Here is a 72,089-nt window from a genome sequence, read left to right as displayed (position 1 = left end):
TCCTTTTTGATTTCCTCTATTGAGAATTTTTTCTTCAGTTCTGTACTGCATATATTAATAGGGTTATTTGGTATTTGGTTGACTAGTTTCTTGAGTTCTTTGTATATTTTGGAGATTAGCCCATTTTCAGATACAGGATTGGTTAAGATCTTTTCCCAGACTTTGGGCTGCCCTTTGGTAGTGTCGACTGTGTCCTGGGCATACAGAAGCTTCTAAGTTTGAAGAGGTCCCATTTATTAATTGTTGCTCTCAGTGTCTGTGCACCTGGAGATATGTTCAGAAAACAGTCTCCTATACCAATTTGTTCAAGGGTACCTCCTACTTTCTCTTCTTTGAGGTTCAATGTGGATGGATTGATGTTGAGGTCTTTGATCCATTTAGATTTGAGTTTTGTGCATGGCGACAGACATGGGTCTATCTGCAGTCTTCTACATACCCCTATCCAATTGTGCCATCACCATTTGTTGAACATGCTGTCCTCACCCCATTGTATAATTTTGGTGATTTTCAATTCTATTCCATTGGTCTTCCTGTCGATTTTTGTGCCAAAACCAGGCTGTATTCAGAACTATAGCTCTGTAGTAGAGCTTAAAGTCAGGAATGGAGATGCCTCCTGAAGTTCTTTTATTGTATAGGGTTGTTTTAGCTATCCTGGGTATTTTGTTTTCCATATAAAGTTGATTATTATCCTTTCAAGGTCAGTGAAGAATTGTGGTGGGATTTTAATGGGGATTGCATTGAACCTGTAGATTGCTTTTGGCAAGATTGCTGTTTTTACTATGTTTATCCTACCTATCCAAGAACATGGGAGATCTTTCCATTTTCTGGTATCTTCTTTAATTTCTTTCTTTAGAGCCACAAAGATCTTATTATATAGGTCTTTTACTTGTTTGGTAAGTGTTACACCAAGATACTTTATGTTGCTTGTGGCTATTGTAAAGGGTGATGTTTCTCTGATTTCTTTTTCTGTGTCTTTGTCATCTGAAAAGAGTAGGGCTACTGATTTTTTTGAGTTTATCTTGTATTCTGCTAGTTTGCTAAGGTGTTTACCAGATGTAGGAGTTCCCTGGTAGAGTTTATTGTATTGCTTATGTAAACTATAATATCATTTGCAAATTGAGACACTTTGACTTCTTCCTTTCCAATTTGTATCCCCTTGATCTCCTTTTGTTGTCTTATAGCTTTAGCTATAACTTCCAGTATGATATTGAAGAGATATGGAGACAGAGGGCAGCCTTGTTTTGTTCCTGATTTTAAAGGAATTGGCTTAAGTTTCTCCCTATTCAGTTTGATGTTGGCAGTTTGTTTACTGTATATTGTTCTTATTATGTTTAGATATGCTCCTGTTAGCCCTGATCTCTCCAACACCTTTATAATGAAAGGGTGTTGAATTTTGTTAAAGGCTTTTTCTGCATCTATGGAGATAATCATATGGTTTTCTTTTTCAGTTTGTTTATATGGTAGATCATGTGGATAGATTTTCTTATTTTAAACCAACCTTTCAATCCAGGGAGGAAGCCTACTTGGTCATGGTGGATGATTTCTCTGATATATTGTTGAATTAGGTTTGCCAGTATTTTATTGAGTATTTTTGCATTGATATTCTTCAAGGATATTGTTCTGTAGTTTTCTTTCTTTGTTGTCTTTGTGAGGCTTGAGTACCAAGGTTATTGTGGCCTCATAAAAAGAGTTTGGCAATGAACATTCTGTTTCTACTTTGTGGAACAGTTTGAGAAGTATTGGTATTAGTTCTTCGTTTAATGTCTGGTAGAATTTTGCACTGAATCCATCTGGCCCTGGACTTTTTTTGGTTGGAAGGCTTTTGATGACTGCTTCTATTTCATTGTGGGTTATAGGTCTATTGTTGTCTGTTGTTGATTTCATTTTGGTAAGTGATAGTTATACAGAAATTTGTTCATTTCCTTTGAATTTTCAATTTTTGTGGAATACAGGTTTTCAAAGTATGCCCTGAAAATTGTCTGGATTTCCTCTGTTTCTGTTGTTATGTTCCCCTTTTCGTTTCTGATTTTGTTAATTTGCATGTTCTCTCTCTGCTTTTTCATTAATTTGGATAAAGGTTTATCTATCTTGTTGATTTTCTCAAAAATCAACTCTTTGTTACACTGATTTTTTTGTATTATTTTTCTGATTTCTATTTTGTTGATTTCAGCCCTCAAATTGATTATTTCCTGGCATCTACTCCTACAGTGTGAGTTTGCTTCTCTCTGTTATAAAGCTTTCAGTTGGGCTGTTAATTCATTTATGTGATTATCCTCTGTTTTCTTCACATGTGCACTTTGTGCAATGAACTTCCCTCATAGCACTGCTTTCAATGGGTCACATAAGTTCAGGTATATTGTGTCCTAATTCTCACTGAATATTAGAAAAATCCTTAATTTCTTTCTTTATTTCTTCTTTGACCCAGGCGTGGTGCAATTGCACATTGCTCAATTTCCATGAGTTTGTAGGTTTTCTGCTTTTTGTGTTGTATTGAATTTTAATTTTAAAGCATGGTGGTCTGACAAGGTACAGGGGACTATTCCTATTCTCTTGTATCTGTTAAGGTTTGTTATGCCACCTAGTATGTGGTCGATTTTAGAGAAGGTTCCATGTGGAGCAGAGAAGTTATATTCTTTTCTGTTTGGATGGAATGTTCTATAGATGTCTGTTAAACTCAGTTGAGACATAACTTCTTTTAGTTCTTTTGTTTCTTTGTTGAGTTTCTGATTTGTGGTCCTGTCTAGTGTTGAGAGATGTATATTGAAGTCTCCCACTATAAGTGTGTGAGGTTTTATATGATCTTTGAGTTTTAGTAGCATTTCATTTATGAATGTGCATGCCTTTGTATTAGGGGCATAGATATTCAGAACTTAGACTTTGTGTTGATGGATTTCTCCTGCAATGAATACGAAATGACCGTCTTTTGATTAATTTTGGTTTGAAGTCTAACTAGTTAGATATTAGGATAGCCATGCCTGCTTGTTCTTGGTTCCATTTGATTGGAAGATCTTTTCCCAACTCCTTACCCTGTGGAAATGTCTATTTTTGAAGCTTAGATGTGTTTCTTGTACGCAGCAGAAGTATGGATTCTGTCTTTGCATCCAGTCTGTTAGCCTATGTCTTTATATAGGTGAGTTAAGACCATTACTGTTGAGGGTAAGGACCATTGATTGTTGATGCTTGTTTATTTTAGGTTTGTTGTTGGCAGTGGTATTGTGAATATATTTGTACTGCTTTACCCTTGGATTCTGGTGTAGTTGGATTATCTGTTGCCTACATCTTTTGGGCGCAGTTACCTTCCTTGGGTTGGAGTTTTCCTTCCAATACTTTCTGTAGGGCTGGATTTGTAGATATGTATTGGGAAAATCTGGTTTTGTCATTAAATATCTTGTTTTCTCCATCTATAGTTATTGAGAGTTTTTCTGGGTATAGTAGCCTGGGCTGGCATCCCTGTTCTCTTTATACTTGTAGAACATGTATCCTGGACCTTCTGGCCTTGAGGTTTTCCATGTAGAAGTCAGGTGTAATTTTGATAGTTCTGCCTTTATATGTTACCTGTCGTTTTTCCTTCACTGCTCTTAATATTCTTTCTTTATTCTTTATTCTAGGTGTTTTGATTATTATATGTCGAGGGGTCTTTTTTCTTTGGTCCAGCCAATTTGGGGTTCGGTATGCTTCTTGTACTTTCATGGGCATGTCCTTCTTCAGATATGGAATGTTTTCCTCGATGACTTTGTTGAATATGTTTTCAGCACCTTTGCGGTGGGCTTCCTCACCTTCCTCTATGCCTATTAGGTTTGGCCTTTTCATGGTGTCCCATATTTCCTGGATGTTTTGTGTTAAGGATTTGTTGGATTTATTTTTTTCTTTGGTCAATGAATCTATTTTCTCTAGTTTATCTTCTGCACCTGAGTTTCTCTTTTCTACATCTTGAATTCTTTTGGTTCAGCTTGTATCTGTAGTTCCTGATTTTTTTGCCCAGTTTTTCTATTTTCAGCATTCCTTCAGTTTTTGTTGCCTTTATTTTCTCTATTTCAGTTTTCAAGTCCTGAACCATTTCCTTCACCTGCTTGTTTCTTTCTTGGCTTTCTGTAGTTTCTTTACTTTCCTTACATAATTTTTTTCATTTCTTCCACTGTTTTTTTGTTTTTTTCTTCCATTTACTTAAGGGATTTTTTCTCATCTTCTTTGAGGCCTCTATCATTTTTATGATGGTAATTTTTAAATCGTTCCCTTCTGCTTCCTCTGCTTTGTTGTTATATTCCGTTCTAGTTGGTGTAGATTCCCTAGATCGTGGTGGTGTCATACTTGTCTTTCTGTTGTTAGGTGTTTTCTTGTATTGCCTTCTTCCCATAGCTTTTTCCAGTAGGAGTTGGTGGGCTCTCCCCTCTCTCTATGGTCCTTCTCCGGTGGGCTTATGTGAGTCAGAGGTTCAATATCTGTAGCTCTGGGTGGTCCAAACACTATAGGCGGTCTCTCCGCAGACATGAACCCAGGGATGGTGTCAGGGATAAGGATACAGTAGAAGATACCTGGGGGAACTCAGAGTGGTCCATCAGATATAGGAGGTCTCTGGGAGGGGCCTAGGACTCCAGCAGAGGACTGGAGGTGGGGGTCAGAGACCAAGCATGTGGGAATTACCGGTAGTCCTGTGTGGATAGGCAGGTCTCCTATGTTCAGAGTTGCACAGAGAAGTTCCCCAAAGTAGTGTGGACTCTAGCCAATGCCTGGCAGAAGAGGACAAAGGCTGGGCTGATACTCGGGATGTTTCTGCACAGGTAGATGGATCTCACTGGGACCTGACAGTCTCCACCTGAGGCCTCTTTCTTTAGCAGAGGCCCTGCTTTGGGGGTCAAGGATGTTGCCAGTGGGAACTCAGAGTGGACCCTCAGAGATAGGCAGATCTCTATGAGGGGGCCAGTACTCCAGCAGATGATTGAGGATGGGGTTCAGAGACCAAGCAGGTGGAAACTTCATGTGGTCCCACGTGGATAGGCAAGTCTCCTTTGTTCAGAGTTGCTCTGAGAAGTTCCTGAAGTAGTGTGGACTGTTGGCTCCAATCTGTCCCAGTGCTCAACCAGAGAGGCAGGACAGTGGGCGGGGTAGGGCACAGGGTAGGGGGGGCAGGCTCACAGTGGATATGGGTGGGGGTGTATCAGAGCTCCAAGGGTTCTCTCGATGGGGACAGGACACAGGAGCAGGGGGATCGGGGCCAACCCAGGGAGTCCCGGTTGTGGGGGAGGTTGTAGGGGAGAGACCTGCCTATCCATGCGGGACTACCTATAATTTCCACCTGCTGTTATACATTTTTAAATGAGCTATATAAACACAATACCTAAACAGTAGGAGAAATATACATATCACAAAATTGACCTTAAATTTTTATGAAATTGAATGAAAATCCATTCCAAACAAAGTATTCATATCTACATCAAAATCCTCTTTTTACCTTTAAAAAATTGGTTATGGTCATTAACCATTTAAACCAAGCCTATTTAAATGAAAACAAACATTTATAATCAAAATTTGGAAATTTTTGCCTTGCTCTTTCCAAACTGCTTCCTGCTGGTAGGGGGCGCTGTCATGGAGATCCTAAGAAGATGCAGAAACTCTGGCTGTAGTCTGCAAGGCTGGCTTGTTCAAGCTGTTTTGAATGTTGGATCACTAGGAACTCTGTTTCAGGGGGCCTGGCTTGATCAAACCACATTAGTCTGGAAGGAATCCATAGCTTTTCATTTTCTATGGAAACAAAAATCAAAATACTTTTCCACAGAGCTTGTCCTTAGATTTAATTTTTGAAGTCAAAGCATTTTCAAATTATATAAATTGGATTAATCCAGCAGCATTTGTTTTAACAGTTGTTATTTCCTCAACAGTCAAATGATACAAAGATAACAGACCAGCATATAGTATCCACATTTTTTTGTGCTTCCCATCTTTATATGGCTTTTTTATTGTTTTACTTCTCCTATTTCATTTTTTCTTTTTTTGAGACAGGGTTTCTCTGTGTAACTTTTATCTGTTCTGGAATTTACTCTGCATACCAGGTTTACTTTGCAGTCACAGAGATCTGCTTGCCTCTGTCTTCCTAGCTGGGATTAAAGGCATGTGCCACCACAACCAGCTCCTCCCTGTATTTTCAAAACCATTTTATTTATTTTCTTTCCCAAGCCAATATAAAATTTAGTTTTTTTTTTTTTTAAATGTGAATCTGTCTTTACTTTAAAGCTTTATCTTTTTCTGGCCACAGTCTTTTATCTAGTAAAAAACAACATTGTTAAAGTGAAAGTCATAGCTGTGTTAGCTGCTTTTGTCTTATCCAAGATGGTGGCAGCTATTTTACTGCCAGCACTGAGAGCTGTGTTCACTGTCTTGGTCTACTCTGCGATCCAGCAGCATGCTGCAGGCTTGGAGATATGGTCACTGCCATTGACAGCTCTCATACACACCAGTAAGTTGCTAACAACTTTTTCAAAAGCCTTGTGGTTTTTTGCCACTTATGCTGAGTCAGGAAACCTCCCTTAAAGGAGCCCAGCAAATCTCTGCTTGAATCAAGCAAAGTAGAGTTTAATTGAGAAGCTGCTACCAAGAAGCCTTGCTTTTTGTTTTTTTTTTTTTTTTTTTTTTTTTTTTTTTTTTTTGTTTGTTTTTTGGTTTCTGAAACCCTTTTTTAAGCTTCTGTTAAATTTCAAATGGAAGTTCTTATTAGTCACCTTGCACTGCCATATGTAAGGAGTAGGTTTTTCCACCCGCTACAGGTCCTGTCCCACCTCTGCGCCAGCCCCAATTAACACACTGAGACTCTGTATTTGATATAATGCTGTTGGCCAGGTATTAGATTCTTATTGGCTAGCTCTGTCTTAATTATTAACCCATTTCTATTAATCTAATTATTTCCATGTGGTCTCATCTTACTGGAGAGTCTGCTCTCCCCAGTCTCTCCATGTTGACTCCTCCCTATTACTTCCTCAAATCCTCCTTGTCTCCTAGTTCTGCCTTTCTTGTTTTCCTCTTGGGGAACAGTGCTTTATTCATTAACCAGTATGAGAAACATATTGATTTATCCCTACTACTTCCTAGAATCCTCCTTGTCTCCTAGTCCTGCCTATCTTGCTTTCCTATTGGCCAACAGTGCTTTATTCATTAACCAGTATGAGAAACATATTTACAGAATGACATCTCCTATCATCTCCTCATTTCTGTCTAAATAAAAAGAAGGGTTTTAACCTTAACAAAGCAAAATATATAACATAACACTTATCAAGTAAGAATCACAGCTAACAATATTTGGTTCATTAATATTTAGTAAGATTTAAGGAAATAATTCATCATCTATCCTGTTTTCGTGAGTCTAAAGTCTTATATATACCTTAACTTTAATTCTGACTAAGGAAAATTATCACCATAACTATCTGTTTTCAACTCCATCAAAGACCACAGAAGAATAATATATAAACTCTAGAAATGACAAAGACAACTACCCTGGTCAGGCACCCAACACTCTTCTGGAATATTTCATCTTCAGACTCCTCAGCAAAGCAGGAATCTTTAAACTGTCTGCCTGTGTTGGCAGTTTGTCAGTCACTTTGCTCTGTGTCCTGCAGACTGTCTGGCAGACTATTCCATGAAGCAGGAACCCTGTAGTAGTTTTCATCTTGTATCAGCAGTCACTTTACTGTGGGTCCTGCATGTCCAGTTTATACAGCATAAAGTCAAAGAGTCCAGACAAGAGCATTATCTTGCCCAAATGGCTAGACTTGCCGTATTGGAGGCAAATTCCATAACGTGTTTCTTTAATGTCTGTCCTTTTTTCTGATGCAGGTGGTGTTGCCAGGAGCAGTTATATCTCACTGTAAAGAAAAATCCTAAACTATTTTAAATGCCATATTCTGTAGGTCTTTGAAAGGTTTGAAGAATGCATATTTATCTCAAATACATGTCTGTATATCTAGAAATCTTAACTAATTTAACTATAAGATCTGACTATCATAGGTACTATCTATAATCTGTATTGAATTATATATTACATTTCTGCACAATACCTAAACAAGAGGAGAAATACACATATCACAAAATTAAATTTAAATTGTATCAATAAATGAAAATCCATTCCAAAACAAAGTATTTATATCTATATCCCCTTTTTACCTTTAAAGAGATTGGTGTGATCATTAACCATTTATAACCAACCCCATATAAATGACAACATTTACAGACAATATTTGGGGATTCGGGTGTCATTCTTTCCAAACTGCTTCCTGATGGTAGGGGGCACTGTCATGGGGGTTCCTAAGAAGACATAGAAATATTGGCTATAGTCTGCAAGCCTGTCTTTTCCCAACTGTTCTGAATGTTGGGTTACCTTGAACACTGTTTAAGGGGCTCTGGCTTGATCCTTTTCCCTAGTAACTTGTCTTTAGACTTAAATTTTGAAGTCAACACATTTTCAAAATATAGAAGTTGGATAACTCCAGCAGCATTTGTTTTAACAGTTGTTATTTCCTGAGCAGTCAAGTGATACAAAGACAATATAATACTGTACAATATCCATATTTTCTCCATATTTATGTGGCTTTTTTATTACTCTGTTCATTTTATTTTTTATTTATTTTTTTATTTTTTTGAGACAGGGTTTTTCTGTATAACATTTATCTGTCCTGGAGTATACTCTGCATACCAGGTTTACTTTGTAATCTCAGAGATTTGTTTGCCTCTGTCTCCCAAGTGCTGAGATTAAAGGTGTGTGACAGCACACACTTTTTAAAACCATTTTATTCTTTTTCTCTCCCAAGCCAACATGTATTTAGAGCATACTGTAAACCTTTATCACTTTTTCTTAATGTGAATCTGCCTCTACTGTAAATCTTTATCTTTTCTGGCCACGAGTCTTTTATCTGGTAAACAACAATATTGCTAAAATGAAAGCCATAGCTGTATTAGCCAAGATCTATCCAAGATGGTGGCAGGCACCTTTACCACCAGAACTGAGAGCTGTGCTTACTACCTTGGTCTGTGCTGCCATCCAGCAGCATGTTGCCCACTTGGAGATGTGGTCACTGCCATTGCCAGCTCTCATACACACCATTCAGTTGCTAGCAGAGCTCTTTAAAGGCCTTGAGGTTTTTTGGCCACTTATTTGTGTCAGGAAATCTCCCTTAAAGGAGCCATGTAAATCTTTTCTTGTCTCAAGCAAAACAGAGTCCAACCCAGAAAAAATGCTGTTAGTAAGATGCCTTGCTTGTCTTTGTTCTTTTGTTTCTAAAACCCTGTTTTAAGCTTTTGTTAAATTTTAAGTGGAAGTTCTTATTAGCCATGTTGTAGCACCATATGTTAGGAGTAAGGTTTTTCCCCTGCTGCCTGGTTCCACCGTGGCCCCAGCCCCAAATAATACACAGAGAGATGCTGTATTTGATATAATGCTGTTGGCCAGGTACTAGTTTCTTTAATCAATAAGATAGAAGCCTTTAATAGGTTTACTACTGAAAATAAGAAATATTTGACTTCCAAGATATAAGTCTTAAAAAGACTTATTATTGGTAATATGCAAACTTAGAAATATCTAGTAATGAAAATAATAAAAACACTCAGATACAGAAGATGAATTTAAAGCAGAATCTGCTTTGCATTGCTTTACAAAACTGAAAAGGACTCTCCCAAGATTATTAGAAAACAAACTTTAGTTTATCCAGTTGCCATACAAGAATGGCCACTAGATAATATGCACCCCCAGGTCTATGCAGAAGTTAGAGATGAGAGACTTGAAGAAATTTAAGGAAGCAGTTCTTTCATATGGTATGAATTCATCCTTTGTAAAGCAGATGTTAAATTCCTGAGTAAGTAGGAACAGAATTATTCAATAATGCTGGAAAGAGTTAGCTACAACAATGATCTTCAGTTATAATTGAAAATATAGTAGATAAAGGAAGCTAGGACCAACAAAGTAGGGCTAGTTGTGTGGACATTTCCCAAGATCAGCTTCTCAGTTAGGGCAAGTATGCTAGTTTGCAAAGACAGCAAAGACCTACATTTGATGATCACACATTTTTTTCTATGCTATATAGCAGCTTTGAATGTTTGGGGAATGTGCATTTTGGAACACTTATCCACTCTTTTTGTTGTTGTTGTTTTTTGTCTGTTTGTTTGTTTTGTTTTTTTTTTTCTAATGCAGCTTAAAGAGAGATGAAGTTCTAGTTTTGGCCTTGTACCCGCCTAAAAGAGCATTCAGGATGATGGACTATGCCTGTTTAAAGTTGACCTGTCTTGCAAGTCCTTACCCATCATCGACTATTAGCCCTGGAAAGATGACATCTCTGGGAAGCATGCCTGGGTGGAAGGAACACCATCTGAAACTTGGGCCAGCCTACCCAAGATACAGTTGCCCTGTCCCTGGTGTCCAGGCCAGCTCGCCTGTACAGCAGGCACTTCCTCCCTGAGCCAAGCTGATAAGCCTGCTTCAATGGCCAGATTCACTGATACAGAGACACCAGATCCAGAGATACCATGAGAAAAGATCATACAGCAGAGTCAGCTGCTGAGCCAATAGGACCTTGGGAGTGGGTATAAAGGCAGGTCTAACTTCCTTAATAAAGGGAGTCTTCAGCACACTCTTGGTGCTGCATCTTCTCACCCCCTCCGTCAATGGGTTTCTGAGCAGGGTAACCTGCAACACTGACTAATTCATAAAGTTTCTTTAGTCTATAACATTTTATGAACATCTTATTGGCTGATTAACACACAGATATTTTATTTATTTATTTATTTATTTATTTATTTATTTAGTTAGTTAGTTAGTTAGTTTTTTCGAGAAAGGGTTTCTTTGTATTGTTTTGGAGCCTGTTCTGGAGCTCACTATGAGGACCAGTCTGGCCTCGAACTCACAGACTTCTGCCTGCCTCTGCCTCCAGAGTGCTGGGATTAAAGGCATCCCCCCCAACATCCCACCGCACACATATTTTAGAAAATATGTTTGATGAAATAAAGAGAATTTTACTTCATTGCAGATTACAAATTGCTCTTGAATAGAACACAGAGGATATAATTTATTATGTAGGATATAAGAAATGTTTACAGAAAATTCAACCATAGAAAATACAAGTCAGAAGAGGTCAATTACTATTTCTTACTGTGTTTCAGAAATTGCTTGGAGATATTAACTAGCTCCATCCCAGAACTGGAATGACAACTTAAGAACTAAGTAATTTATTTCAAACGTTAAAAAGATGAAAAGTCCAGTAAACAGTGCAAGAAAACTATCAGGCTAAGAGAGAATTGATAGAAAAGAAATTACAGGATGCACATGTGGATCACTTAGATTCAGAGCATCTATATATTCTGGTTATTTACCTTCTACCTGTTCTCCCACAGGGATTCTTATGTAGACAGAAAATAATATCTTAGAATGGACATTTTTAGCACACAAAAGGTAAAAAATTAAAAGCCTATATTTAAAATGTTTCTGAATTGATTCTGAAAGGAAAATTGAGATTTTATCAATTATCAGAAATAGACTGAACATAAGTTGTAATACATTTTACTAAAGCTGCAATTGCCCCATTATGGACAGAAAAAGAACAGTGGCAAAGAGCATATAGTAATTTCTTGAGAGAGATTAACAAAACATATCCCCAAAAAGAATTATTTGGATATAAATAGGATATAAATAAAAGGAACACCACTTTTTAGAGCCCCGTGTATTCTTTTTATGCAAATAAATCGGGGAAGACAGGTTATATATAAGTCAGGAAAACTAAGTAAAGTGGCTCAAAGTCCTTAAGATTCAATTCAGAAAACAGAATTATAAGCTACTCTCATGGTACTATTAGATTTTTCCAGGACCTCTTAATATAGTTATTGAGTCCCAGTATGCAGAGTTATTTTACATATTGAAACTGCTGATCTTATTCCAGATATTTCAGAATTGACTTTGTTGTTTATTCAACTACAACAAGTAATCAGAAACAGAAATCATCCTGTCTATATAACACATATCACATACCATACAATTCTACCAGGCTCTCTAGTACAAGGTAATGATGAAATTGATCAGCTATTGATAGGAAATGTGCAAGAAGTCTCAGAATTTCATAAGAAATACCATGTCAATTACAAAGATTGAAGAAAGATATTTCTATCACTCAGCACCAAGCCAAAGAAATTATAAGAAAATGTTCTACTTGTTCTTTGCATAATCTAACTCCATTACCAACCCAAAAGGTACTCAAGGAAATGAAATTTGGCACATGGATGTGTTTAATTTTATAGAGTTTGGAAGATTAAAATATGTGTACCATAACAGACATATTGAGGATTTCGAAGGGCAACTGCTTTGCCAAGTGTAGGTACAGCAGTCCTTCAAAACTGCTGGTTTACAGAAAAATTTGTCAGATATTCTTGTTCCATAGGCTGAAGATGGATACTCTTGCAAGGGAACCTTGGGTGACTGTCCATGCAGTCACCTGCTTCTGACATTTCTATGGTTTTGAAAGATTTTTGCTGTGCACTTCCTATTTACTCAGGTAATATTCTTCTCAGGTATCTGATGGAGTTGAAGACAAGATAGTTAGAGCTACAGTTTTCTTTCTTAATAAAATTCATAAAAGAAACTCACAAAAGAAGTATAAAGTATATCATGTTGGGAGACATAACAACTTAAGTTGTTTATTTAAAAAATGTTTTGCATGTCTTAAAAGGTAGATGGAAGGGACAGTGTGAATGTAATCTTTACTTGATAATTATTATTATTGTGTATTTTACTATGTTAACATTACAACCTTCCTTTTTTATTTAGACAATACCTGATAATTTTTCCTATTGTATATAATTTTGCTATGTTAAAGTTAGAATCCTTTCCCTTCTATTTAGACAAAAAGCAGGAAATACTGGAGAATATTTGATTACATTATGAAACCTGAGTTAACATTTTCATTAATTACATAAAATTAATCTTGGGTCAGGAGCTGAGTTAGCAACTATTTGACAGAACGTAATCATAGAACATCAAAGGGCATCTGGAAGAAATGTCCTGGAAATAGAAGGGATTTTGCATGGAGTAAATTTATGGGGAGGTGCACAAAAGAAGGATGGGCTTTTGTGAAACAATAGCAAGGAGAGAAGGTTAGATAGTTCCCACTTAACCTTTTTGAGCTAGCAGGTTTCACCCCAGCCTTTGAATTTCCAGTCTTATTCATAAATAGAACAATAGAGATTTAGTTAAAGGTATCTTTACTGCCATCTGCAGAGTCAGTAGCCATGGGGACAAAATTCTCACCAGTCTGTGTCATGGGCAGCCTGGTCTCTGCCAGAAGAGCAGGTCAATAACTGTGGAGTCACAACTGTTGGCTTCAGTAACAGTAGATTAAGCCACAGCCACCGTGCTGAAGATAAAACATTTTATCCTACTTTTTTTGTATTATGCTAAAGTCATATTCCTTACTCAGACATTTTGCATAATAAAGTAAACAGTATTTTTCCCCTTTCCCCTCCTAGAATCCATTCTCCTCTATTTCTGTTCAGAAAGGGGAGACCACCAGTGAGTTTCATCAATGACATATCAAGTTAAGATAGGACTAAGCTCCTCTCTGTATCTTAAGGCTTAGTAATGCAATCCAGTACGAGGAACCCATTCCTAGAAGCCTGCCAAAGTGTCAGGGAGAGAGTTCATTTCTACTGCTACAAGTCCTACAAGTAGACCTACAAGTATAGATCTCTTGCACATATTTAAAGGGCATACGTTGTCCACATGCAGGCTCCTTAGCTGTTGGTTCAGTGTTTGTGAAGTATAAGGCAAAGTTAGTTCTGATTCTTATAGTTAATGTCTGAAACGTCTTTGTCATAGTTCTCTGGTCTAAATGCCACTAAGTTTAGCAGGGAAGACAATTCAGGAAAGGTAAAGCCCTAGATTTCAGAAACTCTAGGTAGCTTCTAAATCAAATGGTTGGAAAACAGATTGCTTCTTTAATATTTTCTTCCTTACCTCATTGTGGCATTCAGTTGTGATCACTGAAAAAAAAAAAAAAAAAAAAAAAAACAACTGAAAGAACAACTTATAAAAGAGAGAAAGGCTTGTTTGGGGCTCTTGATTTCAGTTTTCAATACATGCTTGATTAATTCTATTGGTTTTATGACTGTGAGCAGTCGGCACATCATGGTGAGATAGCATGCCAGAAAAAAAATTTTGCTCAGTTCATGGCAACCACAAGGGAAAGAGAGAAATAAGAAGACACTGGTATAGTAGTAACCCCGTCAAGGGTATTCTTCTCCCCCATGGTTTAATTTCTCACTAGTCTTTACTTACTAAGCTTTCTCCTACTTTCCCAAAGCACCATAGACTCCATATGAAACTTTAAGTGCAGGATCGTTTATTTGGACATTATAGACTTAAACTTCTTCCTCATCAAGTGTTATATTTAGTATAGTATAACTATATGTGTGAGTATTTTTACAAATATATGGCTGAATGGACATTACATCAAGAAATGAAACAGCACGCTTTCTTTCCTGTAGCTCCATTTTATTCATTAATCTAAAAGGTTCTCCTGTCTTCAGTTTTAATAAAGGGAGGTGAGCTGAGTGTCCCAATTGGATTGGACTTCAACTTTTAAGGTCACTATTGCTCACTCCTTGTCTCCATTTTCAGCTATACTTTGAACAGGATAATAAATCAATCTGATATGTTTGGTACTTGAGATCAATCTGGAATGTCACTCAAATGAAGAATCAGGCCTTCCTCAGATCACCTCCTTAGATTATTGATTATTTGTTTTCCCAAAGAGCAGCAGCACAATGGCAGTGTGTAGCAACCTTACTTCATACCTCTTGAAATCAGCTCCTCACCTTTCTAACCATAGACTTCTCCATATTGGTTTATTTGGGCACTGAATATGAACATTCTGATGGATGGTCTTTACATGTCCTTTTGTTGCATGGCTCACCATCTTGTTGTGACCATGAGAAATCAGGAGCTTTGGAGTGGCTTTTGTGATTCCTGAGATGTCTCCTGAATGAAAGTCAGTGAAAGCAGTCTTGAACCCATACCCAGGGATTCTACTGCTGACGCACCATATAGGAATGAAAAATGACTATTTGAATATTAAGCTTTTGTAAATTTGGAATTACTGTCTGACACAGATAAAAAAGATCAATACAAAACCAAATATTTATATGAGCTAAGGTGTCTTAGTACCTTGTTCAAATCTGATATATAATCAAAAATGTCTTCTTAGTTTGTGGCCTATATAGCAACATGAGACCCAATGAATGAATTAGACTTCTGTTTTGTCATGTTAAATTTCTTAAGAATTTGTTTAAGTATGTTCATGTGTTTATTTTGCAAAGTGAAATCTAATTAAATGTTCCAAATCAGATGTATTTGGCTCAGATCATTAATCCTCTTTCTCAGTAGGCAGAGTCAGCCTGTTCTACATGGTGAGTTTCACAACATCCAGGACTACAAAATGAGACCCTGTCTCAAGAAAACAATAGATAGATAACATATATAGATATAGATATAGATATAGATAGATAGATAGATGCTCTGCTTGTTTTTGTGCATGATATAGAAATTTAAGTGAGAATTTGGTAGAAAGCAAACAGCCAACTCTAGTTACTGGTACAATAACTGATTTATACATTATTATATAATTCACATATGCCAACAACAGCAATGGATTCGATTGCTGATAGATGATCCTGATTTTGTAGGTTTTTAAAACTCTTCTATTCTTTGAACCAGATTTGATTTCATTGTTGAATAGTTTGTACTGCAGTATCTATAATTGTGGGATGTTATGAGAGTTGATTGAGTGAATTATTAGGAAGGAAATATCTCCCATTCTGTATGACACTAGATTATCAATTATTATCTCTACACCATCATTTTTACATAAAGTTCAACTGCAACTATAATGGTTTGAATAAGAATGGTCCCTATAAACTCCTATATTTGAATGCTTTGTTCTCAATTGGTGAAAATATTTGGGAAGGGTTAGGAGATGTGTCCTTTTTTGGAGGAGAAGTCACTGGGGCAGGATGTGAGATTTCAAAATCTCATGCCATTCCTAGTAACCCCCCTTTATCTTTCACTCCATGCATGTGTATCAGAAATAAGTTCTTAACTACCAGTTCATCGTCATGTCTGCCTGCTTGTTGCCATATTCCCTGCCATGAAAATCATGAATTCTTCCTTTAAAACTTTAGTCAAACTCCAATAAACTTTTTCTTTTACAAGTTACCCTGGTCATAATGTCTCTACATAGTAATAGAAAGGTGCCTAAGACAGCAACTAAGCTTTTGAAAACCACTGCCAACTAGACAGCTTCATCAGAAACTGAGGACTAAGCAGTCAGCTTGTAGTTGAGGCAACAAAATGGGAAGATGATAAATGTATTGCCTTCTGGTGTTCTTTTACATCATGTATCTATAACCTTTTAATAATTATCTAGTTATTCTTTGAAGTATCAACATAGTCCTAGAATCATTGAGGCAACCTATTTTTATATGGAATAAAGTTTAAATTTTCATACTTCATGAATAAAGACAATTTGTATAAAAGTAGCCTTAAAATTTGCATGAAATTCAGTTCTACATCCAGGCCTTTGACCAGTGTGATCAGTCAAGCCCTCTTTTGGTAAAACAGAACTCAACTGCATAACCTGCATATATGAGCATTTACTTCTAAATGCCCTATAAGCAACTAAATGAACTAAAAGACACTGAACTGTCTTTTTTTCTTATAGATTCATACAACAATGTTTTAATATATTCATAATATGATTATTATGAGGCCACAGAATATAAATTTCTTATACTTTACCTTATAAGGCCTCCTATTATAGAAAGACTTTCTTTAAGCAGGAGGCAGAGAGCCAGCAGTAAATGCAAGCTGGTACCTCAAAGTTTTCCAGTGATTGAGCGAAACATTACATCAGAATGCTTTTGCTGTCCCAGTTTTCATTTGGGCAACTCAGTTTATTTTGAAGCACCTCAAATAATTGTTAATGAGGAACCACTTGACATCATTTCTGTCAGTAAGTGCCATTCAAGATAACCAGTAAGTCTGGGAAGTAGTTCTTATTTAGGGATTGATCCTCTCTAAGTTTACCTCCTCCAAAACATGTATGCTGATTAAGGAGACTGTTTGGAGCTGAAGACTAAAGGATTAAGCATGGAGGTTAGAGATACCTGAGTGTCTTTATACAGGAGGTGTTGAGAAATTTTGGTCCTGAATCCTCAGTCATCCAACATACACATCCACTGAATCACTGTACTTACAAATCACCACAGCTGTTTGATGAGCAAACAGGATGTTTAAATCTAGAAACCAAATCTGGCCATTGATGCCCAGAAGGAAAGGAAAACAGAGGAGGGAAAGAAGGAAGAACATCTTCAGCTAAAGTGTTAGCAATGTGTTGGTTCCTAGCTGTTTCAAATGCTTTTCTGATGGTAATTCGTAGTTAGAAAAATGTGTTTATGGATTACTATGTACTAACAGATTAATAGTTTCCATAGCCATACTCATCTTTACTCAATGTGAGGAACCTAAACTTTTCTTTGTTTTTTTTTTTTCTTTGTTTGTTTGTTTGTTTTGATATGTTTTTAAGAGACAGGATTTCTCTGTATTGCTTTGGACCCTGTCCTGGAACTAGCTCTGTAGACAGGGCTGGTCTCAAACTCACAGAGACCCTTCTGCCTCTGCCTCCTGAATGCTGGGATTAAAGGCGTGAGCCACCAATACCCAGTACATTTTTTTCATTTTAATTGTGTCATTGAACACTGTAAATAAATGCATGTTACTCTTCTCTCATGGACCATGACCAACTGTTAGAAAAACACAACAGACTAAAAAGAGATATAACAATAATAAAAACCTTGGTGTAATTTGAGGGTGGGAACACTCACATCCTCAAACCCCATTAAAACAAAGCCCCCCTTTCTCTCTCTCTCTCTCTCTCTCTCTCTCTCTCTCTCTCTGTGTGTGTGTGTGTGTGTGTGCATGTACACATTAATATGAATTTACATGTTCATTCATGTATGAATGTTTGGTAGATTATAGATGCTAGATTATTGAGAATCTATGATAAGAAAATATTCCTTGTATTAAACATACCTATATTTTTATAAACTCCTCTAGCAATATATTGCTGCCTATTATTACCTTTGCCCTGGAGGACATAAGAAGAAATAATGCAATATCTGTCCTATGGTTGCTTATCATATAATTGGTGAGCTGTGGCTAATCCATGCAAAACCAATAGTAGGTAATTAAATGGTAGGGAAGTAAGCTGAAGTACCAGAATATCTTAGACCTTGGAGTTAGAATGCAAGAATTAGATATAAAAGAGCTACTGAATGTACACTATGTCAGGATTTATTTAGGGCACTGAGAATATAATGATGAATATGTTGGTTTCTACCTTCAAGGAGCTAACAATTTCAAAGGAAGAGAAGAATATTTGCAGAGGTTTTCCATTCAGGTGCAATTGTGGTACACAAAAAGTATGGAGATACATAAGGGAGACTTCAATTCAAGGAAAAACTTAAGGTCACAGAGATTTGTGGTATTGGAGGTGAGTACGTGAGCTAAAGGACAGAAGTAAATCAGGCAGAAAGAGAAAATTACAGGTGAGGAGACTCTAGTGCAACAGGTCTAAAGTATGAAAAAATTTCTTGTAGTGCAGGCTACCTGGAAGAACAAGTTCATAGAGAAAAAGTTGATCAGGAGATGTAATGTAGGCCCTTGAACAATATATTAAATAATCATGACTATTCATTGAATGATTTATGGAGGCAGAGGCTATGCATTGAGGTAAAATATTTGAACTGATGTATGGGAGATAAAGAAAGGACACTGGACTGGCTTGTAATGAAGTAAGATATGACCACACCTTGATATCCAAGCAATCAAGATGCCATAATCCATAGGCCCTAGTGGGCAGAGATAAAAGGTGATGAAGTGAAACAATACTTTGTAGTGAGATAGCCCTTCTGTGGCACTGACCACACCCATTGGGGGTGGAGCCATGGGCGGAAGTGACCTGTGGAAGGAGTTTGGAGAGAGAGCCAGGAAAAGCTCTCTTGCTGGCGTGACTGGGACAGGAGAGGATCGGGTTGAATTTCCTGGTGTTCATCTGTCTAGGTTGTAAGTTATTTCTCCCTGAATAAACATCTATTCGGCCTATTTGTTTATCCTGATCCTTATTTAACCGCAATATCTGGTGTCAGAAGTGGGATCTTAAATACATCTCTGTGTATCTTGAAAAACCTAACTAAACTCTAAGATTTGTCTATCATAGGTAATTATCTATAATCTGTACAACATTATACATTACATTTCTAAATGGGCTATATAAACACAATAACTAAACAAAAGGAGAATATACACATCACAAAATTGACCTTAAATTTGTATCAATAAATGAAAATCTGTTCCAAAACAAAGTATTCATATCTATACCATAATCCCCTTTTTACCTTTAAAAGGAGATTGGTTGTTGTCATTAACCATTTAAAACCAAGCCCACTTAAATGAAAACAAACATTTATAAACAATATTTGAAAGGAATCCACAGCTTTTTATTTTTTGTGGAAACAAAAATAGAAATCCTTTTCCCCAGTAACTTGTCCTTGAACTTAAATTTTTGAGTCAAAGCATTTTTAAAATATATAAATTGAATTAATCCAGCAGTATTTGCTTTAACAGTTATTGTTATTTTCTCAGCAGTTAAACAATGTAGAGACAACACAATAGCATACAGTAACCAGATTCTCTCTGAGCTTTTTATATTTACGTGGCTTTATTATTACTCCTTTTTTTTTTTTTTTTTTTACTTTTTATTTTTTATTTTTTGAGGCAGGGTTTCTCTGTGTAACTCTTATCTGTCCTGGAATTCACTCTGCATACCAGGTTTACTTTGAAATCACAGAGATCTGCTTGCCTCTGTCTCCCGAGTGCTGGGATTAAAGGTGTGTGCCACCACAATACTTAATGAGTCTGAGAATTTATAGTAAATATATATACTTTGTCCAATTTTGCCACAAGCTTAAATCTGTATTTTGGATAGGTCATTTAATAACTTAGAAAACAGTAACTTCTAAGTCTCTTTTGCTTGCTCCAAATTTGGGTAATTAAAAATATTCTAACATGGCCTTTGGGATGGGTGAGCAGTGGTCCTCAGCATAGAACAGCAATATTTTGGTTCTGAAACATATTAATTCATAGTTTTGCTATTTATTAAGATGGGTAGAATACTTGAAAATCTGACATATAAAATATGCTAGATGCATTTACATATGAAATAAACTCTAAAGGGTTGTGTTGCCTACATGCATTTCCAGTAAGAGGGAAATTTTCTTCACTATCTTCTTCAGCAGAGCTACTAAGAAGAGGTTTTCCTAGACATTCAATAGGAGCTCATTGCAGCTTCATACTTACACCGCTGAAGTCAGATTTTCTTTATTCTGCTAGTTTCCTCTAAAAACATATGTTATAGTTCTTGGGTGATTTGTAGCTCATTGTAGATATTAAGGTGGCTTGTCTCTTGTAGCTAACTAATGTGCTTATTTTAGGTAGCTCATTCATTTGATGGTAAAGATTATGTGCTGAGAGATATTGAGTGCTGATTTTGTGGAGAGATATTGCTTATGCTAATTCACATGCCTGGTCACTTAATTTTGTGCATTTACAGTTCAGCAAAATGACTTGGTTTTTCTTTTGTGGTGCAAGGAGAAATAGATTTCTACAGAGTTTGGACTATTATTAAAGGTTATAGGAACTAGAAGCTAATAATCATAATAATCACTACCATTCATCAACTACTTGCTGTGTGCCAGGAGTGATTCTAGGTTTTCTAATATAATTGTGTGTGTGTGTGTGTGTGTGTGTGTGTGTGTGTGTGTGTGTGTGTGTGTGTGTATCTTCGCATAGAACACTTTCAGGGACTCTGAAGGACAGGTGCGGTACAATTCCCATTTTAGAGATGAGGAACATAGGCATACACAGAAACACTCCCACATTCCTGTCTGAGTGATGAGTTTTATATTTTACAGGGGTTGGCTGTTTTGGCTTTCTCTTGTATTTTACTTCCCTCTCTTTATACTTTCTTCTTTCAGTTCTCTCTTGCTTCATTGTCCACTTTGTCTTTAGGAATATAGTGATTGCTTTATCCGTCAGTTAGCAAGCCATTGCCTTGCGCCTGCTGTGTAGCTGTTCCCTCCAGATTGAAACATTCCTTCATGGTTACAGTGCTCATGAGGCTCCTAGAACTGAGTTAAGCCATAAACAATTGCCAGGGAGGAAGGAAGATGCTCCTCTGTAATATAGATTTTTGCAAGTTGTATAATGAACTGCAGTGATGCCGTTTTGTGGACCTGTCACCTTTGCTGCTGTGGACTGACTGATACCACTCAGGCTTTAGTAAGAAATCCCACTATACTTACATAAATGGAATGCCTTATTTGCCCTGTCTGAGCTTTCTCCATCTGTAATGAACAGGGATTCCTGTGAAAACCTACAAGAAATGTAACAAGCAGAGCCTAACACAAAGGCTATTTGTTCTTCTGTCTACTCCTGGGACTCTAATGCTTTGCCTGAAAGTGACTGGGTGTGTGTAACATACAAAATATAGTCACAGGGTCTAATTTGTCAAGTTTTTATAAATAACTTTTTAAAATGAGCATTTGTATGAGGATGTCAGATACATCAGAACTTGGTTTACAGACAATTGTGACATCCAGGAATTAAACCTGGATCCTTTGGAAGATGCTCGTAACCACTGAGCAATCTCTTTAGCCCCTATAAACAACTTTGGTTCTTAATTTTCAACTTGTTATAGCCACTTCAGGATGGATCTAATTACAGGCACGTGGAGGCAGATGAATGGTTCTTCGCACCAGGTTCTACAAACAAACTTCTCTTTTCATAAGTCCTAAGAACATGTTCTGTGATACATATATCTTATTCTTTTAGGGACAGCCTTTCCCTGTTCACACAGCTAACCAGCCATAGCAAGAAACTCACCCGTCTCTTCTTCTCTTCCAGCCCTATTCAATTAGTTTTGTTTCCAGATCATTTGTGACATTGGGTCTAGGCAAACTGGCAGTACCTGGGAGTCACTGTGATTCAATGAAACACAAAAGAGCATGGCATACAGTGGTGCTGTTTAGCATAGAGCTGCACCCTAGAAACCCAGACCTATAGAAAGAAAAGGACTTTCCAGAAAAACTTCATCTCAGCTTCCCAAAGCAGACTCCGTTATGACTATAGATAGCTGCCTTTGTTCATTTTATTTACTTATCAAAGTAATGTTATTAAAGACTCATGCCAGGCAAAATGGTCCTACAAATATTATGTCATTTTAACTGGCAGCATCAGACTGATCATCCATTACAATGCTGCTTAAGTGGAAGGTGGGATTTTCATACACCTTAATATATTCTGTGAATTAACCTCTTGAAGCTCAGTTCGGCCAACTGTAAAATGGGCCTAGCACGAATCTTACCTGAATATAATTTTTTAAAGATTTATTTTTATTATTTTAAAATATGTGAATATGCATGAGTGTGTGTGTGGGGGGGCATGTACAACGAATCCAGAAACCTATAGAGGATAAAGGTGCAGGATCCCCTTGTGAGCCACCAGACAACTAGTGGGAGTGGGGTGATCTCAGCCCTCTGAGATCATTCATTCTTGATGGCTGAGTCATCTTTCCAGGGTCTTGCCTATACAATTTATAAAAGGTTAGTAATAAACAATACATGTCATATCTGAATAAATATCAATGCTTCTTGTTTTTGTCAAGTGTTTTTCATCAAATATTAGAGAAAAGGAAGTCTTGAGAATTGTTTGAGTGGTATGAAAATCAAGTTGTCCCATTATACAAGGTTCCCCATTCACACTGGGCTATAAACTATTAAAATTAGGATGACAGCTGGTGGTGAGGTCAGTGGAGGAAGGCTTGCTAATGGTATGTGTGGCTTTGGATTTGATACCCTGTGCTTGTACACACTCACATTCAAAAACTAACACTCTCACACACATACATAATTCATCTCTTTGTCGGAAATGTGGTTACTTTTGATTTCAATTCAAAGAAACATATTTTATGCAAATATGCTCTTATACACAGCATCTTCTGCCCTCTTCTGGCTTCTTGAAGAAATTCAAATGCATGTGTAAATGCAGTGTGTAGTGGGTTAGTTTTATTTTATTTAGTGGGCACTAAAGTTTATGTCTCAAGTTCTAAATGGGACATATACAACTGAATTACACACAGATGAAGACAAAAATTTCTGCATATCTTTGAGTTTTTTATTTTGTTTCCTTTCTTGGGAGTGCCAATCCTAAATATAGTTACTAAATCAGTAAATGAAACAGGACTACACATGATTTCACACTGTTATTTGAGATTATTAACATACCAGAGATAACTAACCAGGTGCTTAAAATAGAACCTACATGTAGGGAACTTTGATTTTAGTAAAAGTCTGGGACTAGACATCCTATTTGTTTTAGCCACTATATTGGGTTTTAAATGATTTCCACCAAACTTTCAAGAACAAATAAAATCATTTATTTTTTGAAAAGGTAATGGTTTGAATCAAGATGTTGGCATAATTTTTCAAGCATGGTGATTGAGATCACTGACAAATGAACACACTTCTTTTGTATTTTCTGATACAGTGCAGATTGAGCATCAGTTTCCCACACTTTTGACAGAGCAATATTTGAAGCTATCTACACAATCTCTTACTCAGCCAGAGATATCAGAAATGGCAAAACACTACTATTAGAATACAGCAGCAAGACAGACATTTGTGTTGACAATTTCAAAGCAGTCAGAAGACAGCTTGCTGTGACCAGACTTGCTCTATCAGCAGAGGTCCACCTGCTAAGAAAAAGCCTTACACATCTTTGTGTTTAATGCAGTTGGAAATGACTAGCACAATGCAGTGAAAGAAACACTGATGGGGAAGCCCAGGAGCCATGAAAAAAAAAATGAAAAGAACAAATAACTGTAAATACAGCAAAAATATTTTAGATATCAGTTGTGGCTTTGCCATTTATATCTCAGTACATATAATGCAAATCCATCCAAAGCTCCAAATTCACCATCCAGGTCACGTCTAGTAATCTTTAGGATATATGTCATTATTAGAGTTCTATGTCCATAAAAGTTCAAATGATTTTATGACAAAGAACCTTTTTAAGTCTGTGACACATATTATTAGTCCCGAGAATTAGCCAGAGCAAATTGCCAGTGTACCTTGAACATTCAGTAAAATGAAAGAATACATCAATATATTGGGCATCAACCAATTTTGTGAATTTCTGCTTGGGTAAGTGTAACATTGATTTTAAAAGGGGCAGTAAGAATAATGAATTAGTATAAGCAAAAAAAAAAACTAGTTCCTAACAAATGTATAAATTCAGGAGGAGGAAGCAATCGGGAAAGGTGTAGTTGATACAATTGCATAAAGATCCAGAAGAAATAGGAAACATTTCCTTACATTTCAACAAAGTAGAATCCAGGGAGGTTTTGAAGTTAGAAGAATTGAAAAAATAAACAACGAAGTTAAAGGCATGTTGCTATGTGTATATCATAGCATATTTCATTGGCCCCTGAATGACATTTTTAATGAAATTCTATTGTCAAAAAGATGTAATTAGGTCACTTAGAATTTTCTGCTACAAAACAGAAATATACTTCCAAAGTTTATGTGGTAAATTTTATGATGAATATTAATCAGTACACATAATATCCAGGATGTTCCAATAATTACAATTTGAAAACAGGCAGCCAGGAGGAGTACCCAATTTCTATTGTGTCTTAGGATTTATACAATTCCCAGTATTAACCACAAGCATAGAGGGTCATGATTAGGTCATCATCATCATCTGAAAGGGGCCTGTCATGAAGATCATGAACATACCTTGAGGTTCCTTAAACTCAGTGCCTCTGAACGGAGCTGAGAAATACATTCCACATCAAATCTGTTTCCTAGTGTCATTCATTTCTCAACTCAGGACTAAGACATCTGGTGCTTGTCATTGATGGAGCTGAATCAAGCAGACCCGTTTTCTAGCTTTTAAAGAATGCGAGTGATCAAGGCTGCTTCTGATTTAATATCATGGTGCAGGGATAGCCACAATCATGGATAAGAGGTTTGAAGTAGGATGAGTGACAATATAGAATATATTTTTCCTACATTCTCATGACAGAATCAATATATTCAAGCACTTCACACCACATAGGAACATCAATTAGTTAAAGCATAGTACATATTTGTGAAGAGAAGTAATAAAAACATTGAGGAGTAGAACCTCATGCTGTAGTAAAATAGAATTGAGAGAGGATAGTATATATAAGTTAGTGTACTTTTATACTTTATCCCTTTGGTGTTTTTTAAGTACTCCATGATACATACATATTAAATATAATATGTCAAAGAAACAACTGTATGCTGGAGCCATGATCTGTATATCTGACTTGGAATAAGAAGTACTGCAGAATTTTAAACTTAGATATGTAGAGATAGATCTATCATTAAAGTAATGGCCTTACATGCATGAAGGACTGAATATGATACTCAAAACCCACATGAAAAAGACTAGATGTAGTAACAGATTCTTGTAATGCCAGCACTGGGAGATAGAGAAATATGTATCTCAGTCAGACTTGCCTATTTGCTAAAATTTAGGCCAGGGGTCTTGTCTCATAGAATCAAAATGGAAAGCATCCAAGGAACAAGTCACAAAAGTCAACTCCAATCTACACGTATGTACACATGCCTGTAAATACCCATACACATGAACATATACACATGTACACACACAAAAAAAAGCAAAATGTAAACTCTTTTCCAATAAGAAAATAGAGAAGAGGATAGGAAAAAGACATGTTTACATGTACATGGTTGAAAATCCAGGCAAGAAATTGGTATTTATTCTTCTTTCAGGATCATGGAATTTTGTGCTTCATCTTAAATACTTGTGTTTTGTCTATGGAACCCGGACAGAGGACATGGACATTTTGTGTTATTATACACTGTAGTTCACGTGGATCACCCTATCTGTGAGCATTTCCAATTTCCAATGAGTTTCTCATGAGCATCCCAGAGGGAGGAGCACTGCATTTGCCAACTACCCTTCATTTTCTTACATGTACAATAGCTATTTCCATCCTTTTTTTCTGCAAAGCTGTAGTGTGAAAAGCACAGAGCTAATATCACTCTCCTAAAGTTGCTTGGAATATTTTTACAAAAAGCGTCCCATTAGGGCATTGCTCACCACAGTGCTTAATTCCCTGAAAATTTAGGGTTAATTTATATAAAAGTTTATAGAAAGATCATATCTACTGTCTTTAAAAATTGACAAAATAACTATATCATAAATTCATAAATCATTTCATAAAGATGACAGTTTGTTGAGATAAAGAGGTGGGAGCCAGATACTGCCATCCTCTTTTACATTGCAAAAAGACCCTTCTCACTGTTTCTAACATATGCCTGGCCAGTACTTATGCTATGATCAGTGCCTCAGACAATGTTCATTCAATGATGGCATAGGTGAGGTTTATCCTTGTGTATGTCAACTTTAAAATTAATTACTGGATTTTATTCAGTCCTTGCTATTGGCCCCACATTATGTTAGGTATTTTATGTATCTTCTTTCTGTCATGAATGCATCTTAAGAAAATTTAGATTAGACATCCAAGCTTCCATTGTATTTTTTAGTGAGCAGTGTTCCCTCTTGTGGGGACACTAACTCCAAGTATGACCTCACTTCATTCTTGTGACAGTCCCAATTCTATCCTATGTTCCCTGCTAATTGGGCTAGAGTTGGAAGCTCACTGAAACAGAACAAAAAAGTTTCTGTATCATGAATGAAGTTGCCAGTAAACTTGAGACCAGGGAGTGATAATAGTTCTCTAGGTACAGCTGTAATTGCAACTCAAAAATGTTGACTCTCAGAAAGACAGTGGATTCTGAGTTAGGTTTGGAGAAAGGGGAAGAGATTAAGCAGATTCTTAACATTTGCCTCCAGGATCTGTTAGTTTTTACACCTGGTTTCAGAAAAGTGAAAGACCATCCATTCTTTGTCTAAAGTGACTAGAATGGATGACTAATAATAAAATCATCCAAACTGTCTTTATCCATTTAAACATGCTATCGCTTATCCTCCCAGGAAACTTCAAAGTTGGTAGTATTCTATCTTACAGATGAAGAATAATTTTCTGCAAACCATTTATTTAGAATTGGAGCTAATGTTTAATCTGTATTTGAAAATCTTGTGATCTTCCTAGTCTGCACATCATGTCACATCTAGATTCATTCATAATTTTGACTGGAGATTGTTGTTAAGTTCTGGATGCCATGTTTCTATGGTTTCTTTAAGGTTGTCAAACTATTGTGTTACATGATGCTGCATCCCACATGTGTGCATTTTGGTTGCCAAAGGGATACTCAACTCAGGACTCAGGAATAAATTTTTGAAACTCATTAACCATATATTACACTCCCAGTGAAGGTAAAATTAAGGAAAGATCAGTTTTCTGAAGACAGGAGATGTGTCTTTCAAAATATGAATGTTTCTGAATTACAGGCATTTAGTAAGCTGTTATATACCTTGTAACCTGATAAGATTCCATCTGGTATGATTTTGTCCCTTGTCTTCAGACAGAATGTGAATTGCTAATGAGCACCTGCTTACCGTGCTTTTATTGGTTTTGTTTAATGACTGTTTTGGTTTCATATGCTATGGAACTAGGTGTATTTTGTACTACATTTAAGTATCTTTTCATTAGGAATTCTGAATGAGATACATAGTTTGTTGGCCCCAAAATGTCTCAGAATTCCTACCAAGCCTAGCAAAGTCATGTGATGTTCTCAAGGTCACTGATTCTCTTAGCTGTGCAGATAAGTTGCCAGCTAGAATCAGCTGCCAACAGAAATCATTTTAAATAATTTAGGTTATTTTTATTTCACCAAACAAAAATACATGTCAATTAGATTTGTGTTAGAATGTACTCTGCCTGCTTCACCCACAATATGTCTTTCCTTGAATTAATGAAACATAAAATGTGAAAATTGCAGGTTTTAGAGTCACAATCTTGGATACATAGGGTAGAGTGTAACAGCCTCTGCATTATTATATAATTGTGACTTTTTGCTAAAGCTTTAGCAGTTGCTGTAAATGCTAAGAACTAATAGAAAGCACTGTCTTTTACAGTTTGAATTAGATTTTCAAAGTGTCTCAAAAATGACACAAGTGACATGTCACACAACATCTTGGTTTGTAGATTATTGCTTATTATCTTCTGTAATATAAAACATGGATAAACAGACTATGTGGGGTAACATCTCAAAGGACAAATATTAATATGTGAATGTTATTCAGTCACTTTAGTTTCATTGTGGGTAGTGTATACAAAGAAAGGTACTCTGGTGATTGTTGAAAACAGATTTAGAAAATAACAGGTCCTGGTAGCAAGCATCAAAACTACTCTTAATCTGGTTCACTTTCTCTGAACCTGCTTCATAATCCTTTTCCCTTTCCTGAGATTCTAGGTTGTTTTCAGCCACCACCAGAGGACTATCCTTATTGTTTGATTCTTAACTCCACTTGCAATATCAGACACAAGAGAGAGACTTAATATCCTTGTTTCAGAAAATTGATTATTCTGGAGATGAAAATTTTTTAGGCTTGTATATGTCTGAGAGAGTTTCTGGGTATTGTCTCAAAGATAATAATTATAATCAACATGCAGAGAATTTTGAATAGCATTACGCTGAATATTCATCATTGCTGAGTCATGTTCTTCTATGAAGCCTAGGATGCTGATATCCCATGATACAGAGGAGGAGCAGACGTTGTCACCTCAGAATGACTGACTAAATAATTAGAGATCACTCATTTTTTTTTAAAGGAGAGAACACACAGGCCATATCCTTCCAGAATCATCTGCTCTGCTCTCATATAACATTTAATGAAACAAAAGGCAAAGTTAAGGGACTCTAGTCAGCCCAGCCCAAGCATGGCAAAAATGGTTCTGAAAATTCTTGCCCTAATGGTTCTGAAAGGTCTTGCCCTTCTCCCCTATGTCCTTTTCCTTCCTAAAAACCGTTAGATTGAATCCCTAAAGCTAGTCACCAAAGTATGTTTCCTTATTTGTCCACTTATTCTTTCTGAAGCTGACTATCAAATCCAGTTATCAAAGTATTGAAATTTAGCAATCAAAGGCCCTATTTGGATCTCTTAAAAAACCTGCATAATTAAAATTTAACACCGCATTCTAACACTGAGTTTTCCCTTTTCCCTTTATGAACTTCCATTTTCATATGGGCCACACCTGTCTACTCCCTATCCAGAGGCAGTCCTTTGTCCCACTCTGGCACAAATATCACATAACAACCCCCTTCTCCCTCATCCTATTGTCTTCTGTTTTCGATTTCCTGTCTTTGTCTTTTCTCCCTGCCCTCTGTCCCTCTGGGGCAGATAAATCTCCTGTGTTCCAAGAAGTTGGCCTTGTGAGCCCTGACCAGATCTATCTTATACAGAAAGGACAGGCATTTTGTAGGGACTGATTTCTTCCCAGTCAAAACCTTCTGAGTGAATACTGAGTAAATGAACTAATTGTGCAAAATTTCCCTTAATTTCTCAGGCATTGCTAAGTTTAAGGGGTAAGGGAAGCAGAAATCTTGCTTTACCTGAATCTGAAGATTAGTGAGTAGTCTTGATTAGTTCACACTACTTGGAAACATGATAGAATGTTCACCATGTATGGTTTGAGTGACCCAAGGCAATCCAATTAATGTTACACACATTGGAATCCTTGCACCTCTGCTATCCTCTCAGTTGAACCTGAGACACATATTTATGCTTTCCTGATTTGGCTAAACATAAGATAGCCATCAGCATCTAGTAGCCGTTTGACATATCAGTTACTTTGAAAGACAAAAAGTAAAATTAAGGACCCCCCACCACACTTGAAATGAAGGAAAGACTGACCTGGAAAGCTAACCCAGACCAATATCAGTTCCTTGGAATTTGCTAATTTTCCCTCATAAGGTTCTGAGATAGCAGGATACCAAGAATTCACACTGCCCCTCCTTTCTTGTGAGTCAGCAGGTGGTGAATAGTGTCCTTAAGAAACAAAGAGATAGCTGTACCTCCAGTTTGCCCAGACAAGATTAATTAGCACACCCGAGGCCCTCAGGTCTGTTGACCCTAATAGCCAGACTATCTGGCCCACAAAGGGTCACATACTCAATGGACAGAGGGTCCCACCCCCTCCCTAAGCTTGTGAGTTTTGCCTTTAAAAACACGTGTGTGTGCGGGGGGGGGGTGGTGGTGAATGGGGCTTCTTTCTGGCCTGAACCCTGAGGGAGCCCGTTTGCGCAAATGATTCCTGTTCATTAAAGCTTCTTGCGTGTTGCAACAACTGGACTAGACATTGAGTTCTTGGGGGTACTGACCGAAACTGGGAGACTCCTTATTCTGAGGGTCTTGCAACTTTAGCGTGTGTGGGGCTCACTTCTCAAAAATTTTCTCAAAAGACAGAGATTTAATTCCATTCCTTAATTTATCCTTATTCAATAAAATTATACATTCATAGTAACTTATTCATATAGCCATGTTGCAATTGTGGTCAAAATCAGGGTTCACAGTGAGCCTGAAATAGCAGGAAAGTCAATACAGAGACATATGAACACTATCCCCTTCTCCTCATATAAAGGTGACACATTTAGGGAAAATAACAATGAACAAGCCCACAAGCACTATTCATAGGTCAATGGAGTGATGGACATGGACGGACAGGTGTGTCAGCATGAGTGAAACTGTTTTAGCATTAAACAACATTGTCTAGGTTATGTTTATTATTAAATGCTATTTCTCCCTCATCACAGCCAACCACAGGGCAACGTTCACTTCTGTTAGTGAGAAATCAGAGTTTCTTTAAACAGCTGGACTGGGAAATCATTCCACTATACAAAAAGTATTGTTGCCATGATAATTGTGGCAATAGAAGCCTACTGGAAATGAGTCAAGAAGTAGAGAAGACACATTTCAGCTGTTACATAAAAGGACAGCATGGACAACAATGAGTTTTTATATTGTAATTTCTTCTTCTTCCTCTCTCTCTTTCTCTACCACCCTCTTCCTCTCCCTCTTTCCTTCTCCCATCTCCATCCTTGTCTCCCTCTTTTTTTCCCCTCAAGGAAAAATTATCATTTATGTGAAAATGATGAAAAAATTATCTATATCTAATGAACATAAATAAAAATACTTCCTGAATTTTCAACCAAATGGTATGTGTCAGGTTGTATTTACTCACATGTGAAATGGAAATTGTGATTACTTATCCTGATTTAGAACTTCTCTAGTCATCTGCACAATCAGTGGTCTGTATGATCCATGCCCATCAGCTACATGGACCTTTTGTGCTCTGCTGAACATGGGCAGGAGCATCTCTGTCAGCTCTGCCAACTGCCTGGCTGTATTCAGTCTGATGTCCTAATTTTATTTTCCTCACTCCTCCCTTCTTGCTGTGTTTTTTATTTTTTTATTTTTTTCTTTAATGTTTGAAAACTACAATGGAATTGTCTCCTCAGCATGTGGATATCTGTATGTGTTGAAATTACATTTTCTATTTTAAACTCTCTTTTTAATTTAAGAGCTCTTGTCCAAACAAGCAATCTCTGTCCCCCACTCTACCCCCCTGTAGAAAGTAGACTATGCAAGCTTGATCTTGCATAGGCAAACTGCCAGTTTGCAGGGGGATAGAAACAGCAATTAAGTACACAAACAAAAACAGGGAAAGAAATAAGATACCCAAAGGTTTGCCTGATTCAACTGGCCTTAAAAACATTCAGACTAGTTCGGGGGATAAGAGTCCACAGCAATAACAGCAAGATCATTGGGAGACATAAGGAGGAATTTATTATATAGGTTTTGTCACATCAAGTGTTAACTTGTTCCACCTATGTTTTCTAGAAGATATCAAGATGAAATATCTCAGCTGCTATTGCCAATGCAATGACTTCTACATTACACAACAAGGAACTTAACACATATTTATTGAGAAATTTTGAATAAGATAGTTCACTAAGTAAATATGTATATACCCCAACTGAATATCTATGTATTTAAGGTGTTTTTAAGAAGCATAGTATGATGTTCACACAATACTGCTCTGTTTCCTTTGAATAAATGCTTACAGAAGTTCTGTGTGTTAAAGGCTTTTTTTTTCCCAAGTGTGACACTATGAGGACACTGTAAAACCACTAAGTGGTGGACCTTGCTGGGAGGTCTTTAGGTCATTGATTTGGTATTCTGTAACTCTTCCCCTTCCTGCTCTTCTTCCTTCCTCTCCTCCTCCTCTTCCTCCACTTCCCAGTGTCCTTCCTCGCCCAAAGTAACAATTGCACAAAAGTCCAACTTTGTAAATAAGTAAGATTGCTATTGTGGTTACTGTTAGGAATATGAGTGAAGGGATGCTTAAAGAACAAGGATACTTCCAAAGCAAAACCATCACCAAAAAGCCTATCCCAACCCTGGTGATGACTCACTAAAGCTGCAGCCCTTGAATTGTGCACAACTTGCAAGCATCTCTACTGTCCAAGAATGGCTTCTCTACTACTGCCTGGTCAGACTTCTCCCCTTTCAGATGGTTACCTTTTGAACTGTTGTGGAGAAGTCCTAGATAATCTTCTAAGTCTCCCCACCCCTTATTCCTGACCTGATCTGTCTCCTGTGCTGATGTTCCCTCCTGCAAATAGTGTTTCAATTCCAAAGAAACTGGCACAGCACTCCCAGCCATATCCAGTGTATTTGCTGGCTGTTAAGACAGCATAAAGGCTCTACTCTTGCCTCAGTTCTGAAAGGATCTCTTTTTTTGTTTGTTTTTGTTTTTTTGTTTTGTTTTGTTTTCCTTCCAACAAGGTCTTACTCATGTAGCTTGGATTGGCTCTGAGCTGATTATTTGGCATGGATGACCTCCACCTTGTATCATTATGACTTTACTTTAAAAATTCTTGATTTCAAGGTCCTTGCATTCATGCCAGGCCCCAAGATCACTCTGAAAAGCTATTATAACTCCAAAGTTCCAAAAGATGATGGATATAGACTTGAAGTCTCATGGCTCTTCAGCTTCTTCCTCTGGTCTACCTTGTCTCTGTCAGCCCTGGTGAGACTTGACTGATGAATATTCTTGGTACATGTTTATGTCTCAGTCCATTTTGGGAAATCCCAGTCTAGCACAGCATGCAGAACAGCCACTGAATAAAAGCATGATATGGAAGATTCATCAGAGACAGAAGGGATTGTTCTATGGAGAATAGACAGAGAAGTGAAAAGCAGAGGCAGAGTCCTTGCTCTTTTATGCTAATGTGTGGAGCAGTGGTCTTTTACACATGAATACCACACTTAATGCTCTCCCAGTTACACAAGGGTAAATTTATCTAAGAGGTATGGACCTATGGCATAAAGAGAATCTGCTCCAAATGCTGCTGGCTCATGAAAAGTAGGACCAGTGATTTTATCGGCCTTTTTCTTTTTCTCATGTTATACAATGTATAATAAGGTAACATGTGGTCTTCAGTGCCTGAATGCCACTGTCAGTAATAGAAATGCCTTCTGGGAAAATAAGATTGGTGTCATGACTAGAATATAGACACAATCTTGAAATGATTTCACTTTTATTTTGGAATTATTTTAAGAGAGACGAAAGAAGGAAGGAAGGGAGGAAGGAAGGAAGGAGATAAGGTGAAGGAAAAAAACAGGTAAAAACATCAGTAAAACCATTTTTTAAGATAACTGCTACATTGAAGTATTTGAGTGAAACTACAGACATAGGTTTCTGTCACATCCTGCACATAAACACAGAGCTCTGATTGATATATAAACAGTGTCATCATGATCTTGCTATATTATCCTCTACAGTACCTCTTCATGAGCCTCTATATTTTTGATATTGTAAAGTCAGCTACTGCTTGAGTGAAAATAAAAGCAAATGTACAAAAGAAAAAAACAAGGTGTGCCATCAATATAGTATATACATAGCATAGTCAGTGTATGTGTGTGTGTTTGTATGTGTGTGCACCATAGTTTATTTGGAACAATAGCAGAGTGAACAGATTAGTGAAATTCAATTTTTTACTGTTGCTTTTTATTTATTTGTTTGTTTGTTTGTTTTTTCATGTCCGATTTTCTCTAAATTCTGATCAAAAGAATCTTTCAAACCTGCATGATGAAGGTAAATATCAGATAGAAGACATCTGGGGTATGACATTTTACTACAAACTTGCACAAATCTTGAACTCATTGTGAACTGTCATGTGCAAGACAGAAACCAAGTAGTACAGAGAAAGATTGAAAGCAAAGCTCATACTGGACATATCACCTGCAGGTGACTGATAGGAGTAAAAGCTTGAATCATGCTCGGTTGAACATTTGCCAAAAGGAGAAAAGGTGTTCTTCAGAGGACTTTAATAAGGCCTTGTATGTGTTCTACACAATTGAAGGTTTTATAAATATAGCACAATCAAATTTGGTTTCATATACAAAGCACCAGAAAAAAATGTGTCATGTTCTTACATGAAAATATTAGTAACAGATGTTTTGCCTATGAGTTGACCCAGATATTGGACTGGTAAATTAGACAACAACTGTATTCATCTCTCACAACAGTATTTTGTGACTTAACTATAAACATCACAGAAACAGATGAGGGGATTCTGTAAAAGAGAGGTTTTACACAAATGGCAAGATGAAGATTCTGGGTTAAAAAAATGTTACATCTATTTAAAGAGCCCATGACACTCACTGTTTTATATGCATGAAAATGCTATCCACTGCACAAAATAAAAGATTCAGGAAAATAATCAAAGAAACTGTCACTTAATACCTCTGAAACTTAGTGGAAGTAATATTTACAGAGATAAACATCTGTGAGACTGGCCCTCTCCAAGGAAAGTGAAAAAGTGAAAATCATACAGAAGCATCACACCAAAAAAACTGAATAAACCAAAAATTAAAAAAAAAAAAAAAAAAAAAAAACCAAAAATAACAATCACAACAAAAAGTCACTTAAAAGCAGCTGGAGAAAACAGAGATGTTCTATAGAGGATTAAAAAGTTGTTTTCAATTTTTCACCAGAACAATCTAGGTCATAAGACAGCAGAACAATAGATTTAAAAAGCTGAAAGAAAAACCCTGCCAACTGCAACTTCTGTGTACTTTGAAAATCACCTTCGGGACAGAAGATGAAATAGAAACGTTCACAGATGAGGGAGAACTGACAATTTGTCACCAGTAAATCTGCTCCAAAGAAAATGTTAGTCAAGTAAGTTCTATAGCCTTTAGAAAATGAGTCTGACCATAAACTTGGTAGTTTAGGAGTGAGGAAATAGAAGAAAATGTATTAAATATAAGAGTTAACTCAAAAGTCATTTGTTCTTCAAGACTTCTATAAACATAGATGAATATTTAATGTTTTTTATTTAGTGTGTGTGTGTATACATCAATAGAGGTCAGGTGACAAGTTCCAGTATTTCTTTTTTCCATTCACCAGCTACTGAATTCCAGAGAGCAGGTAAGTGGCAAGCTCTTTTACTATGCTTAGCTATGTTGCTGTTGCACAAGTGATATTGAAACCACACCATACCATAAGAGATTGTGATTGTTTATGCATTTGTGTGGTCATGCTGTGGAGAGATAGAAAAAAGGGACTAAATGACCATATATTTTATTTGCAATATTCAAATGTTACCCTTTCTTAAAGTATTAGGTGATACTTATAAACATTATTGCATCTGGAGCAATCACAAACATTTTCTAATACAATGAAACTTAAACAATTAAAATAAAATTGAATAAAAATACAAACAAAAATTGTGAAAAATGTAACATCCACAATAAACACAAAACAGACTCAAAGCTCAAAAAAAAAAAAAAAAAAAAAAAAAACAGGGAGATTTGAAAACATTTTCAGTTTAGGGAAGAACCTCAGAGTTAAAGAAATCGTCTCTCAGGTTCAAGGCAAGGCCTGGATTTAATCTGTGTATCACAACCAATCACAAAGGTTACACACAAAAACATACCTGGTGAAGACTAGATTCATCCCTGAAGGGACAGAATTGAGGCTCTTGCCACACCCTGTTCAGAACCAAGCAAGATGTCTTGGTAGTTACGACAATATAAGTAAATATCAAAGGCATGAAAATACCAAATGTCTTCAGTGTGTTTTTTGAAGCATTAAGCTATTAGGAATCTAGAAACCAGCATAGTAAAATTACTTATACTTTGTATAGTAGCACTAAATAACTAGATAGCAATATTTAAAAGAAGGGTTATTTGTCACAGCTTGAAATAACATAGTAGAGCCTAAAAGACAAAATAGCTGTAAATAAAATAAAAAAAAAAAGAGAGAGAGAGAGAGAGAGAGAAAATCTCTACAATGAAATATATAAAGCAGGTGCCTAAGATACCAGAGAAAACTAAAACCTGCAACAGGAGACCTGCAAAAGAAGTATGACAATTCAGTGTTACAAAGAGAAGTGTCTTCTGCCCAAACAAAGCTTCAGAAAATTATGATAAAATTAATTTATTTCATAAATCTGATTTTAAAACCATCTAGAAGAATAAAAGAGCTAAAATACCTGGACAGTTGTGAAAATGTATAGTAATGGTATGAGGCACATGCTCCTTGAGTTTAAAGTTGTTATACTATTATAGTAACCACAATGTTGTGGAAGATGAGAACACAGTGGAATCACATATATGGATTATATATTTAAACACAACTACTTTTGGGAAGGGGTGTTGCAAAAACTCACAGAACAACAACAACAAAAACAAAACAAAACAAAACAAAAAGATTTCCAAATTAATTTAAGAACAATATAAAACAACCACAACAACAAAAACTGGAGCTGGTGAGACAACACCACCATTAAGAGCATCTACTGCATCTAGGAGTCTTGCTGAAGAAAAGCAGAAGGGATTATAAGAGCCAGAGGTCATGATGGGGAACCCACAGACAAGGCTCATAGACTCTGAACCAACAATTAGAATGCTTCCATAGGACCGACCTAGACTCTCTGTGTGTGACAGAGGGCTTAGGTAGCTTGGTATCTTTGTAGGGCTCCTGGCAGTGAGATCAGGACCAGTCCCTGGTGCATAGCTGGCTTTTGGGAACCAGTTGTTCATGCTGGGTGACCTTGCCTAGCCTTGAAACAAGGAGAAGAACTCAGTCCTGCCTTAACTTGATGTGCTCTACGTTGTTCAAGCTGGTGGAGGCCTGCCCCTTTTTGAATGGAGACAGAGGAGGAGTGGAAGGGGAGGGAGGTATATGGAAAGACAAGGTGTTGGGGGTTGCTGGGACTGTGTGGCAGAAAGGAAAGAGGGGAAACTTCAGTTGGTATGTAAAATAAATGAAGAAAATATTATTTAAAACAAACAAACAAAATAGCACTTGCTGCTCCTCTACTTCAGGGTTGTAATACTCTCCAGGCCTTTGCCAGCCCCAGGCACACTCATGTATGTAAAGAGCATGGTTTTTCCGCCCGCCACCTTGTCTTGTCCCGCCGCCAAACCAGCCCCAATTAATACACAAAGACTCTGTATTTGATATAATTCTGTTGGCCAGGTACTAGTTTCTTATCGGCTAGCTCTGTCTTAAGTATTAACCCATTTCTGCTGATCTATGTATTTCTCTTACCAGGGAGCCAGCCGGCATTCTGCTTTCTCCAGACTCTCCATCTTGACCCCTCCTTCCTACTTCCTATTTCCTCCTTATCTCCCTATCCCTCCTATCTTCCTTTCCTATTGGCCAACAGTGCTTTATTCATTAACCAGTATGAGAAACATATACAGAATGACATCTCCCATTAAATGTATGCACACACACACACACACACACACACACACACACACACACACACACACATTTCTATATTTAAAAGAGTAGCTTCCATATCAGATTTTTTTTTTTTTTCCTTTTGGTTCCAGATCATACCAAAATCTTTGGTTTGGAACTTTCTCTACTGAACACATTTAAAAAAAAAAAAAAAAACTTCCTTAACTCAGGTTCTTCCTGCATAAAATTCTGTTTTAAAATGTTATGAGTCATATTTATGCTTTGCTTTAATCTATCACACACATGTAAACAAGTTTTAAACACCTATTTTTTGGTCAGTGCCTTCTATTCTTCCACAACTCATCAGGAGTAATTTGTGCCCCCCTTAATCTTAACATAGTGGTGATGGAATGGTAAATATTTGATAGGTGAGCAGACCCATGGCCATATTATCTTTTATACTTCATTTACACTATTGTTTGAACTTTCAACATTACACCACAATATTTCTTTTTTCATTTGTTCACACGTGTCTCTGAAATCCATTTGCTCTCCTGACTAGATCCCATTTTACTACATCCTTTGTACTGAGTATTGTTTAGTTCTTTACTTTGTCATTGAGAATGTAAGTTTGGCTTATTTTTTTTCTCTCTCTCTCTTTGTAAGCTCCCTAAAATGGTTCTCTTGAATGGGCAACTAATACATTTTTCATTTATTGAGACAGTGTTTATTAAGTGATGACAACTGGTCAGTCTGATCATGTAGTTGGGACACAAAGAGACATAAGCTGCCCCTCCTAAAAAAAAAAAAATTTTCCTTATGGAGATACCAATAATAAATATAAGATATTTTAAAATGGAAGGGGTTATTTATCAATATAAAATAAAAGAAGTGTACAGGTATCTGCCAAAATAAGAAAAATTTAAATGTGAAATTTTTTTGCAAGCTTCAGCAAACATTTACCAAAATAATTAAAGTTTCATTTCCTGACTTTCTATAATATTCTTTATTAATTCAGATGTTTTATTAAATTTTTTCTCATTTTGAAATATCATTTTAGCATAATACAAATCTATATATTCATTAGTCATCAACAACACATGTCACAGAAAAAATTCTCAAAGTGATAAAAATGAAGGCATACATTAATAAAATAATTGTTATATATCTTTATCATATTAACATCAATACTGAAGGTAAAATGTTTGTCAACTTAAAATTAAGCTTGTAATATTGTTTTGATATTATATATTACTTAAATATTACCTCGTTATCAAGTGAATACTCTCTTAATCAATTTAGTACCAGTCAAGTTTAAAAGTAACTTAAGGCCTTAGAAATAATCTTCCAACTTATATAATAGAAAATATAATTATCATTCAAATAAAGTATGTTATAATAATGTGGTTAAGTGACGATAAATGATCTCATATTAAGTATAATAACACTAGCTTATTTAACAGGTAGGCCTATACGTTTTCAAAGAACACATAGAATAGTGAAAATGGGTTTGTATTTCACTATTAATGACTATGTCAGAGGAAATGAAGTTCTTTTTATTAAGCCAAAAATTTTTACCTAGTTTTGTTTTCTCAAGTTTTACCTAAGAGAATGCTTGAAATATTTCTTTTAGTTTTAATAAGAATACTTCTTTCCTAGTTGAAATGGAAGTTACTTTTCCCAAATTTGGAAGTGTAGAGATATTTGCCTGCCTCTGTGCCTGCCAAGGCAGTGTTCCTTTTATGTGAAGTTTTTTTTTTTAATCTAATTAGAGCTATCCATAAGTCAAAAATACATTGCATATTCAGAAAGAATGAATGATGTACATATTTTTAAATATATAAACATAACTTGTTTATTCACAAAATAAAAATTAATATAGATATACATAAAAAATCACTGTCCTTTCTTAATTAATTCATAACATGTTTGGGAAGGAAGGTGATGAAAAACAGTGTGTAATTCCTAAAGATATTAACTTCATTTAAGAGAAAAGTAATGCTCTGTATTTAGATAAATGGAAATCTTCCCCAAGGGCATGGTCCCACTCACAGATGGCTCTGACAATGCAAAGTCTGAAAGAAGATAGTCTGAACATAGAGGAAAGTACTCAGGTAACAAAATGGCCTAGAGAAAGTTTTTGTGGCTTCGGTGACCAAACTTTACAGAAGCTACTACCACTATGGTGGGACTGGGGCATAGGAGGTCTTGAACTTCCAGGCAACCTTAGTATCATCATACACATGGTATGACTTCTCCGGCATTAAAAAATGCAACTGTAATGGGGCTATGAAAGAGATCCTTAGGCCACACAATATGCTGCAGGATGAAATTTCATCCAAGGTGACGTGAGGAGGGCATTGTACAAAAAAGTGAAGGTGTAGCTTGAAAAGTGTAACAGAGACCCCAGGCTGTTGCAGATGCAAGGTATTGTCTACTAGTCGGAGCTGTAGGCACAAGGTAGAGCTGGCCTAAGAGAGTAGTTGTATATGGTAAAGGAGGCATAACTGAGGGGTTATTGCTACCAAAGCTTCTTGGAATTCAAGATGTCATCAAGAATCTGAGTGCTGAACAAAGAGCTGAGGTGTGTACTATCTACCATGAGGGGTTTCAGTCCTGATTTGATCCAATTTTTTCCTTGTTATATTCCCATTCTTTCATTTTGGAATAGGAGTGTTATATTGAGCCATTGTGTTTTTGATATACATAACTTGTTTTATGATTTTATATGGGCTCTTGGATAAAAGATTGTCTTGCTTCTCAGAAGATATTTTTAGGCCATTGAAAAATATTAAATGTAAGGGCTAAGAGACCTGCTCCAGCCCTTACCCAGGGTCCCAAAGATGAAAAGGTGAAATGTTACTCAGGAGTGAAAAAGGCGGTAAAATATTTCTATGGTAACTTCACACACAATCTGAGGGTGATGCTTTATTTGTTTGTTTGTTGTTTTATTTATTTATTTTTTTGCTGTGTTCTTTATTTTTCTGTTTCTATTCTAATAACCCTGTAATACTTTTATCTTCTTTATGCTTCTTCGTCTAGCTGCTTCTTCTATTCTAAAAACACTTCCCCTTCGGGAGTCTCAAAGTGATGAAGAAAATTCTCTCATTGGTCTAAAGCACATTCCTAGAGGAAGTGATAAGGTGCTGAACTATTCACCATGACATCCCAAGGCTCCAAGGCCATAGCAGCAAAAACATGACAAGACAGGGGAGGGCAAAGTGCCCAGTCAAAACTGTAAGACACAGATCTATGGTTAGTAGACTGGCAAGTGGAGAATTAGCATGCTTTTCTTAGTAACCTTGGTAGACATCCATGACTCTGACTTTGTGCAAGCTGTAAAGGTTTTAATTTTCAAAAAGCCTTTAGTCTACTTTGAATTTGCTCTGAGGTGAAAGTGAGTTAATTGTGTAGTAGTCCGAGTAAGAGAACAAAGCAGGCTAATAAAAGTTAACACTAGTTAACAACTGCTATATCTCTCATGGCCCTTGACAGACTGTTAAAGACTATGGAATCTATTATAAATATACTAAATGTACTTTTTGTTTTGTATTATATTAGCATGACACAAACATGAGACTTTAAGGACCAGAGTACAGTGTTCTAGATTAGAATAATTATACTTATAAATCGAGTTAACAAGATGTGGACTTGTAGTAATCTGATTGGCATGTGAATCAACTTTTTGGTAAATTCTGTTATAATTCATACATCCTATAATGAGCACAGTGGGTCACCAAGTGGAAAATATCCTGACCAAATTTAAATTGTTCATTGGAACTAAGAGGTGGGAAAGGAAGGCAAATATTTATCTTCTCGCAAAGCCATATGTCATCCACACTTTGGTGTTAGTCAATGCTGATAAAATATCCAATAATTTAGATTCCAAGAAGTAATGATATGTCTTGATCATTTTACAGTAATTTTCTAATGGAACAAAACTTAGTAAATATCTGATGGATGAATATATTAAGTATGTAGAGAAATACAGAATTAAAAACAAAATCAGTGTGAGGCAAATGTGATAACCACTACACTAGAGAGACATACATGGTCCCCTGGAGAAGGGGAGATGACACGATCTCCCAAGATAATTGGCAACATGTGGGAAGGGGAGAGGGAGTTAGGAGGAAGAGAAGGGGAGAGATGGCCTAGTGGGCGTTAGTTATGAGGACTAGGCAGTCTATGGGGCTTCTGATAGTGGATCAGTATTTATCCCTAGTATACAAATGTACTTGGGAAGCCCATTCCACATAGTGGGATACTCTCTCAGCCTAGACATATGGTGGAGGGGGACTAGTCCCTTCTCCAAATGATATGACAAACTTTGAAGATGCCCATGGAAAGCCTCACCCTCCTTGGGGAGCAGAAAGGGGAAGGGATTGGGGTTGGTGGGAGGATCAGGGGAGGACAGAAGGGTACAGCAACTGGGATTAACATGCAAAACAAGCTTGTTTCAAATTTAAATAAAAAAATTATCAAAAAAAATCAGAATAAAGTTTCCCTTTTTTATGCTCCCAAATATATATACATATATATGTATGTATACATATATGTATATATGTACATGTGTATGTGTATATGTATATGATTATGTATATATATAATTTCCACCTTCTCAGGATACAAGAAACACATCACGCAGAGTTTTTTATTTCCATATTTCAATGTATCCAAGAAAACCAATTTATTCATGTAGGAATATTCATTAAATATCCCTGAAGATAGTAACTATAAATATTTGTTTTGCTATTGATCAAAACTTGGAAGCAATGACCAATTTGGAGATTTAATTCTATATCTCTCTGCTAATAAGTAGTTGATATAATTGCTTCCTTTTTGATATAGGGAATGGCGTCATTCACTCAGAATGCATCATTAAGTATAGCTCCTGGGGGTATAGCTGATATCAAACAAATCTTGATTAGAAACGTAAATGTAAAACTTTCTTTTTTGTAATTAGGAGAAAATAAGAATTAATTCCAGTTGATATAATCTACATAGAGTCAAACATGAATTAATTCCACTTAATATGATCTACATAAAGTTGAAGTGTACTCAGAGAAAATGGACTATTTATGGTAATTTTTTACATTAAAAATAATCTAATGACTTGGAGTTGAGGATACAGCTTGAGACTTTATAGTAAATCCATAGGACAGGAGAATGTATGTGGACAGAGAAAGTTAATCTGATATAATATCATGAAGTTGTTATAAGCTATTCTAACCTAAACAGATTGTTATGAACAGCATCTAGAGATGATAAGAAGCTAAAATTCTGAAAAACAAAGTGGCCAAACTATTAAATTCTTTAGTTTATTATCTGTAATAAACATATTAATTGGAAAAAGCATTTGACTATTTGAATAATTAGTTTTATACATTCTTGATGCTGTAGAATGGCAAGCTTATTTCTACTACATTGGCTATACATTGTTAGTTATTGAGTATTATTTCTATTTCTTGTTAAATGAAAGGTATTTGGGTTTTTTGTTTAATGTGAAAATAGGCCTCTTGTAGTTGTCTTTCCCATCCATTTCAATGAACAAGAATACTTAGGAAATACGTTTACAACTTTACTGATCATGTGCAGACATTTTTCCTTGTCATTGTTTTCCAAGAAATATAGTGTGACAATGATTCACATAAATATTTGAATTGCATTGGGTAGTGTGAGTAGTCTGGGGGATAATTCCATGTTTTAAAATAAATTTAGGGAAGGCTTTTCCTCTTTAGTGAATGTTTACATGCATTTCTCTACTTGTCCTCATCCTTTATACAATGTAGTATGAAAATCATTGATATAGCACTTCCCTGGTTGCATGCGGATTGTAAGTAGACTAATGATAATTTTATGATTTAAAGTGGAGGGAAGATGTGTATCCATTATATGCAAATGGTGTGCTATTTATATAAGGAACACAAGCTTCTGCAGATTTTGCTATCCACAGGGCATCCTGGAATGAATCCTCCATGGATACCAAAGGAAGATTATAATTTTCATTTTATTCTTTGTCATAATATTAATAGTAATATTTATAAAGCTACATGGAAGTGTTTAAAATGGTATTTATAAAGATTTTAATAATATCACTGTATCTGAGCCCAACTGTAAGACTGATATAGAAATAGCTCATGTTAAGCATTTAGCTTTTGGTAAGAAAATGAAAAATAAATTTCTTTAATATCTCATGATACTTGGTTTTGGTGGCAACTTCTAGTTCAAAATCATATTAATATAATGATCTAGTTGCCTTATTATTGTACTTTAAAAAGCTAGAAGATAAATGAATTTGCACAATATTATTCTATTATAAAATATAAGTTACATTATATTACTTGTAACAAATATAATCATTGTTACCTATATCTGTAGGTACAGTAATTAGTTTTGCTCAGATTTTCTAAAACTTTAAATCAAAATTTTATGGAAATCACATATATTATAACTTGGGGTATATTAACTAATCTCAGTCTGAAATGTCAAGTCAAAACAGTGATCTGTCAAACATAGCTAGTCTTCTGTACTGGAGAAAATTAAAATTAATGTTCTTCTCTTTTAGGAGTTTATCTCATGCCAATGAGAAAAATCTCCTTATTCTGCAATTAGGACAAATGGGAATGTGAAATCCATATCATCAAAGATTCACATGGGCAGGAAAGAGTTTTACAATTATTTTCAGAGTTTTGGAGGTCTGGGACTTAGATAGAACCTTCAGAGTAAACTGAAAATAGTTAAAAAATAACAGGTAGTCCTACATTCTCAGCCCCCCTCTAAATATATAACTCATTTTCAAGCTGGAAAAGGGAAGAGGAATGAACATAATATACCCATTCTTCTAATAGTGGTGTTAGAAGAGAGTGATTGAATAAGTATTGTTGATGTGATCAATACCATTCCTGAGGTCATGAGTATCTACAAGAATGGATCTCTCATATATCTATAGTGTAAGAGGGTATTTATATATTGAGGGTGCATATGAGCATGCATATAACTCACTCTGATGTACAGGTATCCTCATAGACTTTTTGAATTCTAAAATTAATCTATTAGAAGCAGTATTTCAACTAGCTAATAAGACCAGGCAAACAGTGGTACAATGAAATATTTATAGTAACAAAGACACTGAGCTTGTTTAGGGTCTCCAACAATTTATGCTAACCTTCACATAGGTACAGTAATAAGTTTAGGAAAATCTCCAAGAAAATCTGACACTATATTTAACTTATTAATCATTGATGCCAACTCCCCTGTAGAAATCTCCTTGTGCCCGTGTTAGACGAATGATGCTGCCTCATAAATTTTGTCTTCTCTTACCTATTGGCTGGACATCTGAACGAAAACAGGTTGCATACTTTCTTACTTTCTGGGAAGACACTACTAACAGAGATCCAAGGAAAAGGCATAATCAAAACAAAACAAAACAACTAAAAAAAAAAAAAATGATTTAAAGCAAAACTCAAGGTCCTGAATGGAGGAAGGTAGAGGGACAAAGAATTTCTCAAGTGAAAAATCACTATCTTTCCAGATTAGATACTTTAAGATTAAAAACAAAAGAGAGCCATTACCTGAAAACTCAAGCCTCCTTGTTATCATAACTAGTTTCCTGGCTTGAGTACTTTAAAAAAAAAAAAAAAGTGTTATAAGAGAGAAGGTACTATTAACCCCTGTTGTTGAAAGCACTATAAGGACAACAAAATGTTTATTTGTTTTTGTTTTATTTACTCAGCAATGCTTAAGTATTCCCAGATTTGATGTCTTTATTTTTATGTGATTCCCCCCGCCCCCGTAGAAGTTTGTCAGTTTATGGCAGCATCTTGAGACTCTTCCATGTTGTCTTCTTGTAAAGCTTGCCTCTAGAAATCAGACATCACATTAAATGCAGAAATTTCCCTTCAAAGCTGTTGGAAATTTTCCTAAGGTAAGATGGTGCCTTTAAAACCCCAGTCATTTTAATTGAAGTAATCAAGTAGTACCACTTTAGTGATTTGAATTCAAATAAAGTAAAGGAAATTTGGGATACATTTTACTTTGTGCTAATGACCTGTTCTTTTACTCAGTGAATGATGATTTCAAGCAGAACATGACCTCGGGGTGGATTTCTGTTTTCAGGAAAGCTATGAATATATAGATTCTACAGTCAAAAGTGTGTTCACTATTGGTAGTTTGTTCAAATACCTATGGCTTTTTATACAATCATGATAGAAGTCAGCTTCTTTGCCCCTTTAAAGTAAGGTAAGACAATATATGTTTATAAATAAAACTTAAGTGGGAACAATGTGTTACTTTCTATAGTTTCTTTGTTACATGAAATTTGTTATGAACTCAGTTGTACCAAAAGTTTTATGAACCAGCGGTCTTAAGTGATTGCAGTGAACCCAGCTCTTCTGTCAAGAAGGAAAACTGTTCTGTGACTGTTTTGTTTATTCTTCTGGCTTTTTAAAAAAAAATCACATTAGGACATAGTTTATCCGAACTGATTGTAATAAAGGGTTCCAATTCTTCTTCAGTAACATAGCATCATGTTAATGTAATAACATTATTGGGGGAATATCTGTATACTATATACATGTCCAACAAAAACCAAATTAGTGATTTCTTAGATTTGATCAGTTTATATCACACACTATATAGTGCCTGGTGGCAGACATTATACTACAATTTTTTAGTCTTTTTATATGGACCTGTTCCCCTCACATGCTCCCAAAGGGAAGGCTCTGATGCCTTACTCTTTTCTCTTTTTTCATTATAATGTATTATTTTGATTTTTCTATAAATATTAACTGACCACCTGCCCTTTATGTCCTCAGGTTCTGCTCAGGTTCTGGATCTGAATTATAGGCATTTTATCCTTAGGATCAGGTGCATCTAGTAAATCTCTAACTTTCCTGTTCTTGGTGTAATTAGGAGGGCACAATGGAATGCCTGGTTCCATGGTGGTAGGTTTTTGTTTTTTGTTTTTCCTAAGAATTAATTTGTTTAGGAAGGCTACCATTCTACACAGTTTTATTCTTTGCCAAAGTCTATAAAAATTTCCCAAAGTGAAAGGGAATATTGAGAATCATTAAAAATGAAAGTAAAAAGGTGCTGGAGAAGTTTGGTCTGCAATGTTGAAATGCTGGAAATTTGTCAAGCAGTCAACGCCAATCTATGATACAGCTCTGGGAATATCTGTGAAAAGACTATTAGAGATTGAACTGAACAGGGCAGAATCAGTTCAAATGACAATGGAATCCCAGTCTGAATGTAAAGAATAGAGTTGGTAGCAGCTTGAATCTATGTCTCTTTTTCTTTCCTGGAGACATCATGTTACCAGCCATCTTATGCTCCTACCAGTATGTCTTCCTTACTGTGATAGAGTAACCATTCAAATTCTAAGCCAAATTTAACACTTTAAGTTATGTTATGTTAGGTATTTTATGACATTAAAGAAAAAATTCACTAGTGTAGTAACCTCTCTCTCCCTCACACACGTACACACATGCACCTGCACCAGAGAGATATAGCTAGAAGACACAGACAGACAGATTTTTGAGTGGGTAATTTAAGACTTCCATATTTAGCCAAATAAGAACAAGAGGATACAGATTTGCTTCAATCCTTTAAATAGCAGAACAGGCAAGCTGAAGTATTCGAAAGAAAAGATTCACTTGACAATAGTTAGCATTGGACAATCATTAAGGCATTGCAGAAAAACATGATAGACTTTATGACTACCTCAATTTATCAGCTGTAGAGTTTCTTGGTTATAAAGTTGGGAAAATAAACTCGGATGGCCATCAGTCTCTCTGTGTTCACACAAAGAAGTTGGATTTTGATGAGGTCAAACCATGTCAGTTTGATAGCACAGACTATGGAAGAGGACTATAAAGTGAGGGTATTTTGAAAGTCATCACATGGTCCCAGTTAGTTTTCAATGAAGGACTGATTAGATGAAGGAAGAAGTTACTAGAGTGCGAATAATATAAAGGATCATGGTGAGTAACTTAATAGTTTTCAGAGGGACAGGATGTTTATGTTTCTTCAAGCAGAGTTGAGGAGATGTTAAAATAAGTGGGATATACAGTAGAATGTTCAGAAAGGCATGACTTCCTTGGTGGGGAAAATGTATCATAGACCACAGACATCATTTTTCTTCTTAGCAATCTCAAACATGAAAACTTCAAACTTCTTCTTAATAAGTAGATTCCCAAGAACCTTAGGAATCATTTTTAAGGATCAGAATTCAATAAGAATGATCAGAAAATCCTGTCAAATAGTAAGCATTGCCACAAAATCATTAAAATAGTAATTTATGATCCACAACGAGTAGGATTCATAAATCAACTGAAGACAGTTTAGAAATAATGCAGATGAAAGACAGATAGACAAGGATATCAAGTATATATTATGACAAAATTCTATGCTTATAAAAAGGAAGATAAAAGCAAAACATATCATGGGAAAGTAAAACTTGACTGAAAAAGTCCAAAATTTATTGTCATAGATTAAATACAGTGACATAGGATTGTAAAAACTCAGATTTTAAAGAAAAATATAGGTAAAGTTGATAGCACATTTTACTCTATAAAATAAAAATGTAGCATACTTGAAGATTTATAAAATGAAAGTTCTATAAAATGAAACACATAAGAAGAAAGATTAGGAATAAACAAATTTTCAGTAGGAGGAGCAGATACCTGATATACATAAAAATGAGGATCACCAAAAAAGACAAATTGAATAATGTAAAATGCTTTAGAATGCTCCTAATTTTGATGAAAATCATAAATGCATAGATTAATAACCTCAACAAGACCTAAGTAATAGAAATATGTAAACAAAAACAAATGGTATAAACAATGATCAAATTACATAAAATAATTTTGAAGCATTAGATAAACCAAGGCAAATGAAAGTTAAACAGAAGAATTAACAAAGGTACATGAACTTGTGCCTTTTACCATACATGTATCATTTTATTACTTAGGAGGCTCTTGATTTCCATGTTAGCCTATGCTTACTGGCAAGTTCAGATCAGCCTGTGCCACATAATGAGACTCTGTCTCAAAGAAATGAAAATAAATTTAAAGTTATAATAATCAGTAAAGTGAAACCAAACACAGGGACCTCTTCAAGAGTTCAATAAAATTGACTACTCTTCAGCTAGACTTGAATGCAAGTGTTCAGTTTCAGGGATAACGTCATATAGGCATTAAAAGATTAGAGTGGTTATGAAGTGCTGAATGAATGATGAGGTATTATTTTTACTTTACCATGGTTAGCTGACTATTTACAATGACAACTCTAAGTTTACTCAGAAGCTCATGTTCAAAGAAGTAAAGGTAGAACAAGATGTTCTATATCCCTAAATTGAGTTGTATGTGCCAAATTTTCTTCAGTAACATCCAAGATTCATCTAGTACCTGTAGTTTTGGGGAGATGTGTTAAGCTCTTTAAGAGAAAAATAAATTATAAAAGCTAGTCTTTAAAAATCAGTATTATAAAAAGCCCTATTGTGCATAAAATAATAAGTAATACATATTAAACAATGAAGAATTAAATATTTTTTGATTAGTGAGCAAAATTCAGCATAAAAGTCCAAGTCCAATGCTTAGGGAGAAATGGATACAAGTAGTTCAGTATTTATGCTACAATTTCCTAAGCTTGTAATTTATGTTATGAATAAACTGGGCTAAATAATTCCAGACATATGATGGTGTCGAATTCTCAGCAACTTGCTAAAACACTTTAAATAAAAGATCCAAGTTATACAGAAGCTGTGAATAATGAAAACTATAAAAGATGAACTAATGGGGTGTTACTCTTCAGTAAACTACAAGTCTCTTGCTCTACCCACTTGGTTAGGTGGCAACTCAAACTAGGAAAGCAATATAGAGTGATTGACATGCAAGGAAACTAATTTTACAAGGAGCTATGGAGGACAAATACCAAGCCCCATTTGCACTCCTCTGGCCTTATTGCATATAACATGACACAGAAAGCAAATTGAAGAAAGGTAACATGCCATAGGTAAACTGAGTTTAAAAGAAAATCCAAAAATGGAATTTTCATATGGAAATTCTGAGAATATTTTATTGACTGGGTTGAGATTCTTTTACTATCAGTATTAAGTTCCCAAAATGCAACATGTCAAAGTGATTCATATATCTACTGTCCAGCCTAGATTAGTTCATTTCCTACAGAAATTTAGAATTTTTTGGATAATAAGAATCTAAGTGTACAGCATCTGTAGGGTTGTTCTAAATTCAAATGTTCTGTTCAAAAAGTCCCAGATTGTTTGCTTGCACAACTTTCAAAATTGAGGCATACTGATAGTGACATCTAAAAAAGAGGCCTGTTCTGGTAGATAGAGGAAGAAAGGCCCTTTTGGTAGGGCCATCTTCAGATTTCTCTGCTTCTATTATTGCATGTGTTTCAGTTTGTGGTTAGGGAACCATTATGAAACTGAGATTGACAAATATTACCTTTTAAAACCAACCTGGTTGGCAAAGGAATCTTTGCATAACTATACTATACAAGTTGTTCAACTTTTCATTACATGCTCACTGAAGAACATTGAGCACATCAGCAAACATTTAAATTATAAGACCTGAAGTCATTATCTAGTAAATGTGTTTTTGAAACTCTGTAGGATTCATATATAATTGACACTCTATGGCTACTAACTTGGTTTTGTTTCTCCTTGACAAGTAACTTAAAAGATAGGTAGTAAGTCCTCAATGATAGACAGCCGAGAAATTTACCATTTAGGCTTTTGAATTGATTTCTCAGTTGTGATATCTGCCACATTTTGTCTTGGAATTGATCACTTATGAACATTTATGAACTGTACCAATTTCACATGTGTAGTACCTAGCTCAGGCATTCCACTGTAGAATGAGCAGTTTAAACAGAATAAACAAATTTGTTTCAGTTTTGAAGAATAGTTAAGTTCACAGTCCAGGTGTCACGAAGTAGTCTGGCTTTGAAAAGGATCCTCAGCCTTTTTTGTAGTTGGACCCTGCTTACTACATTTTCATGTAGAAAACAGATCATCTACATCGAGTTTTTTCCTTGAAATCCCACTCACAAGGGTAAAGGTATGACACCTGAAGGAAAAATAATAATATATTTCCTCACCCATCATAAAGCTTCCACTTGAGGACTCTATAATAATAATAATAAAAAAATGGAGGAGTAAATTGTGTCAACTAAAAAACTTCCATGAGACATGGGGAACTTCAGAAACAAAGATCTAACAAAAAGTGTCTATAATTTTATCAAGAGATGTGTAAAATAATAGAAGGAATCAGATAAAGTTAGGACTAATGGTAATGAAGTGGGAAACCTGGCCAGATCCTGTTTGTTCAGATTCCTCTTGCTGTGTCTGTTCCTTCAAGAAAAAAACAAAAAACAAAACAAAACAAAACAAAACAAAACAAAAAAAAAACAAAAAACAAAACAAAACAAAAAACAACACTGCATTTTTGGGGGATGGAGAGATAGCTCAATGGTTAAGAGCACTTATTGTTCCTGTAGAGGACCTCAATTCATTTCTGAGCATCTATAACAAATAGCACACCATTGCCTGTAGCTCCAGCTCCAGGCAAACCTATTCATCCTTTTGTCCTCCTCATATACAGATTTACACATAAATAAATAATCATACAAATATTTAAAAACAAAAGAAAAACCCTGTGCATTTCCTTCAGGTTGCTAGGAGGCAAAGCCATACCAGGAATGAAGGCTTTGCGCAAAGTCAGCTATTATTACCTGCTTGGGGAGAAAAGGGGACCCAGGAAAATAAGAGTGACCTGTCTGTTTCTACAGTTTGTTTAAACACCAAAGTGTCATTCTGGGAAGTATTTCTTCCTGGATTCCATTAATCCAACTCCATATGTCATCTCAGTGGGAATTAGGGTATCCACTTTAGTGGATTGCAGACCTTCAGATCATTGTCTTGCTAAGGACCAGTATTTTGAGGTTTGGTGACACTACTGGCTTCAAAGCAAGTCTCGGGCTAGGAACCAGTGCATGGCCATTAAATTGTCATTCTAAACACATACTCTACTTGAGTCCAGATGTCAGGCAATCAAGAAAGTCAAATGTTTCCCCACATTAGTCTTGAAACACACAGATGAATGCAAGCATACATGTAAAGACTACCAAATTATATAACTATAGTCTTACAAAAATAAGATGGAAATAGCTCTTCATAAGAGTAAATTTAAAAACACACCTTTCAGCATCAAAAGGCTTGACTGATTGATGTCACGTGATGGTCTGCTCAGGTAGACGTACTATAGTAAAAATTAGTATCTACTTTGCTCATCAACACACATGACACATATATTATAGGCTATGCCAGTCAATACATCAGGAATATAGAAATATTGATTTATTCTAGTTTTTATACAACTCTATGTAAAAATATCTCCCAAAATGATGTCAAAATAGCCTCTCCCTATGACCAAATAAAATGATACAGAGGCACAGGGCTTACTGGAGATTATTTTAAAGAAAGGTGAATGTGATATGTGAACCTAAATCTGTGTCACAAGTTCTAAATCCCAAGCTTTCAACACCATGTTCTGTTGACCTATGAACCAATTTGTGTTGTGAGAAAGGAGTTTTTGACTAGTCACATTTGGCTAATATGTAGATTTTTAAAAAAGCAGTCACATAGTATGTAGATAAAATGAACTTGTAACTTAGTGGCAGGGTTCAGCTTAACATGCAGAAGGTCCTGAGTTCAATCCACAGGACAAAATAAACCTTAAAAAAATAAAAATTCAAGTGGATAGCAATTAATCAAAAGTTTTGTATGTTTTTGGTTATGTATTTGTCAATATTGCACAGCTCAGTAATAGTAATAAATTGGTAGATAGTAACAATTCCCTAAAGCTTATGTTTATGACCATGATCAAGATCAAACAGAATTATTGCTTTAAGATTGAAATGTTACACTTTTTACTTATTAATCTTAAACCACCTATTTTGTTTCATCCCATGACCTGTTTTGTGTTTTTATCTCATACCTGCTGTATTGGTAAGGCAATATTGAATTCTGTATTTCATTGAGTAAAAAAGTCATCAGAGACAAAAATCCCAATCTTTGTGCAATTTTATGTAATATTAGTGCTAGCTAGATAATGAACAATTTGGAATGTTGAGCGTAGGGAAATACCTGGAAAATTACACTTGTCAGGTTGTTCTGTGAGTACTTTTTCCCCTTAAATCTTATAAAATTTTAATATTTCAAATTAATGTCATCCCTTTCATTAAAACCCATGTTTACTTAATCAAATTAATGTTTGCTGTTCTGGGTGACATTCTTTTGCCTGCCTCCTATTTTGTGACATCTGCTGGCCTTAACCAGTATTACAAAGCTCTCATTCATTCTTATCACCTTTTCTAATTGTGCAATTCTTTTCCAAAAATACCATTTTAATTGGACTGAAGGAATTAAGTGAGTATCCTTTGCTAAAGAAGAAGAGGTATTGCAATACAAGTGTCAATCTTGAAAGAAGACTAAAGTCCAGAAGCAGAAGGATTCTTCATTTAGCATAATAGGCATATATTTACTTTCAAGTTTTGGTACTAAAAGGGATACAATGCCATTGTGACACTCAGATAGAGTAATAATAATAACAATAATAATAATACACCTACATAAAATCTGCAGGGGTAAAATTTAAATTCTCATTTTAAATCAGTGAACTTTGGGTTTCAGCATACTTTAGATCCAGGCTAGGAAGAAGGCATGAGCAAACTTTTTCTATCCCAGAAATCCATTTATCCACTGTCCCATCATAAGTCAAATTCAGATACTTGTTGCCAGCTCTAAGATTTATAGGCTAAAGATGATTTTTGAAATTGCTTTGTATTTCCATTTAACAGCTAGGGCAGCAGCATGTTAAAAAATCTGCCTTGGTCTCCTTGGAGCCTATTTATAAAGCTAATTTGTCTCCCTGGGCATTTTTTTCCTCCACCTCTTTCAAATACCAGCTCCAGACTTCTAGACCATTAATCCCCCTTCTTGATCCCAAGCAAAATACTGTCGGAGACAATGGATGCAGGATAGTGACGATTCTGATGATAGAGTCCTCCCCAGCAGAATGCAAGCTATTTCTCCTGCTGGCGGGAGATGGATTCGCTGCCCTCCCTGCAGACAAGCAGGCACACACACACAGAGCCCTGGGAAGTCCACATTTACTGTACTGCGTGCCGGCTGCCTTGAAGAAACTGTAGCTAACCACCTTATTAGTATTCTTGCCTCCACTGTGTCTCACTTGCAGCATCAGAGCGCTGAGCAAAATGCAGTAGAGCAGGGACAGACACGGCTTTGGCAATCATCTCAATGCAGGCTGCTGAGTGTTGGGGGTGGGGGCATGCAGCGCATCAAGATTAATAACCTTGCCATAATCCGGGGCACCGTGCAAGCACACACCTCTGCTGATTGACTTGCTCCTGGCTTGATACATCTGCCTGGGGAAGAGGAATCCGGAATCTAGTTCTCACCCCCATCCCCCTGATTTTGGATGTTCTTTTTATTCTCCAGACCTGGGAAGGTAACCGCAAGCCTTACCATCTGCAGCTCACAGCACCTCTTGGAGGTTACTACTGACAGTTTTCATTACATTCTGTGAGTGCTTATGTGTTTGTATGTGTTTCTGCGTGTGGGTAACTGCTTTCTCTTGAAAGAGATTGTGTGAGTGTCTGTACTGTGTGTGTGTGTGTGTGTGTGTGTGTGTGTGTGTGTGTGTGTGTGTTTGTGTGTATTTGTGTGACAACCAAAGCAGGTATAACGTACAAGACGAGATCTCAACACCGTGAAAATAATCTCCAGGCACAGGGGCTCCCAATCTGTAGTCTCCCACCTCTCACCGCCCCTTCTCTGTCCCACTCCTGGCTCCTTTCGCCGTTGCTGAGTTTTTGGGTTACTTTTTGGCGGAATCTCTTGGACATGTTCTTGCCGTTGCTGGAGGATCAAATAAATGGAACCATTGAAAGTTGATTATTTTTTTCTCATGTGACAAACACACACACAGAGAGGGAGAGACGAGAAAAGGAAATTAGAGTGGTGTATGACAAGCTAGAGGATTTAAAATTTCCCTTGGTGAACTTTGAGGATCCACTGAGAAGGTAAGTCAACCAGACTGCTTAGCTCTGGTACCTTGTTTTCTTACAATGTTTGTGTTTTCTGGGTTGTTTTCATAATTCCATATGCAGCTCATAAGCGCGCACTTTCAGATTGTAATGCAGAGAGAAACCAGTGTGTGGCATTTGGGGTTATTCTCATGCCAAGGAGGTTATTTCCATTTCTATTTGTGTGATTCTCCCTCCCCCCACATCACCATTTCATACCCATCTTTTTAGTGTTTTCCTTGTGAATTCTGGACATCTGAAATCTGCAAATTTGTGATAAAAATAAAAAAGTCCTGCCTCCTTTGAAATCTCCAAAACTCAGGGGCAAATCATTCAGGTTAGCTGCTGGCAGAAGTACTGAGACAGAGGTAAAACTGAACCAAGTCAGAGACTGGCATGGGATGGCAGTGGAGGTCTAATCCAACTTTCATGGTAACATGAAAGTAGACCCCCCCTGCAGATCTTCTTTTTTCAAGAACAGATATATCTGCTCTGAGGAGTAGTGGCTATTCCTCTACAGCTTTTACCAGGATAGGAGCAACTAAGAACAAAGTGGGAATTGTTTGTGTTTTCAGCCTCACTTTTGGACTGACTCTATTCTTATTGCATCTAATTAACTCTTTTAAACCCGGTGTCCCTGCAAAGGCTAGTGGTGTCTGTTATTTTGGAACATTTTCTCACCTATTGCCGTCCCTAGAGAAGGGAGTGTGGTTGCAAATTGCTCTCAATTGTGTATTCTTGGATGTAAAAGGAAGCAGCATCAGAATTCATGTGACTTCAGTCAAACACCTTGCTGAACTCAGTCTCCTCAATGTTCCCTGATGGTTACCTGTGTTTTAATCTTTGCCTGTCTTTTCCTTGAAACTGTAGTGCAGATAACATTTTACCTCTTTTGGTCTCCAGAAAGAAAAAATACCATTTTGCTGTAACATCATCTGCATCTCTGTATTTTTTAGTATATTTATCTCTCAAGTGGTACCTAGTTTCTACTGTGTAGGGAAAACAATCTGTAAATAGATATGCAAAATGTTGAAATCCCAAAGTGAAAGCTCTAGAATGTTAGTCTTTCTTGGGGAATGTCTATAGTGGTGTATCTGAAGTGGAGTGGTGACGTTCTATGGGCTATGAGCCAACTCTAAGGACTGTTGTGAACATGTTCATGGCGGAGATGACAAGAGTGCTAACTAGGTAGAGGAGGGCACACCTAGGTGATTCTTTCCAACTACTGATGACTATATTTAGCTAAAAGATGCTAATTGCAGCATAGGAGATCTATTCAGACATAACTGATCTTGTTAAAGATTCATAAGCATATCCAAGTTTGAGGATGTCAGACCTCACACTCAAAACACTGATATTTCTTCTTCTTTCTCAGAAGGGGAACTATCAAAAGAGCAGAAAATAAAATGTAAAGATACAGCTATCCAATGATTGCTGCACAGGAATGTTGGAGGAATTGAACTGCAGAGATAGATATTCCCTGACCCCAGCTGGCCCTGTGACTGACACTCCACATGGGACCTCAATTGACAGACTGTGGGAAACTCTGATATGCCCTTCTTGCTGGCTATTTTTAACTCCTGTATTTTCTCTTAGATTTCTACCATTGTTTCAGTATAAAACAAGGGGCATTTATCTTTTTTTCCTTATTTATTTTATTTTTTTTAAGAGTTGCTGGAGCATAGTAGCAGTCATAAACATAATTCAGTTTTTAGAGGGGGGAATGAGGTAAGTATCATGAAACCTAAAGGCAGGAATAGATAAATAAACAGAAAACACAACATTTAAGAAGAGAAGGACAAGGAAGCTCCAAATGCCAGGAGGTCACAGCAGGCCAACAGAGGTGTCCTAGACTCTGTGAAGGTACTAAATATTCCTTTCCTTTTCAACTACTCACTCAGCTTAAGCATCTGATAATCTGTTTGATATTACAACTGTTCAGAATAAAAATAAGCCCTTCCTTAATGCCAGTCTTGAAGTTGGCAAACTAGTGCTTCTTTTCTTTGAGACTATCTAACTTTAACTGCCCCCTACTCATTCACATTCTCATGCAGTATGAAGGTGTATTTAGAATGGTGGTGTTGGGAAATTAATTGCATAGATTACTTCTCAACACTATCTGAAAACAAAAGGATATTATTTTATATTTTATTTATTTGAGATTTAAGAATTATAATGACAGAGTCTTCTAACAGTTGCAACATTTTCATTATCAGTTATTTTAAGTTAATAATAACAGTGGAGTACCAGCCAACCTATCATGTTTTGATGCCAGCTTGTACAGTGGGTAAACCAAAGCCATTACATCTCAAGGGCTCCAGATGCTGTTTGTGCATCTGCAAATTTGCTTCACTATATTTACCTCAGGTATAACAACATCAAACAGCTTTTGCTCAGTCTTGACTCCAGGGTCCATGGCAGACATTCTTGATTTTTTTTTTTGAGAGTATTTTGAGTTTTAACAGTTAACAGGAATATTTTTCTTGCTTTGTGAATTCAAAAGCAAACAGCAAAGAAAGGGGGGGGGGTGGAAACTTCCATTTCAGTAGGAATAGTATGTCAGAGTAGGCAATGAAGACAATGATGTTTCTTCAAAATAGATGCAAGGATACTTTTAAAGAATGAATTGATAAAGGGATGCTTTGAATGTATTGAGGGGAATAAAGGAACTTCCATTTCCTCCTCTGTTGAGTTCCAGCCAGTGGGAAGGCCTTTCTCTGGCTCTTTGCTCTATTCAGCCAACCAGACCCAACACTCTCTATGCTGTTAATACCCAAGACACTTAACACATGAATAGTTCCTTCCCTCTCAGAGAGACAGAGCTGACAGCTGGAAAGTTAGCTACAGAAATCCTTTAAAGGAATCCAGGAAGATTGTTCAAGAAGAGAAAGAACTCTTGGCTGTCTGGTCCTGGCAGTGAAGACAAACCAAGCCTCCTGAACTGGAATTTTGATTGCTGAGTCATTACTACAGCTTAGAGCTGCATAATATCTTAGGCTGATGCAAGAAATGGTGATGGGAACAGGGTCAGAGTCCTGGGTCTCACAACGAAATAAGTATTCTACAGTAACAGATATATTATATTCTCTTATTATTCCCTACTACTTTAAAACAAATTTTCTGGGACATACATTATTACAAAATAAAAAATGATTAACTGTTGTGTGAATTGGATAGGAAGTTTGAAGTTTGCAATAGGCTAAATAAAACCATTCACTTATCAGTATTGCATTTGGCACCACACAGCCACCAACTATGATAGATGTAGGATTGGGTTACAACCAGGAGACAGTAAACTCTGGGTTGAGATCAGAAGATATCAGTCAGGCATTGATAGTGCTGTTTATTGCCTAGTATGATCCTTTAACATAATTTGTAAATAAAGTATATTTGTCTGATACAACTTTAAATGAAATCGATTAAACAGGATGTGTTTTCTTTGTTTCAGCTATTACTATTATTTGCTATAGTTTGGTTATGTCTTTCAAGTAGTAATTTTACCCCCTTTTGTTAATTGCTTGGTAGATTCTTTGTGTGTGTGTGTGTGTGTGTGTGTGTGTGTGTACATGTACACACATGTATACATTTTTAAGTGATTGGACAGCCTCTGGGAGCCATAACACTAGATTCATGGAAAAAAGTGTGATGATCACTGGTACTGAATTTCCAGAAATGATTGTAAAATGAAGGAATAAGGGAGGAAGGGAAGGAGTTAGGGAGTGTTGAAGAAAAGAAGGAAGGAAGGAAAGATAGAAAGAAAGAAAAAAGAAAAGGAAGGAAGGAAGGGGGAAACAAAGCAAAGAAAAACACTGGGACATTCTAACTTTCTTGGCAAGGATGCACAGACCATTACTGAGTTTGTAAGCTTAAAAAATTCTAGTCCATAATGAAACTATTCACTACAATTTTAGTGGCATTTAGAAACTGTATAAATAGGATACTTATCTATAATAAAAGACAGGGCTTAATAAGGACAAGCATTATCACACTGAATTGAATAATGAGACAGACTAGGATTACAAGTCAGTGATGAAGACAATGATAACAATATTAGCTTTGTAGTTGAACAGACTTGATATAGATCATCTCTCAGAGACTCAGCTTTCTGTTCTGTAAAACAGGAGTAGTTAATCATAAAGATTTCTGTGGTGAGTCTATAATCCAGTTAGTAAAACCTTTCATAAGAAATTAAAGCTATGCTTGTAGCTTACAAATAATCTTTCATCTATCTTAATTTAGTTTAAGGAAGAGAAAGACCAACCTAATTCAATATATTTTTATCCATATGCAGAGGGCTAAAGTTTAAAACAAAACCCGAAAGTTAGGTTAAGACTGGAGAGACAAGGCTATGTTTCTTTGTTAGGTTGAAGGATTTATCAGACCTTCTCAGAGCAGACTAAGCACTTTCCAGATATTGTACTTATGTTTACAATTTTGAAAATGATACTGAATGTAAGTAGAATCATGTGCATTCATCCATAAGTGGTTGCAGAAACAATTCAAATGTCAGAAAGTAGTGTTAATATTGCTCTTTATCTAATGTCTTTTGTTCACAGACACTGAAAGGATATCTATTTATTAGGTAGCTAGCTGGCAGATAATGCCACTGTGGTCACTGCTGTAGGAAGTACCAAAGGTCTCTCTTCATTTCTCTTTGCTGCAATTCCAGCATTTGGATGTGGAAAGCTGCAGTCGCAGGACTGCTCCTTAGAATTTGACTTGATGGTTAAACGGAATTAAGATTCCTCTTCTAGCATCTGACCTATATGGAGCTATGTCATTGTGTATGACCTTTATTTAGTTCAAGAACATATTGCTAAAGATGTAAAAAGCCTTGTTCCTATTAATGTAGCCAGCTGAGCTGTCAGTGATGAGGCCAATTCTGCTTTGCTAACTCTGCACGGCTGGTACCACTTGACCCAGGTATTTCGGTTCTGCCTAGTCAGCCTTTCCCTGTTCATGAAGAGAGCTGGGCTTTGCCCTTCAGATTGTGTACTCTTAATGAATGGCCCCTGCTTTATGATTTGCATGCAACAAAGACAATCCAAACTCCCAGAACTAAAATTCCATTTTACATAATTTAGATCTACAGCAGCAAAAGATGGAGAAAGGATGTCAATGATTCACAATAACATACATATACTCACACTGCAGCTTTCTGTGCCACTATCTGGGGTTGGAACTAAAACAATACTCTACTCTTTATAGTATATTTCATCTTATATTAACAGCACACAACAAGCTAATGCAGTGAGTTATAGTTATCACAAATAAACAATTGTTGTATTCTGTGTGCCATACAGGTTAGGGTATTTATGTACTCTCTTAAAATAATAGTGAATCTGGGGAATGGGACAATGGATCAGGAGTTCTGAGTACTTGCTGATCTTGCAGAGGACCAGGGTTTGATTTTCAGCACCAGCACGGTCGCTAGTAATCATTTGTAAACCTAGTTCCAGAGGATCTGATGCTCTCTTCTGATCTCCTCTGGCAATAGGTATGCAGATGGTACATGCACTTACATATATCACTTATATGTATAAAATGAAGATAACTAAATTTGTAAAAAATTAATGTGGTACTTTTCTCAGTACATGAGGTAAAAAGAATTCAAATTATTGCCTCAAATATTAGCTTATTTCAAAACTCCTGTCTATTCTTCTATATTAATATTGTTTCTTAGAGATATGAGAATGCTTTCTCTGTGATCCAGTTAACACCTGGTATAGTACATCATTACTATTATTTTTATGGTGCTTAGAAGAGTCCAGAGCTTTAGGCAGGTGTCTGTTTCTTTTGTGATTGTTGTATTGGAAAGTGGATTCAGGTGGGGTATTATACTTCATTTGAAAGCTTGGAGGAATTTGTAGAGTGCACATTATAGGCAATATCACTGGGTGTACCCACTTTTTAGTGGTGTAACTTTGGGTAGGTTAATTTTATATCTGTACTTCAGTACCTTCACTTATAGAATTGTTGTAAAATGACTAGGAGGAGCCTTTCTTATGAAACACTGAGAACTAAGAATGGAATGGGATTTGTGTTCATTAAAAATTACTTCATTATACTATTAATGATCACTATTTACTTATTATCATCATTAATAGTAACTATGGTTAATACCTTATAATTACAATTTATATAGCTAATTTTTGTGCTAAAACAGTTATATGACATGGATGAACAAAATACTAAGTGTTTGTTTTGGTCTGAAACACAGATACAAAAGGTATGAAGAAATTGTGAATTTAGAATGCAACTCCCAGATTGGCTGTACAAAGGAGGGGGGAAAATCACATTCCAGAAGCTTCTGCATGTGCGTACGTGTGTGTGTGTGTGTGTGTGTGTGTGTGTGTGTGTGTGTGTGTGTGCTTCTATATGTATGGATGCTAAAGGATGTGTATGTGAGCGCATGTGGAGGTTAGAACTGCCATGAATCTTATTCCTTGGGTGCAGTTCACCTTTTCTTGTGGCAGAGCCTTTCACTGTCCTGGAACTCAAGTTGACTAGAATGGCTGGCCAGAAAGCCTCAGCTTCACTTCTTTTTGCCTCTCCAGCAGTGGCATCACAACTGTCCACCACCATTCCTGCTAATTTTTAGGTGGGATTTTGAAAGTGAATTCCCAACCTCCAGCCTTGCAAGGCAAGCATGTTATTCTAAGGACTAAGCCATCTTCTCATGTGGAGGGGTTTTTTAGTTAAGAAAAGAGATAACAAGCTTCCTTTGATTTACTTCTGAAAAAAATTGACAATTTCATTTTTTTCTATTTATTTTATATAACCAAGTCCATTAAAATGAAAACAAACATTTATAGACATTATTTGGAAATTTGGGCTTCATTCTTTCCAAACTACTTCCTGCTGGTAAGGGGCGCTGTCATGGGGATTTCTAAGAAGGTGCAGAAATCCTGGCTGTAGTCTGCAAGGCTGCTTTGTCCAGCTGTTTTGAATATAGGATCACCTGGTACTCTGTTTCAGGCAGTCTGGCTTGACAATTTCACTTTTAATCTTTTATCTCTGAACAAAATTTATTTAGGTTTTGGATATAAAAATATTCATTTACATTTCTATGTCATTGTTTTAGCTATACCTTTACATTTATGTGAGGATATATGTAAGAAACAAGTTAGCTTTTTAATGTTTGGTAGTAAACCCCTCATTGATGACAGGTTTCACTACTTTGTACACAACTTTTTACCCATATATGTGTGTTTTATATGTCAGGTCATAGAAATATAAATGGAGTAGACACACAATATTCAGGGCACATTTGTAAACAATTGTTTAAAGCAAATCTGTGATCATACACATTGTGAATCTAGTAGACCATCAATAAGAAGATAAGCTTAAGTAAAACAGATTTTCTATACATACAACATAATGTATGAACAAAAGAGTAAATAATGTGAAAGAAAAACATTTTGAATAGTAATTTTAATAAAGTAAAATCTTTCTCTGTAAACCTAGTAGAAAAAAATGTGATTTATTTGGCTGGTGTAGATGTTATATGTCATAAGGAATATAGAATACAGATTTACAGAAGGGCAAAACCCAGCACTTCCTTATTTAAAGCAAAACCATGTTTACATGGTCTGATCTTTCATCTCTGAAGAAATCTGGGCTATTAGGAAGTGTTTAAGCATTTTACTAGTAAATCAGATTTGACCCCAGTGTTGAAGAAAAAATATGATAATAGGTTTTAAATGTCTGCAGGTCCACCTGGCTCCTAGAACTTGCCTGAAATAGGATTTGTCCAACAGGTTCTTCATGTTTTCTCTGATTGATACTACACCTCCCTCATTTTCTTTCTCTCCCCTTTTCTTCTTGTTTGTCCTTGCTACTGTCTTTTGTGTGTCTTGGGAACTCCAAGTTTGAGTTTCATTTCTATCATCATTGTCAGCATATTTAACATTTAATCCTCCAACTTCCACAAGATTCTGCAAAAAGTACTTTGTTTCATCCACCTAGTAAATTCTGTTTCTTCATCATATGAGAAAATATATCTTTAAAAACAGTCAATAAAACTAATTCTCACATCTGAATTTCATAACTATGCCATAAATCTTGATTGAGATCATTTTACATCAGTAAATTAAAACTTTGAATGAATGCTCTATATGGGAATATTCTATTCTTCTACTTCTATGATCATTTTGTTAGTGTTGACTCGTTCGTATTTGTTTATTAAACATTTTAAATGGTTTGTGGCTATGTGTAACTAATTATCATGTAGGACACAGAAATGAAGTTAACATGGTAAACAAAATAATACAATGTATTGCAGAAGCAAAACTGAGGCATTCTTGCTTGGGAATGTTTGCCTACAAATGGGCAGCTTGGTGTTGACACTGAATAGATAATTCTATAGTGAACAAAAATAAAAAACTTGTTTCACAGCCTGTACAGTGTCTTAGGACATATAAAGAGCCTATAAAATGTACTCAGTGAATCTGTTTCCATGCACTGACACTACAGATGCATTAAGCCCCACAATCATGCAAAAAGGGACATCTTTATTCTGGAGATGCTAACAGGGAAACTAAGATTTATTCAACCTGTGATTTGCCAAAAGAAATAAATCATTACGAACTGTGCAGACATCTGTGGCATTGCACCTGGTTACACAGCCCAGGTGCCCCAACTCAAATAAGGCTTCAGTTGGCCTGAAATAAAGTTTGGCACTCTTCACTATTTTCCCCTCTATTTTACATTCACCTGTGCCCTTATGGATGCTTTTTCTTTCATTGCTGGGATCTTTTGTTCTGTGTAAAACAATATTCAAAACTTCCTTAATCTTATTTATTTTTGTAAAATGTGAGGTTGGACGTCAAGATAAACACACACACCCATGTAGTTTCTTTAGTTTCTCTTCCTGTTTATAATTTGTTTATGTCCTTCCTTTATTTCTGGAAACGGTTCTGGTACCTTCAACTGATAGCTTTTTAACCAATCTTATTGTCATGTTCTAGAGAAAACATATTTAACCATCTAGAGCTTAGAATAATGCTTTACCAAAGCTTGCAGAGCTGACTAAAGGTTAGCTCTTGGATCTGTCAGTCTTAGCTTGACGCTTAGGCTTGAGTTCACTTTCTCATCTGAAGGTATCATGAACTCGTATACAGCCTTCATGCACTGTAGTCTCTCACCTGTGCACTCTTGTTTTAAGCAGTCTAGAACTTCACAATGGTAGCATTGAGTTAGCTGACTGCAGCCCACAAGACTGGCTCCTCAGCTTCTTGAGTGGGATTGTCACTGATTTCACATCAAGATTGCTAAGTCTTCCCAGTCTGCAGACCCACATCAAGCATTTGACAGCTGTCTTTATTTGCTGTTGTTAGAAGGACCAGCATTTTATCTGCCAAATTAGAATCACAACAACTGGCATGTATTCTGTGATTTTCCTTTGTCAATAACTTCATATTCATTTACAAAATGTATTCTTTCTGGAAAAATGTTAAATGTATATTTTTAAAATGTAAAAAGAAGAGAGGTTAAACCGATATAAACAAAACAAATTTTGGAGCATACAACTATGGTTGGACATATCTATAAAATGTTCTTTTCTAGGTCATTTAAAATATTTAACTCCTTTCTTCTTAAGGAAATATGTATATTTGTGTGTGTTTGCATGTGTTCGTGTGTGTATAGTTAGAGGTTTTTAAAAGCTGAGTAAACTTTAAATTTCTATGCAACTGATAATTTTGTTATGTTTTACTCAAATTATTTATGGAAATATACTACTTAATATTTGTGTAGCCAAGTAAAACAAACAGCTGATTAAGGGGCAATCATTTCCTAGTTTTAAAGCACCAATATTATGGGTGATTATGAAATAGAGATCCAGACACAGATGTTTGCAGCAGCCTTGTTTTTGTGTCTGATAAGATACAGTAGAACCTGGCTAAATTGCACTAATGAGTGGAAGACCCATCACAAATCATCACGTTTGCCCAATTAATGGAGGAGTAATACAGAAAAAAAGAATATTAAGCAAGCCAGCTGATATAAAGAGAATGAAACCTTCAAATGAACCTAAAACATGAGCCATGTACACACACACACACACACACACACACACACACACACACGGCTGAATGTACATATTCCAACATATAGTCAAGTTAAATTTTATTATATACTGTAAGGGATGTTCTATTCTCACAAACACATCAATAGGTACTGTCCCTTGGGATTCTGTTATTTAGGTGCTCTCAATAATTGTTCTGTACATATTCTGAGGAAGCACTACCCCTACCACCCATGTTTACCCCACCCATACACGTGACAAATTATAACCCAATTTTTTATATAAATTAAAGGGCATATGCATTCCAGATAATTATTTATGGATTATTTTCACACTTGGAATATATACTTACTTGGAACAGGGTTTGAGAAGACACAATTCCCACCTCAAAGTTGTTTATAATCTATCAGACATAATGTCATATTCATTTTATATTTGGGGTCAAAGTTATGCTTTCAAGTTGTGTCTAGGTCTTCTACATAATTTAAAGATAGTTTACACTTTTAGCTTTCTTTTCTTCCTTTCCCATTGTTATTCGACTTTGGCTTGAAGATAAACACATTTTGTCCCTTGCTCCATCATTTCACAATACCTTTGCATTTTACTTTGAACCTACATATCTTCATTTCTTAACTTGAAAGCAGATGACATTTCTGTAACTGTGGTCTTCTTTGCAAGGATATCACATCTGAGCTGTCTTCTAGCTCTGTCCTCTGTTGTGTTCTATTTGAAAATCTTTTTTTCTATCTGCTAATTGCCTTGTATTGTGCTGTCTATACTTCCAGAATGTAAGATCAAAAGGAACAGGGGTCAGGTCTCTTCAGTATTTAGTCAGTCCTTGCTATGTAAAAGATTTACTATGTACATCTTTTGAAATGTTCAATAAGTTATGCTGTTCTGAAGATGAACAAGAAACTGAATTTTAACATCATGTAAACATGAAATACAACATATGTTAAAAATATTTATAGAAGTCTGTTTATTTTTTCTTCATCTAGTTCTTCTATGTCTCAAAAGACTGTGAAGATTGCATAAGTCAATCTCTACATTCCCATATCCAAAATAATCTCTATTACAGTTACATGCAAAACTTAATGGACTCTCATCCTTTAAAATGTCATTGGATGAATGAAGCCAGTCTTAGATACATGGATAATGGAAATTACAACATTCCTCAGAAAGGAAGAGATAGTATAGCCTTCAAAGGGGCATGATGGAGAACTGTTGAAAGACTTGTAGACAGAAAGTATGAACTAGAACATTTTATTTGCCCTTCCCTTCCCCCAATGAATCCACCACACAAAGAGTTCTACACCATGGGTGAGTGCATGTGATTGTTGAATGTCTGTGAGAATCTATACGAAAAAAAACTTTGCAAGATAGCATTGCAACAATAAATGACAACATAATTTTAGTGGGACTATACATTCAGCTAATTAACTCCATCCGTATTTTTTGCACAATGTTTGACCTCTTACAATTTTCATTGCATTGAAAGAATTGAGTCAATTCAGGATGCTGGAGAAGTAAGGTAAAGGTAGAATTTGTTGTCAAATACCAAATCTACATTTTAATGATGTTCATTGCCAGAGACTAAGCTGTGGTTTGTGTCATCTGTGAACTGAATTTAGAAACAGCATTTCACCCCGAGTGGAAAACTTGAAAAGGATTGAACATTTGGTGTCAGAAGGAAGAGAATACCTGGAAGGATTTTCAGATGCACAGTTACTTTTGCTTGTTCCCACATCATCAGATTCGGGTATTTATCAGATTCATTGGGTTGTCAAAAAGGAAATCATATAGGAAAGGTATTTGTGATTAGATCTTTCCTGTTTTAAATGCTGAGTATATAAACCCCATTTCAAAGATACTAGTCCTTGGAAGTCTTAAATTATGAGCAGAGATTTCTATTCCTCTTATGGGAAACACTGGTAGAGGTCATTTGAAGCTGGGCTGTGATGTGCATGGAAAATGATTTGAAGAAGTGGAATTTTATAGGCTACATCCGACTGGCTCAGCTTCAGTAGAAGAAGCTGGTGTTATAAAATAGGCTCTCTGAGATGATTATGGCCACATATAAGATTTCTGTACATCAGGCAGTGAAAGCTGGTGACTCATTTCTGTAAAAGATTTTCTGCTTTTTTAAACCAAGTTCTGAGATGTTATTGCTACCATGGGACTTTGACAACTTGAATTTCTTTAACCCAGCTGCTTTTCCATGGATTGGTGTACCTCCTTATGAAGAAGTTCTGACAACATAAGATTGAAATTAGTTGCATAAGAACTAAAATGATAAGAATACGTGAGTTGCCAGGAATGGGGCTGCTTAAAAACAGGATTAAACTTGTGGTCAGTTTCTGCCTTTTATCTACTATTTAAGGGTAGAGCCAGGGTCTGTCATGGATTATGAAGAAATGGAAAATGAAATTTGTAGGGCCTCTTATCTCTTCAACAACAATTTTCTTCTCTGGTTCTTTTTGGTTTGTCACTTATTATGCAGCTAGAGATCAATTAACTCTCTTTAATAATGGAATATGTGACCATTTGTCCATGGTAACAGCATTTCAATTTCCATAAATATGACTGTTGAAACATGTTGATATTTTTCTAATATGCACAGTAGCTTACATGTGCAACACGCAGTATGCAATATCTTGGATCAAAGCAAGTTTTAGCCACATAGCATTCCATCACTTTCAGCAATTGAGATTTTATTAAGGGGCAGCATCTACTTGGTCTAAGTAAACATCCAGGAACATAAACCTGGTGGGCTTTTAATTTCCAGAGTCTTTCAGACATTGGATGTTTTCCTGGAGGAGCAGGTAGCCTCTGTGTTGTTAAGGCTGGCTGAGATAATTCATTGGGTTATAAAATGCAGTATAGCCAGGATATGCATTCAGACACTGCTTCTTTGCCTAACACCTCAGCCTCAAAACAAAACAAAACAAAACAAAAGAGCAGACAAGAATAGAAAGAGTATTCTTAGCTGAGCCAGCATGATATGAATGCTGCATTACCAGCTGCTCACTGAACCGCAGCTGAACAGAGATCTGCAGTCTTCAAGCTGTCCCTCATCCTCTCTTTAATACTGACAGTAGAAATACCCTTGTGTACTCCCCAAGCAGGAAGTCTAACTTCCTCAGGTGGAATTATCTTTCCAATCTCCATGGGATGGAAATTACCAGGACACAAATTCAAGCATGGTAGGAATGTCTTTAGGACCATCATAATAATAATGAATTCTGTTTATTTGGTGTGTGTAATTTCTCTGTGTAATTGCTCCGTAGACCAGGCTAGCCTTGCCTTGAACTCACAAAGATCCACCCGTCTCTGCCTCCTGAGTTCTGGGATTAAAGTGTATACCACAACTGCCTGGCATGAATGCATGGAGTCTTTCCCAGCGTAATACAAAATTGGGGGATTAATATTATTTTGTAGTCAAATAGTGAGTCCAAGGAAATAAAGGAAGTTTAACTAAAGGCTTGGACAGATATTGTCACATTCAAGATCGGAGGCTGTCCTACATAAATGGAGGATAAAAGGCAGTAAAAAAGAGTTTTAAAATCTCATTGGTTTCTTTGAAAATAAAGTTCTTTTTATTTATTTATTTTATATAACCAAGTCCATTTAAATGAAAACAAACATTTATAGACAATATTTGGGAATTTGGGCTTCGTTCTTTCCAAACTACTTCCTGCTGGTAAGGGGCGCTGTCATGGGGATTTCTAAGAAGATGCAGAAATCATGGCTGTAGTCTGTAAGGCTGCTTTGTCCAGCTGTTTTGAATGTAGGATCACCTGGTACTCTGTTTCAGGAGGTCTGGCTTGATGAAACCACATTAGTCTGAAGGAATCCACAGCTTTTCATTTTCTGTGGAAACAAAAATAGAAATCCTTTTCCCCAGTAACTTGTCCTTGAATTTAAATTTTGAAGTCAAAGCAACTTTATTTTATTTATTATTTTACATGTTGATCCCAGTTCCCTGTCCCTCCCTCCCTCCCTCCTTCCCTGCTTTCCTCCCTCCCTCTTACCCTATCTGCCCTCTCACATGCACCCTAAAGAAGTCTGTCAAACAGATCTCTGTGCCTTTGTGCATTTCCTCTACTTCCACAAGTGTTGGGAGTTCTACAGTTTCAGGTAAGACAATGTCAATAACTGGGATAATTGGCAAAATATGCTAGAACAATGTTTTGTGAGTTTCAGTGTAATTACTGAGAAGTTTGGGGATCAGGGAAGAGCCTTCAGAATGAGCACTTGAGGGATGAGTCCAAGGACAGATGCAGGCCCATGGTTGTTATTGAATAACCATGATAGACCTTTGTCCACACATGTCTGTTATATTCTATCCATTACCCAGTTATTTAGTAATTCAGTTACAAGGGCAACACATGGAACTGGTCTGCTTTTAACTGAGGATCAAAACATGTAGAATTATGGGCTAGTAAGAGTGAATTTCAAGAAAACTAACAACTATTGAAGCCGGAGTTAGAATTCATGTTACTTCTCTTCTTTCAGAATCAATTTACATCTTAATTTAAACCTATCATGAAAATGGCAGAGAAATCAAGAGTGGCAGGATTTGACAGAAGTTATTGAGGAAAAAATAATGAAGGTTACATGTGCTTAAGAATAACATATTCCTCCACAACTTCCACTGTAGCTTATCAAATATTATCCAAATATAGGATCCATAATTAAATAATTTTATAAGTAGAATGTTAAATAATTCTAGGGAATAACTCTCCAAATCTACATTCTTAAACATTTATTTCCCAACTTTTATTACTGTCTAACCATTTACCTTCTCTCCTGGAGATATCAGGATATTATACACTTGGGAATGGAGAGTTGAAGATGCAATGTGGCCATTTGGAGAATTTCCCATCCCTTATATAATCCCTTATATAATATCCTGTGAAACAGTTGAGAGCACCCTCTTCTTTCTCTTGAAATATCCAGGTATCAGGAGTTGAGAAGTCTCTTGAATACTAAAGTGCTTTGCAGGATAACTTGCAGATCATAGGCCTTTATTATTTTCTCCCCCATCACAGAGACTGATTTTGCTTTCATTATTTTGGATTTAGGCTGTAATGAAGTAAATGGATTTAATTTTAAACCTCATTTAGAACTTTGCCCTTTGGGGCAGCATCTTACAGGGGATTATCTGGGGGAGCAACTGCTTGTGTGCCTGTGCTTGGGTGGAGACAGGATGAACACATATCTGTGTCTTCAGTGTGTATTTCCCTCATGTTTTTCTTTGTGCTTATTTTTATTTCCTTTTCCACATATTAAACTATTTTCAAAGCTATAGAATAGCTCCTAAACCATATGATCTCTTGGAACTTTTATGTTACAGTACTATTTCAGTAATTAAACTGAGTCATGTCAGATATTGCTACAGCTCTATGATAGCAGCACTCCCTATTATCTTGTCATTCCTTTTCTTTCCCAAGAAAAAGATTGGGGACTTCCATGTTGATTAGAATGGCATATAACTCGTGGTCTTTAGCCATTTCATTCTCTGATCCTGAACCTGTGGAGTAGCTGGGACTGTAGGTATGTCCTAAGATGCCATACTAGAAAAACACTGCTTTAAATCATCCATAGCAGAACTATCAAGTTCTTCTCTGGCTTGCTCCTAGCTTTTTCTAATCAGATTCATATCCCAGTGTTAATGAGAGTCAAGATTGTTTTGTGTCAATTTGACACAAATGTATGTATTTCTTGGAAGAGGGAATCTTAACTGAGACAATGATGCCTTAGGCCTGGCCTGTAGTGAAGTTCTGGAGGCATTTTCTGGATTACTGGTTGATATGGGTAAACATAACCATCTGTGGGCCTTGTCACTCCTGTGCAAGTGGTCCTGAGTTGTGTTAAAAAGCAAACTGAGCAAGCAAGTTAGTCAATAGCATCCCTCCACGGCCTCTGCTTCCATTTCTGACTCCAGATTCATCTCTGGAGTTTTTGCTCTGACTTCCTTAGCTAACACAATTGAATCCAAGTTTTTTTTTTGGTCCATATTTTTTATTACAGCAATAGAAACCATAAGAGACCTAATAATGCAAACTAACTATCATATCATTTTTTATTATTGTTAAGGACACTGGCATTTTGATGTACAATGAAAATTATATACTAATATCTATGCTTAATATTGTAATTTATGAAATGGGAAAATTTTTGCAAGGTGTCCTACTGGTAGTGGTCTGTACCCTTTACACAGCTTCTTTTAGGTAGAACAAAAATACTGAAAACAAGAACTTCTTTGCATATTGTATTTTAAATTATTATTCACTGCATCATTTTTTGTAATCCCAAAGTTTTCCAAGTTCCTGAGCAGAAGATCCTATTACTTCATCACAATGGGCCATTTGAACCCATCTTTACTTACTGGGAACAGAGTCAGTGGTGCCTCTGTGGAAAGGACTCCACTTCTGTTTGTTTTCCTATGATGTACAATTGAACTTGACCACTAGATGTCTCTGTGATTACATGCTGGGCCAAATCAGACCTGGCCTACTACAACATTGAAGGGAAATCTCAGCACAATGTCCAAACTCCAGATTACTACACTGCTGTAGGACACTATAGTAGCTTGCTCTATAATAAACTAAGTAGGTTTCTCTAGGTATTGTGTCCATGTGATTGTGTAACTTAATGCAAAAAGTCCATTTGTTCCCAAGAGAAACTTTGGGTGTGAAAGTTCCATTTCAACTGGATATGTGCAAGTGAATATGTGTACATATATACATACATACACATACATATAAATAATCAGAATATCGCAATAATATAAATGCACAAAGACTGCACTGTTTAGCTTTCAGAATGAAAAGCCATAACTGTGGGTGAAATTGCTCCAACATCTCTGGCCATGGCTATCCTCCCCATTATTCCTTGGTTTGTGGAGATGTCATCTTGCAGAGTCCTTTCCCTCCTTTTCATTCTTCTTATTTAATTCATTTTCCTTCTATTGCTCCTTTCAAAAGTAACATTACCTCAGGAAATAATAAGATTTGATATTGGAACTTATTTATTTGTTTTGTTTTAACCCTAGTCCTTAGAAAGTGGCTTACATA

This window comes from Phodopus roborovskii, unplaced genomic scaffold (assembly GCF_943737965.1).
Source record: "Phodopus roborovskii unplaced genomic scaffold, PHOROB, whole genome shotgun sequence".
NCBI lineage: Eukaryota > Metazoa > Chordata > Mammalia > Rodentia > Cricetidae > Phodopus > Phodopus roborovskii.
This window is presented reverse-complemented; position numbering follows the sequence as displayed.